Here is a 72,089-nt window from a genome sequence, read left to right as displayed (position 1 = left end):
TAATTTTTTTTAAATGGGCATCCATTTAAAAAAAATTAAAAATGGGTACATGTTTTTCAAAAATTAGGTGCCCATTTTTTAAATATTCAATTTTTTTACCAATTTAACTTTTTTCAAAACGGACACCTAGTTTTTGAATTTCAAATAATGGGTGCCTGTTTCTTACAACATGGGATGGGATTTTTTCTTGTGCCTCAGATTTTGGTTTGGTATAGGCTTGGTGAGACCAAGCCTATGACTTGACCTCTCAAGTTTTGGCTAAGGCATTGAACTGACAAATTCACGCTTTGCCATAACTTTTAGAGGGTCTTCCCAATCAAATTCTTTTTACAAAACAAAAACTCATTAGAGTTCTCACTTTCCTGATTTCATAAATATAAATTTTATAGTGTTATAATTTTATTTACTATTTTTGCATTATTTTTTAATCAAAGATTATACCTAAATGTAAACTAGCGAGGTTCACTAAAACTTTAATAACTTTTTTATTTTATGTCAACCTACATGCAAAATTTTTTTTTTGAAAGTGAAATTTTGATCAAATTATGGTGTCCATACACAAGAGGTTTTAAAATTTACATTTATAGACAATAAAAATTAATAACAAAAAAATTATTCAATTAAAAACTAAGGAAAATTATTATCATCAACCTTTGGTGTGTTAGGTAACTTCCATTGAAAGGATTTACAAAAAAGTTATTTATTTGTGTCAAATTATATTGTATGTACACAAGTGTGGTATGGTCCTGAAATAGGCATTTTGAAAAAGTGGTTTTTAAAGATCCATACCAAAAAAAACTACCGTATGGGTATACAAATAGGCTACATATTCAAAAAGTAGATTCCAAGCAATATAATTTTTATTTTTAATTTTTTTTAATATTCAATGTCTAAATGTCTCAAGTTTTGACATCAATTCACGAGAAATTTTAAAATAAGAAAAACACTTCCACTTTTTGTCCAAAAGCGAGACCCAACTTCTTGCACTTACCCAAGTTTTGGGTTATAATTTTTCTTCTATACTCTTTTTCAAGATATTTGGTCAAGATTCTTTTTCATCTAAATTAGAGTTCCTTTGAGACAACCTTGTCTCACAAATTATAGTCATGTCTTGTTTTGTAAACCTAGAAAATAATCACACCAATAATTTTGGTGAAATCATAAAAACTATTGCAAATTAGCATGAGTTAGAAAGAGATTGAGAAATTTATGCAGAAAGTTGTTTGAAATCTAGATTGGTTGATTCATTGTGAATATGCTTTCAATTAGACCAACTCAAAAAGAATATCTATATTTGATTTTTCTTTGTTATATATATATACATATATATATGTATATATATGTATATATATGTATATATATATATATATATATATATATATACATATATATATATATATATATACATATATATACATATATATACATATACATACATATATATATATATACATACATATATATATATATGTATATATATGTATATATATATATATATATACATATACATATATATACATATATATATATATATATACATATATACATATATATATATATACATACATATATACATATATATATATATACATATATATATATATATATATACATATATATATACATATATATATATATATATATGTATATATATGTATATGTATATATATACATATATATATATATATATATATATATATATATATATACATATATATATATATATATATATGTATATATATATATATATATATATATATATATATATATATATATATATATATATATATATATTTGTTGTTAAGTGTTTTAGTTAGGCATCTATAATTGTTCACAAATTTAATTTAATTTTCAATCATTTTGTTTCTATTCTTATAGATTTTTATGTATTTTTTTAAAGAAAATTTTGAAATGGTCCAAATATATGTGTACCCATAACTGAAATGTCCACATTGGAAAATGCATCCCAAGATTCAAAAAAATTGATATTTTACACAAGTCCTCTAATAATTGAAAGATCATTGGATTAAATTAATTTGTGGAAGTGGCATTGCATTATAGATTGGAATCCCTAGTATTTTTATTTTTCTTTAGTTTTTACTATAAGCATGATAAGTCATGGAAGGCCTCATTTTAACAATAAAAAAACCAAAAAAAAATTCTTTAAAAAAATGTATTTTTAGTGTCGACCAAAGCGTTTCCCATGCCTACTAGTGCAAAGAAAGAAGTCGAGGTGAAAATCCTTTGGGATTTGTATGCATTTTCTAAAGATGGGAATCAAAGGTCATAAGTGGAAAAAGATGTTTGCTATTGATTTGGAGGATTTATTTGTTGTAGGGGAGCTCTTCTATGGCATCTCGATTCTATTGACTTTAACTAATGTTAAAATAAAATTTTATATTTGAAGTAATGTTTTAAGGTTAATTTCTTAGATCACAAGGAGTTACAAGAAAAATTTATATTATATTATTGACAATACGATATAAAATATTTACCACTTATCACTAATTTGAAATAAAACATGATAAACATTCAAATTAAGAATAATTCTTAATTATTATGAGACTTTAAATAAATCAACATTTAAGATCATACTTTCTCACCCATATTATATCATACAAAGAACATCCATCTAACACAATTCTTCTGTCTACGGTCTTCTTTCCCTATAAAGTGTGATTGTTTATTATTAATAATTGATATATACATCTAATATCTATCAATAACCCTCTACAAAAGAACTAGTACTACACCCACCTTTCTCCTAATAAGCTATTGGAGGTTAAAATAATTTGAGGTTCTTCTACAAATTGGTTAGATAGGAAAAAAAAACAATGTTCAAATAAGTGTAGAAATTTTGAGCTTATATATATATATATATATATATATATATATATATATATATATAATTTTAGAACATGACAGTATAATACAATACAAAACTATTTCATATGTATCACAATAAAGGAGGTAGTAAAGATAATTGAAAAAATGATCTAGATATCTAACTAGAAGTATATTAATTTAGTACAAAGACTAGATAAATAATACAGGCTTAAGCTACTAGTAGTGTTTATTATTTAATAAATACATATTATACTTTTAATAAATTTGAATAGAATTCATATAAATTGTCAAAATTTAGGATTTCATCTTTTTATGCCCTTGATTATTTTAGTGCAAGGATTTCATTCATATGTAATTAAATAAGAAAGAGTTATGTTACACATTATTTTGTATTTGTCCCTTAAAAATCTATAGTAGTCTTCAAGTAAAGAATTATAGTTTTGGGGGGTAGGAAAATAAGAAGAGACTTGATTTAAAATTTGAATCATTAACCTAGAGAAATTAATCTACATTTTCAAGAAGGATAGAGGATCAACAAGAGAGGAGTATTTTCTTACTTTTCCATTGAGAAATTTAACAAGAAAAGAAACTCCAATTAAGAGGTTTCATCCACTATGTTTATATTAAACTATCTCATTTCAAATGACAAGAAGTCTTGGAAGGAGGAAAGCAAGAAGGGATGTTGGTTCTCTATGTGTGAACCTTGGGCTCTATTTGAAATACCCAAATTTTCTTTGATTCTACAAACTATAAAAGAATTTTACAAACAAAACTCAACATGAATGACAAGATTAAAATATGTCTTTAGTTTACTCATGGAATGTAAGGCCTAAAGTCTATTTTTCCATCCATACTCTAACTTCCCCTTTCTTGAGGTATTTTTCTCACATCCCATTTAGATCCTAGGCTCCAAACATAGCCTAGAGTATTATTTTACAAATATCATTTTTTTTCTTTTTACTTTCCCTTTTACAAACAAACACTTGAACATTCAACACTCTTTCTTAGTGGGCCCTACATTCCAACATGAACTTCGAACCTTATGTTTTAGTTCCTTGATCCCAATCTCATCACCTATTCAATCTATCTACATATTTGATCATAAGTCCTATAACATGCTTGGAATTAAATACCTTAGACAATAATATCCTATTCCCTTTTAGAGTTTTACCCCTACCAATTATCTAATTCTCATCATTTTTTATAAAGTTTGTTCCAACAGGGACATTGCACATAAAACTTGAGGTTTTAGTTCAAATTTTTGATCTACCCCTCAACCTTATAACTTAAATTTGATCTTAGATTTCCAAGTGGACATTCTCTCTTATGGCTTAGAACCTACTGTTATGGTTTTCAATTATTGAATATTTCAAATATAGTCCTAAGCTTAGCCTATGTATTTCAAAGTTCCTTATTCAACTATGAAAAAATTAAACTATCAAATTTAATTTTAAATATTAAATATTTTAAACCCTCGTTATTGAAAAATTAAATATTTTAAACTATCAAATGCATTTTACCTATTTAAAGCCAAAATCCTCAAGACACACCCAACATCACAATTTTTGGGTTCCTTTTGAAATGTCACCATTGCAAAAAAACTAGTATTAAACTACAAATTTTAAGCATACATTTGATCATAATTTGATATATATCAATGTTATATTTTCTTCCACCTAGCCACACTTACTGTAATTGAGTTCACCTAGGTCCCAATAATGAATGTTTATATTTTCTTCCATCCTTGATGTTTGTTACAACAAAATTAAGACATGGGCTATCTATGCTATTTTTTTGTATAGGTAATTGGTTGAAGCCTAGATTATTATTGTTAAGAGTAATTATTATTGTGTTAATTTCAAGTAGATTTGAACCCAAGACCTCCCTGATGAGAGACTCGCAATTTACCCATGTGTTGTAAGCTCTTTCCTATGGGCTAGATGTTATTATAATAACACTAGTTAGGGATTTATTTTATAGTTAATAAGGGAATATTATCTTATCATTTTTTAAAATTGGCTCAATGCATTTAATATTTTTATTTATATTGATCTGAGTATGAGTATCATAAAAAGGTAGTGAAAGAGAATTGAATTAGATGCAACAAAAAAAAAAGAATACAAAAAGGGAAATTTAGCTCAATTTCTTATAAACAATATGATTGAGTTAAATAAAATCTGTATTTGGTATAATGGGAATAATAAGCACTTTTAGGTAACTCGTAGGTTATAGCATATGAATTTTAGAAGCTTTATTGGGAAAAAGGGAACAACTTTGAAGATAATGGCTTATGAAACTCATATTTATTTTCACCATTTAAAAAATGATATAGAGACTTCCTTAGGTTGTGAATTTGTAACTACAATCCAATTGTCCCAAAAAATATTTTTGAGAACATTTTGAAGAGTTGGGCCAAATGCTACAAAATTCTCTATTAAAGCATGTCTCAATTCTTTTTCAAGATCAAATTATTTCATTTTAGGCTTCAAAATAAGCTTTTAGTGTTTTTTATAAACTTCTTGAATATTGTTTTTGATTTATTTCAAGCTCTTTTATCTAACTATAATAGTAATTTAATAATTATCTTCACCTTATTTTGTTGAAATAATCAACAATTTGTATGGTCGTGTGGGTTAAATGCATGATTGCCCAATATAGAGAAAACAAGGAAGCTATCAAAACTAACAAAAAGAGTAATTCTTAGATTAATAGATAGAAGTATATGATCTTATACTCTTTTATAATTCATCCTAGTTGTATTCCTTCTTATTATTTGTTGAACCTTATCAGAGTCATAAAGATAATCATTATAAGTGATTAATTTATAACAAATGAACTAGTGATCCAAACAAAAGTCTTGTGACCCCTTGAAAAAGAAGAATATTTTTTAATATTTCCAAGACTTCAATATTAGGTAGACAAAGAGAACTAAGGATCAAAGTTATAAAAGTTGCTAAAATTGGATCTATAAAACTAGCATAAGAAATCCTCATAATATTGTTTACAAATTAAGTGAGAGGGTGGTAAAGCAATAAATTTCAATCTTGTTACAAAACTATTCATTCAATCAGATTTGCAACTTTAAAATAGTCTTTTAAAATATTTTGAAATATTAAAATTGAATTAAACATTCCATAAATAATTCATAGTATTGAAACTAATTAGTCTATATTTTTGTATATAGATTTATTCAATTATTTTAATATAACTATAATTAAATGCTATTTTCCTTTGTGCTATCATTGTGCCATGAAATATTATATAGTAATACAAGGACACATCATTCCATCACACCCATATATAAAAACCAAAACACAACTCTCTCTTTTTTAGTTCAATAGTTATGCATTCATGCCAGTGCTAATTTGACATCAACACTGACCAATCAAATCAAAAAATTTAAAAGATTATATGAAATTTCAAATCTTTATATCTTTTTCTAATTTTTCATTATTTTATAAATCACATTTTTCATTCATTCTATTGGTCCATACTATTTTTGGTGGGGGAGAAAATTAATTTTCTTCAACAAAAATACAAATATTTTCTAACAACTTCATCATGCATTAATTACAACTTTATCTTTTCCACATTTGTGACAAGTTGATAAGATTTTTTTTTTTCAATTATTTTATCTTCCACCTCACACAACATGTCTAATCAGTATTAATTATCACAATCTATAATTCTTAGCAAGTTTAAATATAGAGTTAAATATTTTTAATCTCTTATGTTACATATATTTATTATTAGTTTTACATTGATGTTTATTTTTCACTATTTGATATGACTTGTTTCTAAAACTTCATGTAATGCATAAGTTAGATTATATATATATATATATATATATATATATATATATACATATATATATATATATATATATCAATATGTTATATCTTTATATTTGAATTTCTAATTTTTTTAAAGTTTTCTTTTTTAATAAAAGTAGTTAAATTATTACTATTGTTTTACTTTTATAAAAATTAATTAAACAATGTTATTTTTTAATTATATTTTATAATAGTGTTTGTAATATGTATAATTGATAAGTGTTACAATTTATAAACTATATCATTTATTATTATTATTATTATTTATTTAAACAATTTATCATTTAGTTTAAATATATTTAGAACTTAAAAATATATTTTAATATTTAATTAATAATTATATTTTATATTTTTAAAAATACTAAATGAAATAACTATAAAAAAAATAATTCAATTCTAAAATTTATACAAATTTTTATTAAGTTTTTATAAACTATGTATTAAAATTAAATAGTTATATTCTAGTTCTCATTTATAGAAATGTGAATTTTAATATAAAAATTAAATTCTTAGTTTCATTAATTAAAATATAATATATTTTAATTTTTTATTATAACCATGATTTTATTTTAACTATTTGTTTTATTAAGAAAAATAATTATATTCGATTCTCTCTCTCACACACACACAACTTATGTTGATATCACTATATCTTATTATTTTCTCTCTCTTTCTCTTCCTCCTCTATATTATTTATCCTTTTTTCCTTTGCATATAGGTATATGTTGTTATTGTTCTATACTGCTATTTATCTCTATCTATATCTCTATCCTAGTTTTTGTCCAATGCTAATGATTAAAAATAGTGTGCATTTCATTTGATAATCAAGATGAGAATAATACATAGTTGGGGAAGTTTTTCCAACTACTAATGGTTTTCTAGTAGCATGCATGGTATGCTTAAACATATAATGTGATACTCCAAATGCTTCATCACTTCCTCAAGTTCTATAATTCAAATATTGGTATGGATATCTTTCCTCATTGCACACATTCTAAGTTGTCAATGTAGAAGGTGCAAATTTGTCTAAAGCATATGTATTGATCATAGTATGATATTAAGTACTTAGTGCCATGTTGGGGACTTTGGCTTCTTATTCTTGGGCTTAAATGCCCAAAGATATAATAATATAACACAAGAACTTAACAACAAAATATGAGCCATCCTATCAGATCACAAGTGCATTTCTAGGATGAGAATTTAATAACAAAATATGAGCCATCCTATCAGATCACAGGTGCATTTCTAGGAAAAAATTAATCCATTCACAATGTTAATTTAGAACTATTTAACCTTATTCTCACTCATCTACACCTCTACAAGCATTATGCGTTAGGTAGGAACTATGACGCATTGTGTCTCTTTTTGAATAGTGATAACAATAATATTTATCTAAATTAGAAATACCGACCTTATCATCATTAAAAAGACCTCATTGGAAACCCTTATTTTGGATAGATAGTCCAAATTATTATTATTATTATTAAATATAGAAGTTAAACACACAACTTTTCAAAACTCTCCACTCCATTTTATTTAAATCTCTATATTTTTTATAATGACATAGCTATCTCGGCATGCGGATTATGATGTCTAGATCTGCTAAAGGTTACATCAGAAACAGAATATATTTGAGTGGGCCAATTTCTAGGATGATTTCAGTACAGACAAGAAAGTCCTGCCAACGGTGATTTGTATACCACAATGTGTTTCCTTACAAGCAGGCCAAACGTCATATAAAACTAAAACTAATCAGGAGTCTTCACATCCGCAACAAGATTAACTATTCCCTCAAAAAAACTTATTCACCTCCTTGCACTTAACTAGAATATTTCCCACCAGTGTAAGTAATCGATGTTGTTGTTGTTATTATTATTATGAAATACTACTCACCATGTTGAAAGCTACACTATAATGTAGTGTTTCATTTTCAAGACATATACATATCGCCCAGTTAGTTTCACATTTACTAGCTCTGCTAATTTGTTAAAGGTGAATCGCTACAATAAAGCTAGTTTGCTAAAGTGATGCATTTAACTACTAATAACGTCGACGTCATTTATACATGCAACCGCTATTGCGTGGGCATTTCGCTTTAGATGTAAGCATCCCCCTCTTAGTATAAATTCAGGCTTGCTTAATCAAGGATATATTGATAATATAAATTATACAAAATTATTTATCATACATTTAAAAAGTTAGAATATTTTAAATAATCATCAAGAATATTACTATTTTAAATTATAAATAAAAATTCTAATAATTCATTTAATTTAATCATAATGTAAAAAATTTAGTGATGGAAAATTAAAATGGCAAGATTGTTTCATATGTATGATTAAGTTCATTAGTTTGATCTATTGAAAATGAAAAGTAATGATGCTAACCTTAACATGTAAGAAACTTCTATAATTATTATCATAATTGTGAGTTATTATAAATAGAAAACTTATTGCACTTCTATTTATACACATCATTCTAAATTTATCTTATTCAAACAAAATTAAAGGATAGACAATTGGTGAAATTAAAAATGATTGATGTTGATATTGGATAACCTCTAGACTAACAATTAACAAAAATTATAAATTCAAAATCTCACATCTAACTTTCAAACAAAAACTTGATGTATGCCAATTTAAGAACAAACAAATAATAATTAAAACAATAATTCAATGATAAGATAAGAGATAACATATCAATTCTAATATCTAACAAAATTTAGCATCGCTTTCAAATTTTTAGAAATTATTACAAATATAAAATAATAATTAAAACAATAATTCAATGATAAGATAAGAAATAACATATCAATTCTAATATCTAACAAAATTTAGCATTGCTTTCAAATTTTTGAAAATTATCACAAATATAAAATAATAATTCTCATTGATCTTTTAATATGAAAAATGATGATAAATTGACATTTAAAAAATACAAAATAATGACTTGTTGACTAAATATAGGTAGTGATCATTTTAGAAATTGTCCTTAAAGATAGGAGCACTCAAAGTAAGGAGCACTAAAAAATATCACAAATATAAAATAATAATTAAAACAATAATTCAATGATAAGATAAGAGATAACATATCAATTCTAATATCTAACAAAATTTAGCATCGCTTTCAATTTTTTAGAAATTATCACAAATATAAAATAATAATTCTCATTGATCTTTTAATATGAAAAATGATGATAAATTGCATTTAGAAAATACAAAATAATGACTTGTTGGCTAAATATAGGTAGTGATCATTTTAGAAATTGTCCTTAAAGAAAGGAGCACTCAAAGTAAGGAGCACTAAGAAATATCACACATACAGATTTAAGGGATACTGTTTTCCCTCCACAATAAGTAAATTCAACATTGGCATCATCTGATCTCAACAGAACCCGGGGACAATTAAACATGAAAATCGGTGTCAATACTTATCATCCTTCACAAGGATTGAGAACCAGTATAAGTGGTCAGAATATTGTGTGTCATGTCGTCAACATCACGCATGGATGAGCCTTTGTCGATTCCATCTCCACGGTCCATTACTGCTCTTCTAGCAGCATCTCTCATGGCTGCTGCTCTTTCTCTCAGTCGCCCACCTCTCTCTTCCGACATCAACATCTTCACCGTCCTCTCCACCTTCTCCTTCCCCAATTCTCCCTCACTTCCTCTGCACATCTCCACACACACGCCGACCTCCTCTGGAAGCTTCGAATTGAAGTATTGCTCGGCTGCGATGGGCCATCCAATCATGGGAATTCCCTGGCTCAGACTCTCCAATGTCGAATTCTACCCACAGTGACTCAAAAATCCTCCCGTCGAAGGATGGGACAAAATCACATGCTGGGGCGCCCATTTCTTAATAACCAGTCCCTGATTCTTGGCCCCCATTCGCTCTTCGAATCCATCCGGAAGAAACTCTGAGGAAAACTCTGCAGTCAATGGCACCCCAAGCGGGGGCCGTGATGTAGAGGCTAGTGGAATGTTACGATTCCTTCATAGTTTAATAACTTCTTTCCTTCTTTGTTTGATAGAAACTTTCCCCTTCTCCAATCACTGATCACTGTTGGACCCATTCCGCTCTATAGACCTATCAAAGGTCAACTCCGAACACTTTAGACTCCACTAGACTCCACATACTAATGTCTATACTATTGCTTCAACTTCTTCCAAAGACCTATCCACTAGAGTCAATATCAATGGACCCACTATTCCTTATCACAAATTAGGATTCTCTAAAGATCCCCGTACAACATCTAATCCTTCACAAAACTCCCTTAACACATTCATGAGAAAATTCATCACAAACCGCCATGTCACTGCCCCTTAGATAGACCCGACAATAGTCATTCATGACTTTTGAACCAGACTTCATTTGCTCAATCCAACCGTTGATATTTGGTACAATTTGTCTCTCTCCAACATATCCAAAATTTGGCAAGATCCAACTGTTAACTTTGGAGAAATGACCCCCGCACTGAACTGCAATTTACTGAGACAAGTATTCCTTCCTCCTGCGACTATCCAGTCACTTCTTTGCCCTCCAACATGACCAACCTCTCTTATTCTCATACAAATGGGGTTCATTCCTTCATAATCATTGTTAGAAAATTATATTACAAGTGTGGATCCATCCCCAAGAAACAATATGTACAAAAGGGGATGGATCTCATGAATCCATGACTGGCATTAAAACAAAAATTAGAGATTTCTACAGAACAGTCAATCTTAATGATTGAATCTGGTATTAAAAATTACTTGGAACTAGATCTAATGGAATTTTAAAAAATCATTACACATCTATCTCCAAATCAATAGGTCAATACAGCATCAAAAAACTTCAAATTTGTAAGAAAGCAACTATTATTAATTCCAATATGGACACAGTCCGTACAATCTAAAACTCCAACTTCCACCACTGTACCCTCATGCCTTTTGAGGCTTACATATATACTTAAAATAACTCCCTTAACCAATCCAAAGTAGTTGGATCCTCTAACAAAGCAAATAATCCTTATTTGACCATTACTTTTCAAATATTTAAATTTTAAAACTTATTTAAATAACTTTCTATACTTTAGGACTTCAAAGTTTTTCCATGACTTTGTCAGGGTGCCCTGCACCATACTCGCAAGGATCAAATCAATCCAAGTCCCTTGGATTGGGAGTTTCTTCCGTTTCCTCCAATCTCTGTCCACTTCTTTTTGAGGACCTACAACAAAAGAGTATCCCATGTTCATGTGTTCCATGCCCCTGAAATCAAACATTATGTGCTCATGCCAAGCATTAAATTTGTTAGTCTTCATGTTTATATTCCCATAGATGTGTGCAAAAGCAGAACTTGCATGGTGAACACTATCAAACTCTGACAATCCTGTCACAATAGTGTTAGAAACAAAAATAAACAAGGTTTTCTTATGCACCAAAACATATGTTTGGCAAATTGCTCCCTCCTTTAGATTCACTACTTCATCCTCCTCCTCATGCACTCCTTGTGAGATTTTTTTCCTTGTAGAGAAATATGATTCCAAGGTCTCTCCATGACCATCCTCATGCCCCTGTCCTAGGTACTCTTCCACTACACCACCCTTCATTTTCAATTCTTCAACTATGGCATCCAACTCATCCCAAAAATCTGTCTTTTTATCAAGTCCTTGTAGACTTGCTACTCCACCATCTTCAACATAATGTTTTACCTCACAATCATCCTCTAGAACCTTTATCTCAATAGGTTCCCTTAGCAACTTTCTCTTCTCAGTCAGCCTCTTAATGGGCCAAACAATCTTTCTTGTCATCTTCATGTGCCAACTTGTGGCATTCTTCACCATCTCTGTTTCCAAGAGTCTAAACTCTTCATCCCTTAAGGTCCCTGTCATCCTTGAGACCTTCTTCAATTCATCTTCCCTATGCCATCCTTCTTGGTACTCAAACATGTCATCTATGGCTTGTTTAATAGCCCTATCTTCTCTATTTTTAACAGCAGCATATAAGGGACATATGACTATCCCAACTTGGATATCTCCACCCATACATTCACTCATTACCCTGGCATCTTCTACAATCTTCACCTCTATCCCTATCTTTTCATCTTTTTGAGCCTCTCCTGTTTGTGACTCACCTATCACCATTTTCACTGTCCTATCATCTTCATACCCTGATTGCTCTTGGTTCACCTTCATAGGCTTCTCTGCTTGCTTTCTTGGCTCTTCACATGAACCTTGCTCATCCACTACTCTCTCCTCCAGGATCTTTATTGGATCTACAACTCCGTGTGCCTTATCATAGGCCTGATGTACCAAATCAATTGCTATCTTGTTGTCCACCTTGTCTTCTTCTTGTTCCCTTTGTCCTAGGAACCCCACTCTTTCAAACAAAAAATTTGTTGGCATCCTCCATGATGCTGCTTCTTCTTCCAAAGATCTCAGTATAACTTGACTTCCACCATGCTTGAAGGTGTAACTATTCAAATAATGTATGCTTCTCTGCTTGCCATGACCTCCCAAGGATCAAATGGCATCCTACCAATGGAATAACATCACATAAAACAGAATCCTCATAGGTTCCAATGCTGAAAGGAACATATACTTGCCTTCTAACCTCAACTTGGTGTCTATCATTCAATCCTTGTACCATGTAAGGTCTTCTATGCACTAGTTGTTGTAGGTTCAACTTCTCAACCATCTTAATTGAAACAAAATTGAAAAATGAGCCGCTGGAAATGACCATTTTGCAAACCTTACCCATACATCTGCATTGTGTTCTGAATTGTGAGTATCCATGAGTCTCAAAATTTGTAGTCATGATGGCTTCAACTTATTTTACCCTTCAATCCGACTTCCTCTACAAACTAAGATCCATCCAACTTTGAATCACCACCTTGGAATACTCTTAAAGGATAATTCAACTTCAAGGTTCAACAAGGGATTCTAAGTCTTCAAAACCTAAGTTTGCTTTCTGCTCTTCTCCCAAAGAATCTTCTGTGCTCTGATACCAATCTGATGTAGAGGCTAGTGGAATGTTATGATTCCTTTATAGTTTAATAACTTCTTTCCTTCTTTGTTTGATAGAAACCTTCCCCTTCTCCAATTACTGATCACTCTTGGACCCACTTCGCTCTATAGACCTATCAAAGGTCAACTCCGAACACTTTAGACTCCACCAGACTCCACATACTAATGTCTATACTGTTGGAAATCTTCTTCTCATGCAACAATGCATATTTGATCATATGTATTGTGACTGTCCTCGGAATACTATTGCTTCAACTTCTTCCAAAGACCTATCCACTAGGGTCAATATCAATGGACCCACTATTCCTTATCACAAATTAGGATTCTCTAAAGATCCCCGTACAACATCTAATCCTTTCACAAAACTCCCTTAACACATTCATGAGAAAATTCATCACAAACCACCATGTCACTGCCCCTTAGATAGACCCGACAATAGTCATTCATAACTTTTGAACCAGACTTTATTTGCTCAATCCAACCGTTGATATTTGGTACAATTTGTCTCTCTCCAACATATCCAAAATTTGGCAAGATCCAATAGTTAACTTTGGAGAAATGACCCCCACACTAAACTGCAATTTACTGAGACAAGTATTTCTTTCTCCTGTGACTGTCCAGTCACTTCTCTACCCTCCAACATGACCAACCTCTCTTATTCTCCTCCAAATGGGGTTCATTCCTTCATAATCATTGTTAGGAAATTATATTACAAGTGTGGATCCATCCCCAAGAAACAATATGTACAAAAGGGGATGGATCTCATGAATCCATGACTGGCACTAAAACAAAAATTAGAGATTTCTACAGAACAGTCAATCTTAATGATTGAATTAGTATTAAAAATCACTTGGAACTAGATCTAATGGAATTAAAAAAAATCATTACACATCTATCGCCAAATCAATAGGTCAATACAGCATCAAAAGACTTCAAATTTGTAAGAAAGCAACTATTATTAATTCCAATATGGACACAGTTTGTACAATCTAAAATTCCAACTTCACCACTGTACCCTCATGCCTTTTGAGACTTACATATACTTAAAATAACTCCCTTAACCGATCCAAAGTAATTGGATCCTCTAACAAAACAACTAATCCTTATTTGACCGTTACTTTTTAAATATTTAAATTTCAAAACTTATTTTAATAACTTTCTAGAATTTAGAACTTAATGTTTTTCCATGACTTTGTCAGGGTGCCCTGCACCAGGCCGGACTACCCAGATGAAGGGCTGACCACTTGATTCCAAACCAAGTGCCAACTCTTTCATATTCGACGCAGAGATCGTGTTCTGCGAGCCGAAGGAAACGTAGATCACACTACGAACTTTCTGAGAATTGAGCCACCGCAAGCAGGAAACCGCATCGGTGGTTGCATCCTTACCTTGCAATAACTCATCAGACATAACATGGGATTGAGTGGAAGAGAGAAACTCTTGAGGAAGGAGAGGGCCAACCGGCCAGACAGGCCTGCCGGTGGATATTCTGAGATGTTCCAAATATCCGTTCTCGAGCTGTTGGAAGGAGTTGCATATAAATCCCCAGCTGCGCATATTGCGGGGTAACTGGCGAGCCTGGAACAAGCTCCAGGGATCCGTTCCTGTCGCCATTTTTATATTAGTGGGAAGCTGAGATCGGTGCAGCGAAACGTGAGGCAGATCTGGGAGGGCGAACTCTTCTGAGTGGGTCTTTGTGTGGGGCAGATGATTCCACATAGAGTAGTAAAGCAAAGTGCCATAGACGCCGCAGGTGAGGAAGAAGATTCTGGGTATTCCAAACGTGTCGGCGACGTCTTGGGTCCAGCCGAGGAACATATCGCTGATGATGTAGAGAGGGGCGCAGCCATCTTCTTCCGAGATCTTACGGATCAGATCTTCGAAATGGGGCTGCAAATGCTCTGCGGCTTCCATGAAAGTGACGAACTGCGAATAAGGCAGCGAATCTAAGTTCTCAGTACGCGGTGTTAAGCCATGATCGGCACTGGAGAAAGGGAGCTCCGCCAGGCGAATGTCAAGAGAGGGGTCAGATTGAATGGTGGGTGCTAAGGCGTGAATGTTGAGTGGGGTGTTGACGATGGTGATGGTGAATCCGGTTCGAGAGGCGAGGAGTTTGGAGATGTGAAGGAAGGGAATGATGTGGCCCTGCGCCATGAATGGAAACATCACCACATGACGCCTTTGGATGTTCTCGCCCCATGGAATTCTGGAATCAGATGCAGATGGAGGGGCCATTGTAGATTGGATTGCACTGAGCGGCTGAAAGGTGATTACTCTGCTTTGCGAATCCTTTCCGGGCACAGAATCAAACGGCACTGGTAATGTGGTCCTCGTTTCGTCAAGGATGAACTTTTTGTGGCATTGAATGTATACAATTAATCATTTTGGGTCGGCACATGACGCACCCAAGTACGTGAGTAAAAATATTCCTACAGGACAACTGTCAACATTTTATATGTTGGCCAAAAGCCTTTATGGATTAAATTCGTTGCAAATGCGACAAATATGACGTTCTAGATGATGGTTAAAGTTATCCATCTTATTTTTCCCATTTGTCTCTTTTTTTTTTTCTACTAACCTTATTAGTTCCATAAATATATGCTAATTTTTTATTTTTATTTGACTTTAAATATCTCTTCAGCGTATGCATTGCACCTTAAGATGCGATTGTTAGTTTTGTTTTGTTTAAAATAATATCTTTATAACTAGGTAAGAACCTACAATACAATGGTAAATTGTGAGCTTCTTATTAGGGAGGTCAAGGAATTGAATCTACATGAACTTAATAATTAATAACAATTAATCGCAATACATAATGATAATTAATCTTAACTTCAACCACTTACCAATTAAAAAAATGAATCCCTTTATAACTTAGATATTTATATTTTAATAAATTTAATAAATTGATATAAGTATTGTTTTCTTCTACTTTTATCCATCAACATACACTTTACAAATATTTTAAAATTCAAAAAATTAATATTTTATAGTATTATTGGCTGATAGGCTTTTCCTATGAGGTTGCTTGCAACTAGAATTTGATTCATGCTGAAAAATCATTATGGTAAATGGTTTCAGACTATACAATCTTAATTATGTTGAATGATTAAAAGTATATTTCTTTTTTACCACAATCTATCATCATGGAATGATTTGAATAAAGATTTAGTTTACTAAATCTTTCATCATTTATGTTAAAACTTGTTATCATGTTCAATTCGAATTCTAATGCCCCTAGAATGATTTGAACTAAATCTTTCCTATTATTTACGGTCCATTTTTTACGTTTGCCGATAGACTTTCCCTTTAGAGTTAGCTCCAGCCAGAAATCGACTCACATCGAAAAACTCTCGACTGAAATGATTTCAGATTAATATATTTTTGTCTAATCTTGTGGATTTGATCAAATATTAAAAAGTGTATTATATTTTACAACTCCTTTGATAAAGAGTTGGTGATTAATGACAGGGAGGGCTCGAGGTGAAAAGCTGGGAAATTGATTGAGAGGAACATGCCAATAAAGTGACAGAGAGCGACATGAAATACCAACGCATCCGATGATCTGCAGAAGAGATATCTTGCGCGTTGCAGATCGTCATAATCAATTCATTTCGTCGGTAAGATAGTTTTTCACCACAGTTCAAATTGCATATTTAGAGTTTCATAGGCGCTTGGGTTGGATATTAATTGAGACCATGACTTGCGTTTAGATGAGAATTAAAGGCCGCACGCTAGAGTATTTGGCCATGAATCGCTCTATATTGTGGATTCTCCTCTCTCACAAAGCAAAAAGTGCACATTTGCTGGTATATTGTGGATTCTCCTTTCAAATATTTTTATTTTTCTTGACATGCCAACTCTACAATCAAGCACTCTTCAGAGCTTCAATGAAGTTTACTCAATTGGTGTGGATTTTTTGGTATGTTGCATCTATGCCCACTGCCCACCATGAACATCGCACATTTTTACAGATTTTGAATTGGACTCTCCAAACTTATTCATCACAGTGGGTGATTTGTGTCCTGTGTATACACAACACCATTGGAAGACCAGTTCCTCTGTGAAGACTATATGTGCGCTCATTTTATCTCTTGAAATAGTTCCTCTGTGAAAACTATAATGTGCTAGAAATTTTCTCACCCTATGGGCAGGTAAGTTTATGGTAATTTTCTTGTTCTTTGTACATTTCTGAAAATTCTTCAATACTTCCAAGCTCTTTCCATCCCCAATTATATTGATTTGATCTTTGGAGATGAGAAAATTCCCTATCTTGTGAATAGAGGTCTTCAAATGTTCATTACTTGCCTTATTCTGATTTACAATTCCTGATTTTATGTGTGTGGTTGGGGTCAAATTGAGAATTAAACTCTGTATTTTTTGACCATTATGATTCATGTCGTTAAAACTATGTATGCCAAAATGTGATTGTTACTATTAATCCCATGGAATAGCTTACCAGTTGTTTATTATTACTATATCGATAATGGAATTTAGTGCTCTTCCTATAGAAAGAGAATTTTATCCAGACTAAAAATGTTCATTACTTGCCTCATTCTTGATTTATAACTCCCAATTTCATGTTCATTTTCTTATTTGGAATGTGTATGAATTGATGTAGTATTTTAGTGCTTCTTTGAATGAAATCTATCAGGTGGAAAATGAAGATAAATTTTTATTTTCTATCCCTGGCGATAAAATTTAACACACTGACTTTATTTTCAACTTGTTAGCAGATAGGTTTCCCCTTTGGAATTTGTCACATCTCACCCTAGAACCTTTTTTTTTCTTTCTTATGTGGCTATGTCGAGTTGGTCAAAATTAAGACTTAATTAAAAGTTAAATGAAAGTTAATGTTTTAAATTTCTAATTGAAATGAATTATGATGATGGATACGTATGAAATATTACATTCAATGATGATGTTATTTGATGTAATCATGATGTGATGTTCATAGTTCTGATTCAGTTAATGTTATTCTTAAAAGATGATGCAAACAAGTTGTTAATAATGATTGATACTGACTCCTTGTTATGGTTGTGAGTCTTTGAGTGGATGCAAGATTGTTACAACGGAAGTGTGGTCGAGGTAGAGAAGGTTAGCCTCCTAGAAGGGGATGTGTCGGATGACCATGCGACCACACACTTCACTTAGGATTTATATGATGTTAGAATATTGTTACTATGCATTAATATGTTAATTTTTAGATATTAGAATGAATGTGGAAATAACATTTTATTTAAATAAGAGATTTTGAAATAGGTAAATATAAATCTAATGACGAAAAAGTTTGATCTAATGTTAATTGAACATATTGTGGATAGCATTAAGACTCTTTTTAGGAGCATTCTTTACTACCATTTTTTATAACAAAAGTGACTATATATGCTTTCTTGTGAAACCAATTGTTAAAAAAAAAAATGTTGAGATGTTCTCATAAAATGACATTTTGTTAAAAAAAAAAAAAAAGAGGATATATTTTACCTTTTTCGCATGAGTGCTAAAGGGGCAATTAGGTCAGTTACCATCGAATGGTGAATGGAATGTGTTAATATAGGTTTCTTTTGGGAAAAGAGAGGGGGCAACACGAAGCAAAAATGCAAGGGACGAAGAAGGAGGTTGAAAGTGGCAGATTGGAGGCCACGGATTCAGGGCAATAGTCAAGAACCAAACTGTAAAAGCAACGTTTCAGACAAGCATAAAACTGTTTAGGTTCTTCCTTATGTCTTTCCTTGCCTACGACTTACAATTGCAGGTGTATTCATACGAAATGAACTGCTTTATGTTTGAAAATACGTAAATATAAACTCTATTTTCGCATTCTTGATGATCTTCTAAAAAAATGCAATCTTTAGTGTCATATTTTACTGATTAAAAAGAAAGGAGGTATTAGAAATCTCTTAAATTGTACCAGTAAATTAAAAACTAAATTGGGGTTTTAGAGCAACCATTTGAGTCATAACAATGGCAGTGAATCTGAGAAAAGAACCAAAATTCCTTAAAAATTTATACTGCTTCTTGTTCTTTTTTTGTGTGTTTTTCTTTTATACATTAGATTAGACCAATGGTATGATGGCGCCACCCAGACTGAACTAGAAACCTTCAATGTGTTAGATTGACGTGATAACCAACTACACTATGTGATACATTTAGATCAAATCTTTCCTTAATTATGGAAGTTTTTCTTAAGAATGGATTGACCCCTGATGTTTGTTGTACCTTCCAAAAACGTTATACTGGAACTAGAATGTTAGGAGTAGATGCATTTTATATTTTGCTATGAGTACATTGTTATTGATTGGAAAATGTTAGTACCCCTCTAAACGTTACTTAATAGGATAAATCGGAGGTATTAATCCATAAATCAAGAAGTCATGATGTCAGCAACTCTGTAGGGTCTCCTCAATATCCACATAGCTAGGTTATGTTTTATTTTAATATGCTGAACTTCATTTTATTTAGTTGCATTACTGAGGTACAACACAACTTGAAAGCTAGAGGATTAATCTTACAACAATGAATGCGTGTTTGAAACTTGTTTGTTTTTCTCAGATCATTACCACATTTAGGGTAAGTGATAAAGTTGGAATCTTTATAACCTTTGAACATTACTCCCACCATTACAGTTTAGACTATCCTTGGTCTATGAGTAACTGGAATTTTATGTAAAACATCAACCAAGTTACTAATAGCATGAGCCTACTAATTCCTAATTCCTTAAACAATGCACTTGGAAATGTTGTTTTCAACTCTTACATATTGAATAGATGAATAATCAGTATAACCTAGTATTTTGAATGAATCAGTACTTTTAAATTGACTGAACCATGTAACCACAGAAGTTTGAAGTTTATAGAGTTTTCCAATAGTATTGTGAATGGCTAATATTGAGCGATAATTTTGAATTTATATGTAAACTTGATGGTAGCATTAACAAGTATATCCCCTCATGTCAGGTGTAATGTAGCGATTTATGGGACAAATAGGTGGATATCTTCATGTTTAGTTTCCCTATCTGCCAGTATTGTAGAATGGTTGCATTCTATTTTTGTTTCTTCTACAGGTAAATCTGGGTTGAAAGTGCTTGGCCAAGCCATTTTATTCTTCCAAATATTGCATATGTGACAGATGGTTATGCCTATTTGGTATTCTTTTACTACATATGTGTAGATATGTAGTTATTTATTTCCCAGCTACATTCCGTGTTTAGACTACTAGGCACATGGATGCAATGTAGAAATGTTACACGGTCGCACCAGATACATCTGATCCATCTTGTTCCGAGAAGCTAGGCTTCTCGTGCCAGGGTCGAGGAACTCTTCGTGTCAGGAAGAGTCCCGAGGGAGTACTTCACTCCATGGTTGGCCAGGTTAAAGCACCTAGGCCACACTTCCATCTCATGAAGCAAGTGGGAGACGTCCTACAGCTTTTGGAGACTAGGACCACTGGAGAACTCATTGGAAAGTCATCTCAGTTTGATTGCCCAGGTCGTCATTTGAGATGTACTTATTATCAACATTGTAACTCATTTATGTTCAGCTATTAAGTTGATGCTCATTTTAAAGAGAAACTTGTAACTATGTATGTAGATCAGCAAGTTGTAATTACTTGTATCTGTTTAAATGTTGTAAGTTGGATCAGCAGAACTATACTGATATATGACTTGATATGAATAAATGTAACAAAATTTATGATGATCAAATTAATGATTATTATTATCTTTGTAACGAATAGTTTGACCTTTTACCTTTTTCATGTTATTAATTTCTTTTCCGCACTTTTCGGTTGAAGATGATGATGTGGCATAGTTAGTCTAAAATGTTTCTGTACATATGGTATCAGAGAATGGTTTAAATCTACGCCCTTTGGGCTACTATGCTAATTGTGCCTATGTTTTGATAGGTGTTTTGAGATATTACCATGGCCACAAGATCTAAACAGAAAGTTGGGTCAAGCAGTAGTGCACAGGTTGAAGAACCTAACGAGAGGTTGGATCAAATTATGGCACTATTAACCCAACAGGGGGCTTTTTTACAACAACAAAGTCAGCGGATGGACAACCTAGAGCAAGGGGCTCGAGGTAGACAAGCCGAAGAAGAGGCCAGGAAGCGTGAGGAGGATCAACACTCTAAAGCCTTAAGTAATCAGGAAGAGGAACTAAGGAAGAAACGTGAAGATGAGCAGATGGCTGAAACTCTTAGGAGGTCTGAAATAGAGCAAAAAGTGTAAGCTGACCGTCAAAGTTCTCTCCTTAATTCTAATAGGATTCAGATAGTTGCTGATTTCAGCAAAGATCTCAAGAAGGTAACTCCACCCACGTTCCATGGAAGAGCTTCTGGAGAAGATGCAAAGGCTTGGATTACTACCATGGAGAAGTACTTTCTAGTGCGAAACTACAATGGGAAATCTAGAGCAGTATGGGCCACCTATCAGCTAATGGGTGAAGCAGTCAACTGGTGGGAGAATGTTATGGCTAAAAAGAAATTCCAACATGGAGAGGTAACTTGGGAGGAATTCTTGCAGTTGTTTCGCAAATGATGGTTACCTCAGCTTTATTATGACAAGAAAACAACAGACTTCTATAAGTTAGTACAAGGGAACATGAATGTTACTCAATATCATGAGCGATTTTGCCATTTGGTGAAATATGTTCCACAGTATCAGCACAATGAACTCTTTAGAATGCGGAAGTTTGTAATGGACTTGCGACCTAAAATTTATAGTGAGGTTGAGATGCAGGAGCCTGAAACCATGGACTTTTCATTGCGTAAAGCCCTTAAGCAAGAGCAGAGGTTGAAGGATGCTTCATCCTATAAATCCTTCAACCAAAACTATAAGAGGAAGTTTCAGGATAGCAGGACATATCGGGATAACAAAGGGTATCGAGATGATGGAGCAAAAGGAAAGGAAAAGAAACAACAAATCAGGAACATGAAAGACAAAGGACACGAGAATTTTGACAGGAATAAAGAAAATTGGAACAACAATCAAAATTTTAGAAATGGTGGTGGCAGGAATGGAAACAACTGAGGAGGTCAAAATAGAAGAATGCCTAGGGGAGGCTACTACATATGTGGAGGAAACCATTATGTTGCTAAGTGTTCACAACAAATTGATAAGAAAGACTTTCCTTAGCAACACCATATCCATGCAGCAATTGATCACTGATAGGCAGATTATCAGGCCACTCCCATTCAGATGACTAATACACTTTTCGGTTACCCTATTTCTATCTTAATAGATATTGGTGCTACTGAATGTTTTTTAGATCCTAAAATATTAACCAAGATACCTGTTAGGGCTAGTTTTATGGCAGAACCATGGATTGTAGAGTATGGTAATAGGGCTGAACGCAGGGTAGAGCAATGCTTATCTTGCAGCAAGTTGGAACTTTCTAGTTTTTGAACTGAGGTCAACTTGAATGTAGTGCCTCTAGGCTCATATGATGTCATCTTAGGTATTAATTGGTTAAGTAAGGATAAGGCCTTGGTGGACTATTGAGATAAGGTAATTAGATGTCTTGATGACTCAGGTCATTCCTTGACACTAAATGGTGTCAAACGACCTTTGGAACTGAGGCAAATTTTAGCAATGCAGTTGAAGAAGGCCAAAAGGAAGGGGTGTCAGTTATACATTTCCCATATTAAAAATTTGGATGAGACTCCACCTCAAATAGAGGATCATCCTATTTTACAAGAGTTTAGAGATGTATTTCCAAATGATTTGCCTGAATTACCCCCTAAAAGGGAGTTTGATTTCTCAATAGATCTCATACCAGGAGCAGAACCTCAATCGAAGGTTCCTTACTGCATGACATCTACAAAAATGTATGAATTGAACATTCAGTTACAAGAACTTTTAGATAAAGGATTCATACACCCTAGTGTATCACCGTGGGGAGCTCCTGTAATTTTTTTCAAGAAGAAGGATGGTACCTTAAGGTTGTGCATAGATTATCGTATGTTGAACAAAGTGACCATAAAGAATCGGTACCCACTACCCAGGATTGACGAACTCTTTGATTAAATGAAAGGGGCAATCATATTCTCCAAGATTGATTTGCGATCTGGGTATCACCAACTTCCAATCCGAGAGGAAGACATACCTAAGACTACATTCAGAACAAGATATGGCCATTATGAGTTTGTAGTCTTACCTTTTGGACTAACAAATGCACTAGCTTCTTTTATGAACCTGATGAATAGCATTTTAAGAGATTGTCTTGATAAATTCGTGGAGATATTTATTGATGACATATTAATATACTCCAAGAATTTGGAAGAGCATGAAGAACACTTGCGGATAGTGTTGCAGTGATTAAGAGACAAGAAACTTTATGGGAAACTCTCTAAGTGTTCCTTTTATCGAAAGGAGATCCATTATTTGGGACACATTTTGTCAGCCAAAGGCATCACCGTGGACCCTGCAAAGATCAAAGCCATCCTTCAATGGCCAACTCTACAGAATGTCAGTGAAGTTAGGAGTTTTATGGGACTTGCAGGATATTATAGGAAATTTGTTGAAGGTTTTTCCTGCATAGCAGCACCAATTACATTTTCACTCAACCAAATCTAAATGCTCGACAGAGATGATGGCTCAAATTCCTCAGTGAATATGATTTTGGCATCGACTATATAAAGGGTAAAGAAAACAAAGTAGCAGATGCACTTAGCCGCAGAAGACATATTGTTGCTATCTCTACATCTCGAACACAAATGAGGGAGTATATCCTCCAATATCTTCCTGGGGATACTCATTATGAATGGGTAAAGTCAGTCTTGGATATGGATGTTTTTGATCCAAGATTTGACAACTATTCTTTGGATGAGGATGGTCTACTTAAATATCAAAACAAGATTTATGTTCTTGATCGTGAAGGATTGCGGAAAATTATACTTGAGGAAATGCATAACACTCCATTTTCAGGGCATCCAGGGGTAAATAGGATGATGGCTAACTTAAGGCCTTTGTATTTTTGGCTAGGACTCAAGAGGGATGTGACGGAGTATGTAGCCTAGTGTTTAGAATGCCAGCGTGTTAAGGCTGAGCATGCTCATCCAGCAGGTCTTCTGTACCCCCACACGATTCCACAGTATAAATGACAGGTTATTAGCATGGATTTTGTATAGGGTTTACCCATGACTCAACAGAGGCATGATGTTATCTTAGTCGTAGTTGATAAGTTGACGAAGGTTGCTCATTTTATTCTTGGTAGCCTAAACGACGAATCTCCAATATTGGCAAGGAGGTTTGTTCAGGAGATTTTTCGACTGCATGGTATTCCTCAGATTATTATTTCTTATAGAGACACCTGGATGACTTCAAGGTTTTGGACAACCTTGAACTCTGCTTTAGGTACATGTTTGAATTTTAGTACAGCATACCACCCTGAGACTGATGGTCAAATAGAGCGGGTGAATCAGATATTGGAAGATTTACTACACATGTACTGTATGGATCAGCACTACAAATGGGATGAATATCTTCCATTAGTGGAGTTTTCCCATAATAACTCTTATGAATCATCTTTGGGTATGGCCCCATTTGAGGCTCTCTATAGACGAAGATGTCAGACTCCTATCAATTGGGATAAGGTTGAGGACAGGATTATTGTAGGTCCTGAGATGCTAAGAGAAATGGAAGAATAGGTATCTCTAATCCGCAGTCAGTTGAAAGAGGTAGCAGATCAACAGAAGAGTTATGCAGACAAGAAATGCTCTTTCTGCCAGTTTCAAATTGGGGATAAGGTGTTTCTCAGGGTTAGGCCACAAAAAAGTTCAATCTCTTTTGGCAAGAGTTCAAAGCTTGGCCCAAGATTTGTTGGTTCGTTCGAGGTTCTAGAAGTCATCAACCCAGTTGCTTATCGGTTTGCTTTGCTACCTACTTTAGCCCGCATTCATAATGTTTTTCATGTATCTTTGCTTAAATCCTATCATCTTGTTATATCTCACATTCTTGACTGGCGTGCATTACAAGTATAGGATCCAGGGGTGATGGTAGTTCATCCCACCTGAATCATTGAGCAACGTACCCTTAGGGTACGAGATAGGGATGTACTCCAGCATAAGGTCCAATGGGACCAGTTTAGGGTGGATAGTGCCACTTGGGAAGATGTTGATGATTTACACAAATCATTTCCCCATTTTTTTAAAAATATTTAAAATTGGATACATAATAATTTTGGTATGTGTAAAAAAAAAACAATTTTTTTTGTGCAAGACATCAAGACGATGCCTTTTCCTAGTGGGAAAGGATGTCACGTCTCACCCTAGAACCTTTTTTTTTTCTTGCTTATGTGGCTATGTCGAGTTGGTCAAAATTAAGACTTAATTAAAAGTTAAATGAAAATTAATGTTTTAAATTTCTAATTGAAATGAATTATGATGATGGATACGTATGAAATATTACATTCAATGATGATTTTATTTGATGTAATCATGATGTGATGTTCATAGTTCTGATTCAGTTAATGTTATTCTTAAAAGATGATGCAAACAAGTTGTTAATAATGATTGATATTGACTCCTTGTTATGGTTGTGAGTGTTTGAGTGGATGCAGGATTGTAATGTCCCCTTTCTAGCATTCATAGCATGATGTTTTCGTTAGCCTATTTCCCCATAGTCCCGTAGGCTAACTAGGACATTAAAGGGGCTTAGAGGCCATTTGGCCTAGACAGTTTCAGTTGCAAGTCTTTCTGAGGGGTTCTGGGGCAACTTTTGGCATACTTACTATTTATAGTAAGTCATCTTGGACATGGCCGGACATTCAGTCACAGTGGTATGTCGATGGTAATTGTTTAAAATCGACAGGAAAACTTATTTATCATTGATAAGATTTGTTATGTATTGATAAAGCCATTTTATAAAGTTAAATTTAAATATTTAACTTTATTAATGCATAGACTATAGTTTGTGGGAAATATTTAAATTAAAAGAGTTTGCTTTATTTTTATAACACAGACATAAGGTACATAAAGGGAGCTATGTTTTATCCCACATTGAGAAAACGAAGGATTGAGCTCTTGTGAGAACACTATAAAAGAAATGGAAGAGCTTTTTTTTGTATGCTTGGATGAAGATTAATGTTATGTTGCTGGATATCTGATTATCGGGCTTGGAGGACAAAATCCCTCTTTGCTAGCATTCTCTTCGCTGTTGGAAGACACAATCAGGAGGATCAATGGTGTTTTCACTTCAGGAAACACATTGGGTTTCATTTGGGGCATTCGCATAAAGAAATTTACAAGGGTTTGAGGTGCAGATCTGAAGTTAGTTATTGCTATAGTGCTGCATGAACAATATTTTTGCTACAGTTGGCATGAACAGTATTTTGCTACAGTACGGCGTGAACAGTTTTGGTATCAAGTTTACTTGTTTTTTCGGCTGATTAGAAGTTTGGAAGGCTGCCGACTACATCTGCAAAATACTATAGCAACTAATTCCAGGTTTCTTCTGTCAAATTTTGATACTTTGCATAATAATTGTTGAATACAAGTCTAAATAGTTGTTGCAGCCTTTAAGGCAGCTATAAGTGCACATCTACATTTAAAAATCACCCTTTATCAGAAGATTGAAAGAGTTTCCAGATTTTTCATATATTGTTGAATGTGTGCCAAGTGTTTGTGAAAATGTTATGATGGGTATTATGCATTTTAATGTCACTTCATAGTTGTTCATAAATCTACTCATTGGAAAGAAATTTATTGAGGAAATCAGCTTTATGAGTTTGCATACAAAGTGTTTGACAATATTCCTTAAGTTAAATTTTTACAAGTCAAAGTTTCAAATCAGGGGAGGATATTACAATGGTATCAGAGCTATAAGTCCTGCCATCCTGTGGAGGTCTTATAGGAAATTTGGAATTGGCGGATAGAGGGGAAAGTGTTTGATGAAATGTCAAAACAATAAAATCAGAGCATTTATGTTTGAGCATGCGACAGGGGCCTTATAATTTCTGCAATACCAGAGCAAGACAAAGTAGGAGTTCAGACCTGCAAAGCAAATGGTCTAGTTCATCCGTACAGGGGGGTATAGAATCCAGTCATACAGACACAGCGGAGGTATTCTTTGATCAAGACAGCAATATGGGTGATCGAGATGACATGAATACAAGATTAGGTGGAGGCGGGAATGTCGGTCTAGAGCCTGGAGAGGAAAGATTCTTACAGTTATTAGAGACCTTGGTACAGGGTCAGCGAGTAGTAGAACAAAGGGCACAGGAACAGAATCAGAGATTGGATCTTATGATGTAGATGATGGCTTGTCAAATGGGGTTGAATGCTAACATGGGTGGAGGAAATAATCAGAATGGTAACAATCAGAATGGAAATGATCAGGATGGGACACATAATGGAGATGAAAAAGTTGGGAACAATTTCGGTCATGCACCCCAGCGAGCTAGGACAGTGAGTTCAAGGCCCATGATTCCTACATTTCCTCCTAGAGCTCCAAAGCAGCTCGTACCAGAGCCCCATATTACTGATATATAGGACTAGTTGAGGAGAGATTGGGAAGCTGGAGGGCCAGATTTTACTACTGCAATTACCTTTAGGGAGTATATGGATGTGCAGATGAAACATATGCCATGTGGACATGACAGGAACCAGAGCTATGAGCTACGGAAGAAAGTAGGGAGACTTGAGTTACCATATTATGATGGCTCAGGAAAGTCTACAGCAAGAGCTTGGGTTCAAAAGCTTGACACATACTTTCAATTGAACCCTATGCTCAAGGAAGAAGCTATTAAGTACGCAGCAATTCATCTGGATGGGTTAGCACATGAGTGGTGGCATCATGGTATGGTCACTATGGGACATGCACAAATTACCTCATATGTGGAGTTTGCAGAGAGGCTGGTTGAACATTTTGATAGGAAGGATCAAAAACTCCATTTCAAGGAGTTAGCTCAGCTTAAACAGTGGGGATCATTGGAAACATACATTTTAGAGTTTCAGAAACTTGTAATGTTAGTAACAGATGTATCTGAACAGAGGATACTAGTTCTATTTATGGATGGGTTAGATGATCCGTTGAGAGGGTGGATTAAAGCTCTCAACCCTCCCACTTTGCAAGAAGCCATTAAGAAAGCTCATGACATGGATTCCTCTTCATCTTCAAAAAATAAATTCTAGGCAAAGAGTTTCCCTTCAAGGAAAGATAAGGATAGGAAACCTTTTCATAAAGAGGTTCAGCCAGCTAAGGAGGAAAGTAAGAGGTTGGACAATGAGACACTTAATGATCTCAGGAAGAAGAAGCTTTGTTTTCATTTCAGGGAGCCTTGGGATTTGTCACATAAGTGTCCATTGAAAGAAAAAGCTAAGCAGATGGAGTACTTTTCAGCCAAAGAGTCAGTAGATCTTCAAACAAGATATGTTTCAAGTTTCACTTCAGGTAACTGTTCTTCCTCTGATGATTCAAAACTCATAGAGCTCTCCTTGATTTCTTTTATTTCTAAAGGCCTTGATTCAACTTTCTCATGTGTAGAAGGAAATTGAATCACATCTTTCTTTTCTTCTATTTGTTTTGGCTACATTGTAATAGAAGAAGATTTAATTTCTCTAAAAATAACACTTCTTGAATAAAATACCTTTTGTTCAATAGGATTCCAAAGCTTGTATCCTTTCACACAATAGTTGTATCCATTGAAAATACATTTAACAACTTTGTTATCTAGTTTTTTCTACTTCTCCTTTGGCATATGAGCATATGCTTTGCAACCAAACACTCTTAGATGTCTAAGTGAAGGCTTGTGGCCTGACCATGCTTCCATTGGCATCTTATCAACAAGAGCTAATGTAGGAGACATATTTATTAGGTTGCAAGTAGTGGCTACAACTTTGGCCTAGAACTTCTTTTCTAGTCCAGTACCACTTAGCATACTCCTAGCCTTCTCCATTAGGGTCCTATTCATTCTTTCTACAACTCCATTTTTCTGTGGAGAATATGGAGTTGTCTTCTCTCTTTTCACACCAAAATATTTACAAAATGTGTCAAAATCATTGGAGAAAAATTCACCACCATTATTAATTCTCAAACATTTTATTTTCTTTCCAGTCTACAACTTAACCATTGCTTTAAATTCTTTGAAACAACTAAAAACTTCAGCTTTACTCCTAAAGAAATAAACCCATGTTCTTCTATTGAAATCACAAATAAAAGAAACATAATAAACTTGATCTACCAATAGAAGGAACATCAATTGGACCAAATATATTCAAATGGATTAGATCCAAAATACATGAGGACTTATGAGAACTTGAATAAAACTAAATGTGGTTTTGTTTACCATAGATACAATGCTCACAAAAATCAAATTCAAGATTGCAGTCATTCAACCCATTAACAAGGTTCGTAGACTATTCTCACCTATGTGGCCGAGTCTTTGGTGCCATAACATGGTCTTCTCTATAGGAAACTTTGATTTGGTAGATAGAGTACTCTTGGTTACCCAAAAACTATGACCATCTATTGAAAGAGAAACCCAATCCTTTTCCAAAAAAGTAGTCATCGTCACAGTCTTATCAGAAGTACTATTACACTCAATCATGCATGCATCAAGCTAGTACAATGTACCCAATCTACTTCTTCTTTCTATTACCATAGCACCTCTCACCATTTTCACACCTACTCCATAAAACTGTACATGTACTCCCACATCTATTAGTTTGCTAACAAATAACAAATTCTTCACTAGTCCTGGGATATGCAAGACACCATCAAATCTTCTAATTCTACCATCAAAAAATTTCACATGAATACTTCCATGATCAGCAATATCAAGAACTGAGTTATTTCCCAAATACACCTTACCACCATCAAAATTTTCATACTTACTAAACCAATTTCTATTAGGAGTCATGTGGAAAAATGCACTTGACTCTATTAACCATGTATTTTCACCTACATGAGTGGCCAAGACTATGATGAAAGCATCTCCATCTTCCTTTTCAAACTTAGAATTGTAATCTTACTTCTTCTTCATTTTTTCTTTTCCTCTTTGCAGTCCTTTAAGAAGTGTTTGGGTTTGCCATAGTTCCAGCAGATTACCTTGGACTTATTAGGAGATTTTGATCTCCCTTTATTCTTGAACTTAGAATGGCCATGTTACTTTTTTTTTCTTGCCTCTTTCTTTTGGTCTTCCTTGAACACTCAAAGCCTCTTTGGCATTCAAAGAGACCTTCCTTCTCATCTCCTCAAAAAATAGAGAACCAACAATGTCCTCCATCTTCAAGACAACTAAAGTGCTCCCTATGGCCATAACTAGGTTGTCCCATGAGTCTAGCAATGGACATAGAAAGATTTGGCACCTTTTTTCTTCATCCATTGGCACCTCAACAAGGGTCAACTAAGTCGCCAACATATTAAAACTTTCTAGATGCTTAGAAATTTGTCCACTTTCTTCCATTCTCAAGGAATACAACTTCTTCCTCAAGAAAATCTTGTTTACAAGTGATTTCACTTGATAGATCTCATTTAACTTCTTCCAAAGCTTCTTCATGGTAGGTTCTTCATGGACATTAATCAAAATTGAGTTTGCAAGACACAATCTAATGAGACCTTTAGCTTTTCTATCTGTCACATTATACTGTATGGCAAAAGTCAGATCTATGGGCCTCAACTTCTTCACATCCATCACATCTCATAGATCTTGATCAATATATAGATCTTCCATCTTCAGCTTCCACATCTCAAAGTTTGTGTTAGAAAACTTTTCAACATCAAATCTCCTCAACATGCTTGCCATCTTTGCAATCTTGCAGCACAGAAATAAAATACTTTGCACAAGCTCCTACTCAAACCTTGATTAGCTCAAAAAACCATATACCCAACAAATAGAACCAAAACTGGCCAAGCTATGATACCACTTGTAAGGAAGAAAAGGTGTGTGGAAATGTTTCCTACACTAGTCTTGAGAGGATGGTTATGCAAATTTCAACTGAGTATTGTAGAAATCTCAAGAAATGCATAATAAAGTATAATTGAAATAACAATGAACACATAACATAGTGATTACCATGGGGAAACCCTTCTGGGAGAAAAACCCCACCCTCCAAAACCTACACAATGTATTATCAAATCAAGATGATTACAATACACTTGCAATGCAAGTTCTTATAGGAGTGCATAACCACAACTCAAACTTAGAGAGACTCCTTCTAGCACCACTCTTGCAAAAAATCAATTAAAGAAACACCTCCCCAAGCCCTCCTTTTATATTGATTTTACAACCTAGAAACTACTTGTGGTTTTACAAAACCATGGTCAAAACTACCATGCCACATGTTACCCATTTTGACATTTACATTTCCAAGATGGAAAAATAGCCATGTTAAAATAGTAATCCCGTCCATAATTTTTTCTCTTAGTTTAGACCCCCATAAAAGTCATAAAACAAGCTAACTATGCTCTAAATATGGCCCTCCTATATCCTACTATGGACAAGGCACCTTTTGGTATTTTATATACTCTTTTCCAAGATATAAACAAGTGGAAAACTTCCACAAACAAATTTTGGAATTCTCCAAAAAAAGATTGCAAGGTTGAGACACATGTTCTTAAGACTAGGTCCACATTCACTCCCAATTATACCTCACAACCACAATTTCCCAACAACAGACAACAAAGAGTTGAGAAACATGATAAGGGTTTCCATTCATGCACAAGTTTAAAATAGACATTAGGCATGTGATCACAAAGCAGCATAATAGGGTAACTTTTTTCTTCTAAATGGAAATTGGTCTTCCATGTTTTGTTTTGTTCTTTGGCATACCACTATTCTTTTGTATTTTTTTGGTTTCACTTTTTTTCTCTTTAACAAAGGCATACCATTTCAAATCAAACACCATAAAAATGAAAAAATGAACAAATTTCATCAAAAGAATTTCAATCTACCAACCTTTAAACACATTTGTTTTAAAGACTATATATTCACTAATATAATATTGTCAAGAATGATGTAGATAGGTCCTATATAAGCTCTTAAACATTAATTATTAGTTCATTGAATTACATAAATTGAAAGTGAATTACTATATAATTATATTGATCATACCCTACCCAATATAACCAAAATTTTAAACTTAAGATAAAAACGAGAAAGGTATGTTCTTTCTGGACCAATATGAAATGGACTGTGAAAGAATCTACAAAATTGTGTTCCCATAATTGTTTCTTGCATGGTTAGAATTTTTCATCATATGTTTTTAAATTATTTTATTATTTTTTTTTTTCTTGGTATATTTTTGGCTACTCCTATTTTCAAATAGAGAGCTTAGAGTTGTTTTCTATTTGAAATAAAAAATTAACTTTTTTTTTTTAAAGCAGAAAATGTTGAGAAAAGCTTGCTAATATAATATTCTCAAGAATGGTGCAAATAGGTCCTATATAAGCTCTTAAACATTAATTATTAGTTCATTGAATGAATTGAAAAAAAATTAAAATTCTATATAAGTGCATTGCTCATACCTGCCCAATACAACTAAAATTTTTAACTTAAGATAAAAGAGAGAAAGGTATGTTCTTTCTGGACCAATATGAAATGGATTAGGAAAGGAGATTTGTTCTTTAATACTTAATAAAGAATAAGTGTACTAACATAGATATTTAATTACTTAAAGCTTTGTGCTTTATTAAAACTTGTTAAATACCTTTGAATTGATTAGGAAAGGAGATTTGTTCTTTAATACTTCTTGCTACTATTAGAAGTATGCAATAATGTTAATTGACTTTTATGCATTGAGTATTACATTATTTTTGAAAAATTTAGTTATTATTAGGTTACCCAATATTCATGTTTAAATTATTATTCAACATTCCATGGTATGAATGAATATCAAAACTAAATATTGGAGCTACTACTATATTTTTCTAATTAATTATTATCTTGATATCATCATTTATATAGCAAAAAATATTGTGGCTTAAAAGAACTAGTGCTAAAAAACAAGTCACAACTCATAGGTCACTTTAGTCTTAGTTTATTTTTCCTCGCTAGTATTTAGTGATGTGACTTGTGACACTCAAATCTCTAGCCTCTACCTTTTTTTATTTCTTACATTTCAAACTAAAAATTCACTCAAGATATTATGGGGGCTAAGAATCTAGGAGGTCCAAGTAAGAGAACAAGGAAGAGTATGAAGAAAAAAGTGTTGAGGCTCCTAAGGTTCCTAGGTTTGCAACAAAAGACATCATCCAGAGCACTACGAAGGTAGGCAAGGAGTTAGTAAAAGTCATCAAAGAGCTTCTTTAGTTGCTGGTTGGGTTTGCTAGAGTGTTGGTTTCTAGTCTATGGTCGTTTGTTGGTTCTATTTATTTTTTTGTTTCCAGCTTTTTGTATTAATCTCTAGGTTCCAGTTCCTTGTAAAACCTAGGTTTTTTTTTGTTTGTTTACTCTAATGGTTTCAGGTCCCTGTAAAACTTGGTCTTTTGATGTTTTGTGGTGAACTTCAGGTTTCAGGTCCTTTTAAAACCTGATGATGCTTCATGTTTATCTTTAGGTTTTGTAAAGGGTTTCGGGTCCCTTCAAAACCTATTTTTGCATCAATCTAAAACAATGCACTCAAGATGTCATACAATTAAATACAATACTTCAGTAATAGATTTTGATTTCCTCCTTAAAAATTCTTATTCTATACAGGACTTGCTTCCACAATTCCACATATTTTATAATGTCAATTTTAGATGCTCCCTATATATATACATTTATATAGACATATATATAATATTTTTAAATAAAAGACCTATCAGCATACCCTTTACACCTCCTTTGGGTGCAAGTGCTAGTAGTAGTATTCTTGTGTCCTCTATCAATAGTTTATTAAAATAATATCATATTATAAACTAAGTAACCACACCTTGTTTAAATACAATTTCTAATTAAGTCAATAGACTTCTTCTACGGAGCGAACACTCCAAAATATTGTCTCATGCATAATTAGTTGTCTCACGTAAAAATTACAAAGTGTATTTTTATGCCATCACATTGTTGTGCTAATGTCTTGCTGGCATATTCAATTTGAATTCTAGAGAAGTAGTCATAAAAACTAGTGACAGTAGAAGTAGTCATGGACTTGTTATCATTTTTAATTTGAATTCTAAGAGAAGTAGTCATGAAAATTAGTGGTGACAAGTAATAGTAACTAACTATATGTCATCTTAATGAATTGATCCATGATTTGACGCCTTTGTGTTTAGATAACCATTTTCATTGCATAGTGAATCTTTATATACTCATCACTTTCTATTCATATTTCAGCTCTTCTTAGTTGGTTTTAGACTTGAAACTTTTTTTTACTACACACCACACATGTTGTAGGCTTCATTGTGATGATCAAAAGAATAGGACATAGCTTTTCACTATCATTTCATTTCTTTAGCATAAAATCACGTAGCTTTTCAGTGACATCCCATTTTTTGATACACTTAGAGTTTTATGGGCAGTTAACCCAATATTAACATCTAACATATCTAATAAGGCTTGGAAGGTGAGCTTGTATTATGAATTTCCATTGATTTACCAATTTAGTTCTTTCCATTCAACAAGAGTATATGCAAAATTCATATTCAAAAGTATTATAGTAGACATCTCTAGTTTTTTTATAGAATTAATTTTAGCAAGAAATTTAGTTTTGCATGTATCTAGTTTTTTTTATGCAGATGCAAGTTTTATTCTATTAAGATCTAGAGTCATATTTACTTAATATTAATTTGCTAAGTATGTTAACATAATAAAAAACATAATGTATGTAATATGTTATTATTTAAACCCAATGACATGCAAATGCTTATACTTTCTTTGTTCAAGACTCATCTTAATTTCCATCCATAGTTGTTCTTTTGTTTCTTTCGTAGTGTCTCATATATATCAATTGGGACATCATTTTATAATTTGTTGAAATTAATTGAAATAGTATAAATCACTATTCCACAATATCTCTTATCATTTAAATATTGCTTTCACAACTACAACCTATCGGCATACCCCTTGCACCTTTTATGGTGCAACTGCTAGTTACAATACATGCAACTCTTGGAACCTCTTACAATACATGCCTAAGGTTGATGGATGGAAAGGACCCATGACACCTCTTCTTGAAATGCCAAATACCAAGGAATATCAATAGTTGGGAACTCTTCTCAATACTTTCCACTATTTGGAGTCAAAATTCATGGACCATTTGCGAAGCAGCAGTAGCAGACATGTCTAGATTGTGGGTCGTATCTTCCCTAATGCTTCCAATGGAGCCCATGGTTGCTACATTGATTCTCTCATCAAAAAAATTTGTGTCACATGGCTCAACTCATGTCCTTCCTCATAATTCTTTACATTTCCTTTGGCACCATGGTCAGAACCTCCTGCCATCAAATGGAGACTTTGTGTAAGAACCATGTCCTAATCAAAGATGTCACATTACAGAAGAATGAAAAAAATACAAAAGAGAAACCAATCACAACCAAACTTGAAATTCAAGATCTTATTCATTATCCATTAACTAATAAGATAAATATGATTAGTTTATCAACAAATTTAGCATAACACTAAGGTGTTGATATATATTGCATGACCATTATATTGTATAAACTATGGTATTGAATTACAATGTATGCCCATCTTATACATAAGGAAAAGTACATCTCAATCTTTTAGGATTACATTACTCAATAATCATAGATTTATCAATTGAATGTTACCATGGATCATCACTAAGATGAAAAGTACAAGACCATCAAAATGGTTACTAAAACGTGTCATGTGTCCTTCAATGTATTTAGTCTCCAAAGTCATTAGATGTCATCCATCTTCTATCTAAGAAGGAAGTGTGGCCCAGTCACTTTTACCTCACCAACCATAGAGTGTTTACTCCCATGCGATTCTTCCTAACATGAAGAATGCCCAGACCCTAGCTTCTCAGAACAAAATGGATCAAATGGAACTAGTGCAGCCATGAAACATACTACATTTAACCATATGCCTATTATCCTAATCACAAAATATAGTAGAAAAAACAAAAGAGCACTATACATCTACACATATATAATGAAAGAAAAATTGTAACACATCTACCCACATGTACATTTCTTTTAAATAAATTATATCTACACATATGCAAGAAAATTTGAGCATTGTCACACACATACTACATGTCAAAATAACATACTTAAATGCAATACAAAATGGCCTGGCCAAGCACAAAATTTGTTAGCATTACTAAAAAGAAAGAAAAAATGTAATGAATCTTACTTTTGAAAATCTAACAGTTTGAGAGAAGTAAAAACCTAATGCATCCATCTCCACCCTCTATTTTGCCACATTTCACCCTTCCATAAAAAATATAAACATCAAATACTAGGACTAGTCATTAAGAATTTATAGCTAACACTATCATTTAGTACTCATCAACCTCATTTTTTTTTAATAAGTTTTAGTATTTCCTAATTTAGGAGGCAATATCACTTAAATCAGTACATAGACCGATAAACATTACCCATAATACAGAGTATTGGATCCTTTTAACAATAGTAAGGAACCTAAAAGCTGCCTACTATAATGTTTAGTTTTCTTTGTACAAAGTCTCCCCATGTCAATGATATTACTATGGGTGATTATTGTAGATATATGATCAGATCATTATCATGATGATATGTTACATTCGTGACTATGTTTGTCATTGATGTCAACATAGCAATTTTCTATGGTATATGACAAAAGAATAGTGGAAAGATCAAGTTGGTACAGATAGATCATTGAATACATTTAGCAGTGAGGTTAAAGAGAGATACTACTAAATGTCTAGTATATGTAGCTAACCTTGGAAGCATAAGATATTAAGTTTGGAAGAAGTTATGCAAGTTTTGGTAAGGATTGTTATGAGATAGAGTTTATAGAGGCATGTTCTAGTAAACTTTTTATATCTCTTAGAAGATTTTTTATTCTGAGAATTTGAAGTTAAAGATGTGAAGAAGAATGTTGTTGATAACATGGTTAAGTTCACTAATCATAATGATATGTGTATATAAAGATGTTCATGTTGCAAGGGGAAAGATTAATGTTATCACTACGTGTAATGTGTTCTTAATGTGGTCCTATAATAATTGATTGAGATGGTGTAACAACCAACTAATGAAATTGTTTCACGGATTATATACAAAGGAAGGATATTTTCCTTTATCATAAGTGTGGCTATATGGAAGAGAAGTAATTGTAAGTAGCACAAAGAGCGAAGTGCGAACTTGAGTAGAGTAGAGCGAAAGGGAAGGAAACTTCATTACCAAGGTTTTATTGAGTGATCTGAAGTTGGATACTTGCATCCAAGGTTCATGAATTAGTCTACAAGGTCTGGCAGTGATTGGTCCAGTTGACAACATAGAGGAAAGAAGTTTGAAGTATAGTACATACAATTATTCTATAAGGAATAATTGAGAGATCAGTTGGATAGTGAGTTCTATGGTCTTACCCCAAAAGTTGTTTGGAAAATGGGTCCTTCTATCTTCTACAACTCCTAACAAGGTTGGAATCTTCTAACAAAGATTCAAAATCTCCTAACAAGGACTCATATGTACTACATGTTGTAATAGACTCCTAATAGGTTCCATCCTCTAACAAGGAATATTTATATTAGTACATCATCTTATGGGCATCATTCTCACTAGGGTTTCCCCTGTCATCAAGGGTTGCCCTAGTTAACATATGGTGCAATTGTTTGTGTGCATCTTGTTATGGTTGTTGTTTACTTTGATTGAATGGATAAGATTATTTAAGGTTGATAAATGTTTTAATTATTGGATAAATAATTCAACATCCTCCCCCCCACCCCCCTACTCTGTTATCTTGGGGGACTATTATTTCTAACAATTGGTATTAGAGCTTTAGGTCCTTGAAGATAAAGTTTAACAATTTGGGAGATCCATGGAAAGCATGTTCAGGAAAGATAGTCCAAAGTTTGATGGAACAAATAATCACAATTGGAAGGAAATGATGAAGACACATCTATTGTGTATGGGTCCAAGATATTGGATCTTGACAAAATCATCAAAGATAGTCATTGATGAAAAAGATTTGGAAACTTGTACTAAGGAAAAAATAGATCTGTTTATGTGCAACCTGAGAGCTGGAGAAGCACTATTGATTACACTTCCTAAAATTGAATACAATCAGGTCAAGTTACTTTTATCTTCACATTTGATTTGGAAAGCTTTGGAAACTAGGTTTGAAGGTGATGAACATTATAAGAAATTGAGGCTACAAAGTTGGATTTGTGCATTTCAAGATGCTAAAATGATGGAAGGTGAATCAGTAAGAACATATGTAGATAGAATATCAAAAATTATTGCATATATTAAATCTCAAGGAGGAACCAAAGAAGATGATGAGATTATATGGAAGATATTGAAGAGCTTAACACCACCATTTAAGTCAGTAGCTCAAATGATACAGTTGTTGATAATTTGTACCAAAGATTTCACAAAGGAGACATTACTTGGAAGACTTGAAGTAGTTGAGAATGAGCTTAGATAGTCTGAAGAGTTGACCAAAATAGAAACAACTTTCAGTGCCTTGAATATTTGACCTATTTTATCAAGGAGCACAAGTGCTAGAGAAGACTTTTCTAGTAGCAGCGGATCTGATGAGGATAGAAAGATTAAAGAAGGAGTAGCCCTTCTATTAAGAAGAGAAAAATATGCTAAGAAAATATTTAAATGTTGGACTTGTAATGAATTTGATCATTATGCATCTAAGTGTCCTAAAAGAGAGAAATAGTATAGAGGAAATTTCAAACCTAGAAGAGATAGAGAATGTTTTTATGCAAATGAAGAAGATGATTCTGATGAACAAGTAGTAAGTGCTAGTGATAATAAAATTGGAGTTGTAGCTATTAAAGAAGAAAGTCCAAAGAAAGTAGTTTTGGTGTCACAAGTTGAAAAAGAAATCTAATTGGATAATTGATAGTGGTTGTTCACATCATCAGACTAGTGATATGAACAAGTTTGTTGAATTCAAAAGTTAGGATGGAGGCATTATCAGAGTTGGAAATAGTGCAACATGCCAAGTTAAAGGTATTGGATCTATAACTCTTGATGGTAAAACTAACACTGAGGATGTAATTAGACAACTAGTGGATAAAGGTTATCGGTTGTAGTTCACTAGTAAAGACATGCATGATCAGAGAAGAACATGGAAAGGTAATTGGAATAGGAACCAAATCTAGAGGTAATATATTTCAATTGAGTCCTATTGAAATGACATGTTTGGTTGCAAAGGTAGATCACACTTGGTTATGGCATAAGAGATTTTTTCATATAAACTTTGACAGTATTGTAAAGACCAGTAGTATGTTTGTAGTTGAAGATTTTCCTAAGATTGTCAAACCTACTAACATAATTTGCAAGGACTGTGTTTTGGCAAAGCATAACAGAACTTTTCCCTGCAGGAAGTTTATTGCTACAACAAAATTGGAGATTTTATAGACAAATCTCAGTGGTCCTATGAGTACTAAAGGTTCTATGGTGAAAGTTATTTGATAAATTTAGTTGATGAATTTTCTAGAATGATGTGGGTTGCATTTCTTAAAGAAAAATCTGAGGCATTTGATAAGTTCAAGACATTCAAGAATAGAGTTAATAATGAATTAGGCATGAAGAATGTTTAAGATCATATAGAAGATGAGAGTTTACTTCAAATGAGGTTAACATCTTTTATGAAGCTAATCAAATCAAAAGACATTTATGAGCTCTGAGAACCCCTAAACAAAATGGTATAGCTCAAAAAGAAGAAATGGATCAATAACATAAGCAACAAGAGCTATGTTAGCTAAGAATGACGTATCCAAGATGTTTTGGAGAGAAGCTATGAATACAATTGTCTACACTATGAATAGAGTATAGGTCAAGAAAGACACAAACAAGACCCTTTATGAACTATGGTTTGGTCACTCACCTACAGTTAAGTATTTTATAATTTTTGGCGGTAAGTGTTATCAAAAGAGATGATGATATTGGTAGGTTTGATGCTAGAAGTGATGACGGTATGTTTCTTGGTTATTAATTGAAAAGAAAGTCTTATAGATGTTATAATCTGAGAACTAAGACTATTATGGAAAGTGCAAATGTAAGAGTTGATGAGAAATTCAAGATACAAGAAAGAATAGTTGATTACAATTTAGATCATGATTTTGTTATTAAACGAAGGAATGATTAAGTATTCCTTGAGACTAACAATGATTTATAGAATGAAGGAGAGAATATGTAGGAACAAAGCTTAGAAAACTTAAATAGAGCCAAGTGTTGAGATAACAACTCCTACTTTAGGTAAGAATATGACAAAGAATCATCCACCTGAGAAAATCATCAGAAGTAGAGATAAAAGTGTGATGACACGAAGTAGAATCAATGAAGAACTATGTTTTATATCTCAAGTTGAACTTAAGAATGCAAATGAAGCATGCAAAGATGACCATTAGAAGCAATCTATGAAAGAGGAATTGGATTAGATATTAAAGAATAAGACATAGAAATTGTTCCCCAGATCAATAGACAAGAATGTGATAGGAACTAAATGGGTATTCAGAAAAAAGATGACTGAACAAGGTGAAGTTGTAAGGAACATGGAAAGATTGGTATGTAAAGGTTACTTACAGTGAGAAGGAATAGACTATGATGAGACCTATGCTCCTATGGATAGAATAGAAGAAGGTTATTCTTAGCATATGTAGCATATAAGAAATTCAAAGTATATCAAATGGATGTCATGTTAGCATTTCTAAATGGAGAAGTTGAAGAAGAGGTATAGATAGAACAACCTGAAGGTTGTCCTTTGACAAATGACAAGGACATAGTATGTAGACTAAAGAAAGCATTGCATGGCTTCAACAAAGCACCTAGAACCTAGTATGCAAGGTTGGACAAGAATTTGACAAAGCTTGGATATAGCAAAGGTATGGTAGATAGAAATATCTATTAGAAAGAAATTGATGATGGATTGATGATCTTGGTAATATTTGTTGATGATATCATATCTAGAGGAAATGATGATGAAAGTGACAAGTTTTTAGAAGAAATGAAGAAAGAATTTGAAATGAGTATGATAGGAGAAATGAAATATTTTTTAGGATTACAAATTATATAGGATAAAGAAGGAATCTTTCTTTCTCAGACTAAGTATTTGAAAGATTTACTGAAAAGGTTTGGTTTGGAAACATGTAAACCCATTGGAACACCTATGGTAACTGGACACAAGTTATCTACAAGGGCTGAGACAACTACTATTGAGTAGAAAAAGTACAAATCTATGATCGTAGGATTGCAATATCTGACTCACACAAGGCCACATATAGAAAATATAGTTGGAATTGTTACAAGATTCCAAGCTAATCCCAGAGAAGCACATTATGTAGTAGTCAAAAGGATATTTAGATACCTAAAGGGAACACCAAAGTTTGGATTTTGGTATGTTAAGTCTAATGATTTTACTTTATGTGCTTATACTAATGCTAATTGGGTAGGCATTATGGATGATAGAAAGAGGACTAGTGGTGAAGCCTTCTTTCTTAGATGAAGATTGGTTTCTTGGCTAAGCAAGAAGTAGGATTGTACCTCACAAAGTATAGCAAAAACAAAATATGTTGCAACAAAAAAAAATTGTAATCAAGTTGTTTGAATGAAGAAAATGTTGAAGGATATAAGGATAGAAATCAATGATCCTATTGTCATACATTGTGACAACACAAGAACAATAAATATGTCTAAGAATCTAGTGTTGCATTCTAAGACCAAGCACATTTCTATCAAGTATCACATGTTGAGAAAGAAATTTGTAGAAAAGGAAATTATATTGGAGTATGTGAGCACTAAAGATAAGATTGCAAATATTTTCACTAAGCCTCTTCCCAAAGAGACTTTTGAGTATTTGTGAGGTATGTTAGGGGTTATGCCCCTTCCTACATTAGAGTAAAAGATGCAAGAGTGCATCAGTCCAATGTAACAGAGCACTATTATTTTTCTAGACTAAATGTTGATGCTTCCTATATGGGGGAGTATCTATGATGGATTGATTCATCTAGGACTCTTATTGGATGTTTTTTTTTGAATAGTGTCTTTGGACACTTGAGGTGAGTAAGAATCAGTTGTTGCAGAGTTTGATGGTTATTGAAACCTTTGACATTGATGTCAATGGGGGAGAAGTTTAGCATGAAAAAAAATTTGAGTACATTGAAGGGAGAAGTATAGTATGGAAAATAGTTTGATGTAAAGGACATTGAGGTATATCAATGGGGGAGAATGATTGATGAAGAGGATTTGAAAAGCAAGGTTAATAGTCTTTTGCAGTTGGTATTCTTGGAACTAGATGTTTTTTTATCTATGTTGTCATCAATGCCAAAGGGGGAGATTATTGGAAGCATGAATGTCGATGATATTCCTATGGGAGAGTATTGTATAATTATGATACAATCATTATCATGATGATATGTTACATTCATGACTGTATTTGGCATTGATGTCCGCATAGAAATTTTTTGTGGTATCTAATAGAAGAACAACGGAAAGATCAAGTTGGCATAGACAAATCATTGAGTACATTAAATAGTTAGGTTAAAGAGAGATGCTACTAAGTGTCTAGTATATGTAGCTAACCTCAAAAGCATAAAATATTTAGTTTGGAAGAAGTTATGCAAGTTTTAGTAAAGATTGTTCTGAGATAGAGTTTACTGAGGCATGTTCTAGTAAACTTGTTATATTTCTTAGCATAGTTGTTATTTTGAGAAGCCAAAGTTAAAGATGTCAAGAAGACATGTTGTTGATGGTGTGGTTAAGTTTTCTCATCATAATGATACATATAGGGAAAGATATTCAAGATATAAGGTGAAAGATTAATGTTATCACTAAGTCTAACGTGTTATTAATGTGCTCCTATAATAATTAATTAAGAAGGTAACCATCAGCTCAAGGAATTTTTTTATGGATTTGATATAAAGGAAGGACATTTTCCTTTATCATAAGTTTGGCTATATGGAAGAGAAGTAATTATAAGTAGTACAAAGAGTAGAATATGAAGTTGAGAAGAGTAGAGTAGAAGTGAAGGAAACTTTATTGCTGAGGTTTTATTGAGTGATCTGAAGTTGGATACTTGGATCCAAGGTGTGTGACATGGTTCGAAAGGTTTGATAGTGATTGGTCTAATTGATACGATAGAGGAAAAGTGTTTGAAGCATAGTACATACAATTATTCTGCAAGGAATAGTTGAGAGATTAGTTGTATAATAAGTTCAATGGTCTTGCCCCAAAAGCTATTTAGAAAATGGGTCCTTCTATCTTTTACAACTCCTAACAGGGTTGGAATCTTCTAACAAGGATTCAAAATCTCTTAACAAGGATCATATGTACTAAATGTTGTAATAGACTCCTAACATGGTCCATCCTCTAACAGGGAATATTTATATTAGTACATCATCTTATGGGCATCATTCCCACAAGGGTTTCCCTAGTTAGCATATCTAGTGTAATTGTCTATGTGCATCTTGTTATGGTTTTTCTTTACTTTGGTTGAATGGATAGGATTGTTTAAGGTTGATAAATGTTTTAATTATTGGATAACTGATTCAACCCCCCCCCCCCCCCCCCCCCCCCCTGCCCAGTTATCTTGGTGGACTATTATTTCTAACATCACTATGACAAGACTAAATGTTCTCATCAAGAACCTTGTAATACTAAAGTTTAGATATTTGAAACACAATATGTGTGACATAGTAATATAGTGGTAAAATAAAGATTCATTAAGGAATTTGATTGCAACAATAGTATAAGAGTATGGAGATTTAACACAATGAAAAAGTCCATTTTGATCATATCATTGTATGTGGATTTTTGATCTATGGTAGTGTTTTTGGAAGTTATAGACAATACCAACACAAGGTATTTTGAACATGTAGCAACATAAATTGTAAGCCTATAGCTATTACATGAATATAGCAATGTTAAATACATGGTTACTAACCACAAAAGCAAAACAATACAAAGATTTCATGAAATTGGTATAACAACAATCCAATACAGCTCACATAATTTCCTTTGCTCAAATCCCCATAATAGGGGAAGAATAGAATACAATTTAGATATTTTCCTCATAAAATCTGTGGAAGTATGTTTGGTGTTTTAAAATAAACAACTAAGTTAGTCTTGTTAATAAAAAGGTTTACTCACATTCCCATTCAAATGTCTAACGATTATATGGTAAGTAGACTTGAAAAGAGCAACCCATTGGAGTAGATGGTTGTGGATGTTTTAGATATCCTACAACTAGCCAAAAATGAAAGCCTAAGGGTAAAGAAGACTATATTTATTCTCAGTCACTAGTGAAAAAAGGCATAGCTCAAACTCATTGCAACCCATATGCAATCAAGAAAGAAATAGTGTATAAGAAAAATAGAAAATCTTTCCTAATTTGCAGCAGACCCAAACAAGGAAAACTCAATTAGAGAGTGCTACATTTTCCTTAGGTTTTAGCAGTCACCGTTGTTGGTACTTGTTAAATCTTTGAGTCAACTAGAATGGAGACTACGAGGTAGCTTCTCTTAACCATGCCCCTTCCTAGTGAACAACCTACATACAAGAATGATAATGTACAACTATGTTTCAAAATGAATATAATGTATTGAATTTTTAGTATCATACCTATAGATCCGACATTACTGTGTTGTTTGGTATTATTAAACAAATCTTTTACATTTGATATTTGTACAAGGATCCTCACAATGTATCTATTTTTACAATAACTTAAATTTACACTCATGTGATTGAATAAAAAAATTACATTGACCTCTCCAAAGTGAAATAACACAATGCTTAAAATCCTTGCAAAAACAACTAGGTGACAAATATATAGTTACAAAAATCAAAATCTTTAGAGTTTTCCATGCATTGAATAAGTAACATGTGATTAACTAGCACTTAAAGGGGAACCTGAAAAATATGTTGTCCTTCGTGCTCAATCCAAACTCCCTCTGTCTACTTCCAAATTTTTATCCTATTGGCATCACCCCCAAAGTAAAAATAATTATTATTTTTATAATATTAGATTTTTTTTGTACCTAACACAATTGCATTATTCTTTCCTTTTCCTAAATATGTGCATAGTATTGTTAGTTATCCCCTCATATGTGTAAGATGCTTCGAATGTAAAAAGAGAAAATAAAGATATATTTTCCCACCTTTGGTTATAAAAAACCTATCAATTAAATTGTCGTAAGTAAAATAATAATAGATTATCATAGTATAAAGGAATATTTCATTAATAATCTCTCCATTATGTTTTAAACATTCAAGAATCAAATTAACACAAAATAGAATGCAACATTATTTAAGCATCTAATTCTTAAGTGGTGTGTGGGTGCAACTGTGAGATCCTTTTACTCATCCCCTTCTAAGAGGCTAACCCTCTTTACCTCAACCACACTCTCATCCCTTTGATCCTACAACCCCTCAAACACTCATAACAAGCAATAAGTTAGTAATCCAAATAGTATATTTAAATACATCATTAAATATAATCATGAGTGGCATATATCATAGCATCATATAAAATGAAATGTGACACCACATAACATCCATATGTGCATTAATTAATCACTAATCCACCCTCAAAAGAGAAACTAAGTTACAAACTTAGGAAATCAAGTTAAATATTTCTTAATTTTTCTTCAAACAAAAGGGTTGACTAGTCTAACTTTGACTCAATCATCATATAAGCATCCAAATAAGCATTTTCAAGCATGTGGACAAGTGAGATGAAACATCCCTCCCCTCTAGGAAAAGGCATTGTCCTGATGTAAAATCACAACAAAAATAAGCATGCACACACATCCAAAATTGATATCTAGCTAAAATAAAACAAGCCATACAAAAATATGAGGAAAGGATTTCTATAAATCCTCCTCATCCTCCCAAGTGGAACTATATACACCAAATTTCTCCCATTGGACCTTATACTAGAGGACGTCCCTATCTTGTACGTTGATGATATGCTGCTCAATGAATCAGGTGGGCTTAACTGCCATCACCCTGGATCATGTACCTTAAACACATGCTAGTCAAGCACATGAGATATCTTAAGATGATATGGCTTAAGTAGAGACACATTGAAAAAATTATGAATGTGGGTGAAAGAAGGTGGCAAAACAGGCTAATAAGAAACTAGGTTGATAACTTCTAAAACCTCAAAAAAGCCAACAAATCTTAGTGCAAACTTTGATCTGACAGTAGAATGTTTGATCTGACTACTTATAATCTGGTATTGCTGATTTTAGATCTAAATTTAGTCCATTTTGATCCTTTCTAATCTAATATGAAATTTATGTATCCTCGATCCTCTATTCTACAAATTGATTCTGCAATTCTATCCTTCTAAGTCACCTTGAATTTATACTGATCAATTCACCCCTTTCAATTCCTTGAAATCTTTGCTAGCATCAGCTCCTCACATACATTCTCTAATTCTCTCTCTCATACTTTAATTATGGGGCTTCATCTCCCTTTAAAAATACTCTGGTGGTTTAGGGTTAGGTATGAATCTACAATTGAGATTCATTCATTTTTTCCTACTCAATTCCTTCAATTTTTCTGATTGGTTGCATGTTGATCACATAGGGAATCCAAATAGATTTGATCTTATCTTCAAAGCTTCAAGATCTATCCATTAGTTGGTGCAAAAATGATTTACATAGTTGTTTGTGCCATCATAAACAACTAGATCCATTCTGTGTTACTCAACACTTGATAATACTGATGCTCAACACATATTGTAATTCTATCTAACTCGGCACTTGAACTTTCTCTACATCTATTGTTCACTTAGCACTTGAATTGCTTGGCACTTACTATTTACTCAGCACTTGATTTACTCAGCATCTATACATATTATACTTGGCATATGTTACTAGTTGGGCATGAACTTAGTAAAAAGCTTAAGTGTGTTGACACTCAATTATCAAAATCAATTTGAGATCAACAATTTTTCCAACCCTTCATGGTTGTGAAAATATATCCTATTCTAGTACTTAAGTACACCATCATCATCAAAAGAGTAATTAACAAATCTTGAATTAGAGGCATCAGTGTCCAATACTGACTTCACCTATTCGTAATGGGTATCTCCAAGAAGGTATTGAAGAATATACTCTCTCATATGAGTTCAAGATGTAGTGATAGTGGTGATATACCTTCTACAATTAAGTGCATCTGCTACCCTTTTCTCTTTTCCTTTAATATACTCAATTCCAAAATTGTATTCACTGAGGAATTCAAGCCACTGCCTCTACTTGGCATTCAGATTAGGTTGAATGAAAATATACCTCAACCCCATATGATCAGTTTTAAGCTCAAATGGCTTCCCCAACAAGTAATTTCACCATGTTTGCAATGCATGTACTATCGTAGCTAGTTCTAAATCATGAGGAACATAATTTAGTTCATGCAATTTGAGCTTCCTAGATTCGTAGGCAACAACCTTACTATCTTACATTAATACACCCCCAAGCCCATCTCCTAAAGCATCTATTATGACAAAAAAGTGTCCATTAGGATCTAGTATAATCAAGATTGAAGCGGTGGTAAGCCTTTGCTTAAGCAACTAAAGGGCTTTCTCATATGCTTTTTTCCACTCAAACCTTTTGCCCTTTTCCTAGAGAGATGTGATTGGTACTACTATGCTAGAAAATCCCTCAACAAATTTCCTATAATACCTAGCAAGACCCATAAAACTCCTAACTTCACTTATGTTCTATAGAGTTGGCAATTCAAGGATGGCTTTTATCTTTACAGATTCCACTGCTATGCCATCAGCTGATAAAATATGCTCTAGGTAGTGGATCTCTTTCTAATAAAATGAACACTCAGAGATCTTCCCATACAATTTTCTCTCTTTCAAGTGCTCCAAGACTATATGCAAGTGTTCTTCATGCTTTTATAAATTCTTGGAGTATATCAAGATATCATCAATAGATATCTCCATGACTTTGTTGAGACAGTCTCTGAATACATTGTTCATCAGGTTCATGAAAGTAGCAGGCACATTTGTCACTCCAAAAGGTAAGACTAAGGTAAGACTACAAAATCATAATGCCCATACCTAGTTCTAAATGTTGTCTTAGGTATGTCTTCATCCTAAATCTGAATTCAATGATATCCAGATCTCAAATCAATTTTAGAGAATATGGTTGCTCCCTTCATCTAATCAAATAGTTCATCAATTCTTGGGAGAGGATACCAATTTTTTATGATCACCTTATTTAGCATGTGGTAATAAATGCACAACCTTAAGGTACCTTCCTTCTTCTTAATGAAAATTATAGGAGCTCCCAATGGTGATAAACTAGGTCAAATGAAACCTTTATCCAAGAGTTCATGTAGCTAAGTGTTCAACACATACATTTCTATGGAAGTCATATGGTAACGAACCTTTGAATGATGTCATGCCCCTGGCACAAGATTTATGGAGAAATTGAACTCCCTCTTAGAGAATAGTTCAAGAAAATCATCTAGAAACATGTCTCTAAATTCCTACAAAATAGGATGATCCTCTAATCAAAGTGGAATATCTTCCAAATTCTTGACATGGACAACATATAACTGGCATCCCTTCCTCTTTGTTTTCTTCAATTGCATAGCTAAAAATTTTCTTCATTCAAATGATTGTTTGACACCATTTAGCATCACTGAGTGACCTGTGATATTATGGCATTCGATCACCTTATCCTAACAATTAACTAAGGATTTATGTTTACTTAACTAGTTGATTCCTAGGATGACATCATATGAGCCCAAAGATGCTACATACAAGTTTAACTCTATTTCAAAGCTAGGGAGTTCCAACCCATTGCAAAATAAGCATTGTTCTACCCTATGTTCAGCCCTATTACCATATTCTATAGTCCAAGGTCCAGCCATAAAACTAGCCCTAATAGGTATCTTAGCTACTATATTGGGATCTACAAAACATTCAATAGCACCAGTATCTATAAGAATAGAAATAGGGTAACCAAATAGTGTACTAGTCATCTATATAGGAGTGGCTTGAAACTTTGCTTGCCTATGATCAACTACAGCATGGATGTGGTGCTATGGTGGAAAGTCCCTCTTGTTAGATCATTATGGACACTTAGCAACAAAGTGGTTACTGCCACATACATAAAATCCTATCCTAGGGCCCCTCCTATCATCATTCCTATTCTTTTCACCCCTATCATTTACATTCCTTCTATTTCTATTTCTTTTATTTATATTGTTTTGATTCTTGTTATTGTTCCAATTTTTCTTATTCCTATTCTTGTTAGAATTGTCCTATCCCTTATCCTTCATGTTTTTGATTTGTTGTTTCTTTCCATTTCCTTTTTTCTTGTCATCCTAATACCCCCTATTATCCTTATAAGACTTGTTGTCTTGGAACTTCCTTTTATAGTTTTAGTTGGAAGATTTAGATGAGGAAGCATCCTTCAGTCTCTATTCCTTCTTAAGAGCCTTATGCAGTGCAAAATCCATGGTCTCAAACTCCTACATTTTGATCTCATTGTATATCTCAAGTCATAAACCCATCACAAATTTTCAAGTTCTAAATAGCTCATCATGTTGATATTGAGGAACATACTTCACCAAATGACAAAGATGTTCATGGTATGTGTAACATTCATGTTCCCCTAAACTAACTTGTAGAAATTTGATTATTTCTTGTCATAGAATAGCTGAGGTAACCATTATTTGTGGAAAAGATGCAAAAATTCTTCCCACATTACCTCCCCATGCTGAAATTTCTTTTTATCCATTACACCATCCCACCAGGTAGCTACCTCACCCATCAGCTAAAATGTGGCCCAAATTATTCTAAATTTCCCTGTATAATTTCACACCAAGAAATACTTCTCCATGTTGGTAATCCATGCCTCAACATCTTCCCCTAAAGCTCTACCATAAAATGTTAGTGAGGTCACTTTCTTGAGATCTTTTCTCAAGTCAGCTATTGTTTATAACCTATCAGTATTAATGAGAGAAATCTAACGGTCATCATTGACCTTCTGCTCTACCTCAGACCTCCTATGAGCCTCATCCAATAGATCATCCTCAAATTTATTCCTTAGTTACTCCTCCTACTTATGTATGGCTCTAGAGTGCTGATCTTCATCATGCTTTATTGCTTCTTCGTTAGTTTGTCTAACTCGAGCCTCATGCTCTATGTTATCGATTCTTTGGCCTTGTTGCTATAAAAAAGGCTCTTGTTGGGTCAACAATGTCAATATCTGATCTAACATCTCATTAGGTTCCTCAGCTCATGCACCACTACTATACCCACCTCTATGATTAGCTATTCTGGCCATGGTGATAACTCAAACAATTGACACACATGGGTGCAAGTTAGCATGGTAGCCCAAGGCCTAGGATTTAAACATAGCTCTAATACCATATGTAAGAATGATGTCCTAATAAAAAATGCCACATCACATAAGAACAAAAAATGCGAAAGAGAAACCAATCACAACTAGAGTTTAATAGTCAAGATCTCATTCGTTATCCATTAACTAATATGATAAAGACAATTAGTTTATTAACAAATTCAGTATAACACTAAGGTGTTGTTTTATATTGCATGAACATTACATCATATGAACTATGGTGTTGAATTACAATGTATGTTCATCTTATACATAAGGAAAAGTACATCTCAATATTTTAGGATTGCATTACTTAATAATTAGAGATCACATCAATTGAATGTTACTATTCATCATCTCTAAGATGAAAATTACAAGACCATATGAAAGGTTATCAAAAATTTCATGTGTCCTTTAGTGTATCTAGTCTCCAAAGCCATCTAATGTCGTCCATCTACTATCTAAGACAGAAGCATCACCTAGGTGCTTTTACCTTGCCAACCACAGAGTGTATACTCCCTCAAGATTCTTCTTGACATGTATAATTCCCTAACCCTATCACAAGAAGCCTAGCTTCCTAGAACAAGATGCATCAGATAGATATGGTGTAGCCATGAAATATACTAGATACAACCATGTGCCTATTAGCCTAATCATAGAATATGGTATGGAAAAGAGAAAAACACTACACATCTACACATATGCAGTAAAAGAAAAATTGTAACACATCTACCCACATATAAATTTATTTTAAATAAGCATATCTATAAATATTCAACCAAAAGTGAGCATAGTAATGCATAGGCTACATGTCAGAACATGTTACTTAAATGCAATACAAAATGGCCTGGCCAAGCACAAAATTTATCAGTATTACCAAAAAGAGAGATAAAACATAATAAATCCTACTTTTCAGAATCTAATAGGTTGAGAGAAGCAAAAACCTAATGCATCCATCTCCAACCTCCCTTTTGCCACATTTCACCCTTCCATAAAGGATATAAACATCAAATACTAGGACTAGTCATTAAGAATTTACAACTAACATTGTCATTTAGCACACAACAACCTCATTTTTTTTAAATAAGTTTTAGTATTTCCTAATTTAGGAGGCAATATCTCTTAAATCAGTACATAGACCAATGAGCATTATTCATAATTTATATTATTGGATCCTTTTAACAAAAGTAAGGAACCTAATAGTTGTCTAGTGTAACATTTAGTTTTCTTTGTACAAATTATCCTCATCTCTTACTATGGAAACACTAAATGTTCTCATCAAGACCATCGTAATACTGAATTTTAGACATTCAAAATACAATATGTATGCCACAACAATATAGTGGTAAAATAGAGATTCATTATGGCATTTGATTGCAACAATAGTATAATAGAGGCCAAGTCCATTTTGGTCACACCATTATGTGTGGAGTTTTGGTCTACAGTAGTGTTTTTGGAAGTTATAGAAAACACCAACCCAAGATATTTTGAACATGCAGCAACATAAATTGTGAGCCTACAACTAGCACATTAATATAGCAATGTTAAATATGTGGTTACTAAATGAAAAAATAAAACAATATAGAGATTTCATGAAAATGGTATAACAACAGTCCAATACAACTCACATAACTTACTTTCCTCAAAACCCCATAACAGAGGAAGAATAGAATACATCTTAGATATTTTCCTCATGAAATATATAGAAGTATGATTGGTTTTTTAAAATAAGCAATTGGGTTAGTCTTATTAATAGAAAGGTTTACTCACATTTCCATTCAAATATCTAACCATTATATGGTAAGTGGACTTGAAAAGAACAACCCATTGGAGTACATGGTTGTGGATATTTTAGATATCCTATAGCCAGCCAAAAATAGGAGCCTAAGGGTGAAGAAGACTATATTTATTCCCAATCACTAGTGAAAGAAGGCATAGCTCAAACTCATCGCAACCCGTATGCAATCAAGAAAGAAATATCATGTAAGAAAACACAAAATCTTTCCTAATTTGTGGCAGATCCAAACAAGGAAAACTCAATCAAAGGGTGCTACATTTTCCTTAGGTTTTAATGGTCACCACTATTAGTGCTTGTTAAAGCTTTAAGTCAACTATAATGGAGACTACGAGGTAGCTTCTCTTAACCATGCCCCTTCTCGGTGAATAACCTATATACAAGAATAATAACGTACAACTATGTTTCAAATAGAGGAAGCTTTCATCAATAACCTATCAATTAATGATGTAATAATTAATATGACAATATATTATCATAGCATATAGGAAGCTTTCATCAATAACCTTTCCATTGTGTTTTAAACATTCAAGAATTAGATTAACACAAAATAGAATGCAACATTAATTAGGCATCTAATGTTAGAATAAATATATAATTAATTGTTAATTATTTATTCTATTACTTAAGCTTACTTGGGTAAATGCATTTATTTAATATTTTGTATTTAATGCATGTAGTGGTTAGTTTTTGACAACACGGGAGTTTGTTCCCTTCTAGCATGTTCCACCTTTTGTGGATGTGTGCTGAGTTGTCATTCTTATCTTCTACCACCTTCCAGCTTTTTCTACAAGCTTCCTTGAGGTCTTTACAAGTGAGCTCTCCCTCTTTGTATTTTCAACATAACATAACATAAAGGCATTGTGCATATTGTAAATACATTTTCTTCTTGTGTTTGCACATATTGTCTCTCATGTCCATTTAGGGTTTTACCCTTGCTCCATGCTCTTCCTCTCCTTGGCTTCTCTTTGACAAGTTTTCGCATGTAGGTGATCTTGGGCATCTTCAAGGTTGACTTTCATCAACTCCAACATGGTATCAGAGCCTTCCTGCTGCAGCTTGGTTGAAGAATTTTGAAGCCGTGATATGAAGTCACAAACCCTAGTTTGTTTGTGCATTTTTTCTTCAAATAAGGGGATCAACAAATTTTTAGAGCACATTGGGGCAAAACGAACATCACCATTGGATCCAAAAGATCGTTTGTAGTCAGGATTCATATAAAACTTGTCATTTTTGGAGATAGAGCTCCGGGAGGTAAAAAGATTTGTTCAAGGGGCTTTCCATACAGATCATACGGATGCATGGCAATTTAATAAAAATTTAAAAAGGGGCGCAGGGTGCACCATCGTGGCACTGCCTAGCAGCCACCTCGGGGGTGCCCCCACCCAACTCCTTTGGTTGCATCTGCAACTCTTCTACTTCAGTTTCTGCCCCGCTCCGCCGTCACTAGCCCCCTCCTCTGCCTCCGCTATCTGCACCGCTGCCCAGCCTCCACCATCGGCTAGAGCTCCGTGCCACCTTGCCGGCTATTCAATTTTTTACGCCACACTGCCGCTAGTTTCCCTTAGCTCCAATTGTGGCCACCTCCGCCGTCTACATGTCTGCTCCATCAGCCCACCCACTCAGCTTTTCTGCATAGTTAGTGCGCATTCTACGCATGACACATGGTGCAGGTTCCACGTGGCACCTGCTACATCAGCCTCTTGCCACGTGACATCCACATGCCACTACCATGTGGCTTCTTTTTTTGTGGTGACAATCACATGGCCGTCAAATTTTTTGTAGTAAACTGATGACATCAGCATGTCATCAGCATCCTTCTTGCACCTCTCCTTTAGGGTCATTTTGGACCTACTCTTTATTTTGTGGCCATAACTTGAGCATACAGAGGTATTTTTCCGATCCAAAAGAAGCAATGGAAAGCTAGTTCTAAGATGGAGACTTTGGTGCAAGAATTTTTAGGTTTTGATGCCTTTTCATTGCCCATTTTTTTAGTTAAAGTATGAAGTTATGTTTTTGACTCTGGCAAGCATATCTTTTGCATCCCATGCCCATTTTTTGAAAACTTTATATTTTTGGAAAGCTGGTTTTGTCACCTTTTCAGAAATGTGATCCTTTTCTTGAGTTTTTTGCCCATGCTCTTTCTATCATAATTTTGGCATTTTTTCTATATGGTGGATATTTTGAGTGTTTTAGGCCCGAGGATCATTTTCCTGGCATGTTTTCTCTTGTTTTTAGTTGTACTTTGTTTTGTTGCAACTTGTTTTTAGTTTTGATCATTGTAGCTATCATTTTTAAGCACTTTTTTGTATGGCACTAAGATAAAGTGCCACTTTTGCATTTTGGGGATTATGAACGTTGTTTTCAGTCAGTTGTACATGCACTATTTTCATAAAGCACCATGGGGAGGATAGTTGTTTGCTCTTTTAGGCATTCTTCCTTTATCAAGTGAGTGTCCCTTCCATGACATTAGCCCCATGTAGAGTCTGTTTGATCGTGTCTTTATAGGTGTCTATACCTCTTTCCCTCTCTCGTCGTTCTTGGTTCATTTGCAGGAGACTTTGGCCCACCTTCTCAGTTGCCTGTCATCACACCCCGTCTGCAAAGGGGGGTTTATGTTGTTGTTCTAATGCATCTGTGGTTTGATGGTTCGATAGTGTGAACTATGTATTCAGTAGTTGATCCTATATACAAGGCGATTGCAGTGGCTGGCTACCTATGCATTTTAGTGAGATGGATCATCTACCATATAGACATGCTCGATTTGTGCCTTCTTCTTCCATGGAGGTTCTTCAGATTAGAAATTTGGTAGATTTGTGGCTTCTTCATGCTCTAGTGATGCTTCTTCATGATCACTTCTTGTTCTTGTTTTAGGGGACATTTCCCTAGTTGGAGGCTTCTTCAGTTCTTCACTAGGTTACCTCTTTTTGGGGGAGGGTTTTTCCCACGTGGTTTTCTCTCTTTCCCCACTTACAAAGTTTTCATTTTATTGCATTGTACTTGGGTACCTAAAATGGCCTCATTTTTGGGACCCATTATGCATTCATCTTAGTTTTGTGAGCTTAAGGCATTTCCCTAAGTTGCACTTAAGGGGGGGTGTTAGAGTAAATAATTAATTATTTATTTATTATTTATTCTATTAATTAAGCTTACTTAGGTAAATGCATTTATTTAATATTTTGTATTTAATGCATGTAGTGGTTAGTTGTTGACAACACAGGAGTTTGTTCCCTTCTAGCATGTTCCACCTTTTGTGGATGTGTGCTGAGTTGTCATCCTTATCTTGTACCACCTTCTAGCTTGTTCTACAAGCTTCCTTGAGGTCTTTATAAGCAACCTCTCCCTCTTTGTATTTTCTACATAACATAACATAAAGACATTGTGCATATTGTAAATACATTTTCTTCTTGTGTTTGCACATATTGTCTCTCATGTATGTTTAGGGTTTTACCCTTGCTCCATGCTCTTCCTCTCCTTGGCTTCTCTTTGACAGGTTTTCGCATGCAGGTGATCTTGGGTGTCTTTGGAGTTGGCTTTCATCAACTCCAACATCTAATTCTTAAGTGGTGTGTGGGTGTGGTTATGAGATCCCCTAACTCATCCCCTTCGGAGAGGCTAACCCTCTCTACCTCAACCACACTCTCGTACCTTCAAAACTACAACCACTCAAACACTTGCAATATATAATGAATTAGTAACTCAAATAGTATAATTAAATACATCATTAAATATAATCATGAGTGACATAACCTAACATCATATAAAAATGAAATGTGACACCACGTAACATCCATCTATGCATCAATTAATCATTAATCCATCCTTAGAAATGAAATTAAGTTACAAACTTATGAAATTAACTTAAATATTTTTTAATTATCGTCAAACAAAAGAGTTGACCAATCTAACTTTGTCTTGATCACCACATAAGGATCCAAATAAGCATGTCTATGCATGTTGACAAGAGAGACATGACACTTTGGCTTTGATCATTGAAGCTTCTTGACTGACCTTTATTTGGGCCATTCATCCTCCCATTGAAGTAAATAATGCATTGAATGACTTTCTACTAGAAGGATTTGAAGGGAGAATGATTGAGTTGAAACAAGAGCTTCTTCTAATGGGTTGGACGCTATAATTTCTTATCCTTTCTCACTATTCAACCTACAGATTTCTAAGCCATTGCGGATAGAATTCTATGCTTCAGAGCCTGAGCGAAGGTGTGCCTATGATTGGGTGGCCCATTGCATTGGATCAATTTTATAATTCTAAGCTTTTGGAGGAGGAAGTCAGCATGAGCATCAATATTTTTAGGGGCATGGAGGGATAATTTGACAAAGTAAGGTGGAGAAGATTATGAGGTTGTTCATGGATGGCTACTTAGGAAGTGAGATGCAGAAAAGGGTGATGCAACTAAGAGATATTGTGAGGATTGTAGTTTTTGCAGATGAAAATGCATGCAAGGCTTCGTCAATTGCCAATATTGATGACTTCGTAAATGAAGTAAATCTCTTGCTTTTTTTACCTCAATCCTATAGTCCATGAAGTAGTTTTGTTGTTTTTTTTCGTGGGGATTTTTGTGTTTGGGATGTGGTATTAGTGAAGAGGCTTGTGATGAAATGAAACACTTTTATTAGTCCATGTCTTATCTATAAGACATAAAACTAATGTTTTTGGTTGTGGTTCAAAATTTAATTTTTTATAACTAAAGGCATGGAGTTAATATTTTTGGTTGTGGTTCACAAATTAATTTTTATACCTAAAGTCATTGTATTCTTAAATTCCAAAATTAATTTATTTTAAAATAATTTCTACCCATTAACTCATTAATTTCGATTGACTTCCCCCATTTTTCTAGGGGTAAAATTAATATATTAATACAAAAATTTCTAAAAATTAAATTTCGAAAACTACTTCCAAACCTCTAGAATGTTGTTCATGTTGTTTACAGTGTTGGAAACTTGCCTCTATGATAAAACTAATGATTCATGCCTCCATGAACACATCTCCAAGCATGGAGCAATCTCATTATCGAAAAAAACAAATCACCAAATCAAATAACACATTTTCAAATCAACTCTACAAAAATATTTCAAGCAAATCATTTCAAATTGACAATGTGGGAAGCTATGCAACATATTAATTTAAATCTATTCTTTTCCTCGGAAGCTTGAAAGAAATTTGAAAGTTGCACAACAAATTATTTCAAATCATTTTTTTTTAAGGATAGATTATTTTCAAATCCATTCATTTTTTCAGATGCTTATGAGAGAAATTTGCAACCTTAACAAGAAAAAATCACAAAATTGTTGTAACCTCAGCAAGAAAAATACACAATTTACAAAGTTGTAGAAAATATTGTTTCAAATCCAATTTTTTTCTCATAGGCCTAAGAGAAATATGCGACTTTTCAATGTGTTAGTTCATGTATTTTTTGGAGAGTCACCTTTATTTTGATTTCTATTTCCTTTGGAACCTTTGGTTTGATTTCCCCTTTAGCCTAAATTATCCTAAGTACATAACATATAAGTTTTCCTAAAGCTAAATATTTCTCTTAGCTTGTTGTTAGTCAAAACTTGTTCATTAAACCAAAGTTCTAAACTTTTGAACTTTCTAAACTATCGAACCTGTTGGAACTTTTGAACCCGCTGAACCACTTTGAACTTGGTTCAAACTAGTTGAAAATAGTTTGACACTTCAAGAGCATTCTCCTAAAGGATGAGCGAGACTAAGTAAAAACAAGTGTTAAAGCCAAGGGAGACTAAAAATCATGAATGTGAAAGTGGACCCTGCTTTCCTACAGGTGATGTAAGCAAAGAAATGATAGCACATGGTTTAACGATAAAAAGGTCTATTATGATGAAGTTAATTTTATTTGAAATAATTAAATGGAAAGCTCCCTTAAAACAAGACTCAAGAAAATGACAAGGATAACACATGGCAAGGTAATTATGATGAAGTAAAATGTTGTAAGGATGAAAGGATATTCATTTATGACAATTACTACAAAGAATCTTGGTGTAATAAATTGTTAGATAATTAAATCTTACCAAAATTTCATTCTCCATGTTGATCAATTATTCACATCCTAACAAACTCATCTTTAAAGGTGAGTTCACTTTCATTTTGAATATTATCTGTGAAGATATGTAGGATAGAGGATTCACAAGGTTGAAAAGAATCACTTTAGCAAGTTCAAAGGTGATTTTTTGATGATTCCTCAGTTAAAGTTTCCCATTCTCAAAAAATTTCTCTTTGGGTTTAGTTGACTATTGTGATTTTCTTCAAGAATTGGGAAAATTGAAATCTTCCCTACATTTCTTTGGTAACCATGCTAGTATGGGTTGCAAGAGTCCCTTGTTAATTGATACACATTTAAGGGGGGTTAACATAGATGAAGTTTGTGATAAAATTCACTCAAACGTAGAAGTTGAATTCATGGGAAAAATCATGGATAGTGGGGTATTACAAATCATGATTTTCCCTCAAGTTGTTATAATCCTTGAACTAGTTCAAGAATGTGTGAACCATCATGACATTAGGTATCAATGCATTAAGAGAAATGATGGCAAAAAATTTCTTTTTGTAGACTGATACACCACCACATCTGTGTTTGAAATACCACATGAAACTTTTTTTGATTTTACCCCTACCCAACCATAGGCCAAGTTTAATTGAAATTTTGAGAAGAATGTCATAGCTCATGATTAGACTAAAAAAATCTATAACAGAGGTTTATGACTACCAAAGGTTTTAAGTAAAGATCATATGAAGCCTCACATTCATGATTTAGTAGTCATATTGCATAGAATCAAAGGTTAACCTAAAGTATACCTTTTTAAAGATTGGATTTATCACTTTATTGATATTATTCTAGATGAAAAACTATATCTGGATTGGGTTGAAGTTATAGCAGGTTCTATGAGGGATCTATTGAAGCTAACACAAATCATAAAGAAATATTTCTTCATGTATTTGTACCTTATCTATTGTTTGGCCTATACTCAAGATCTCCCCCTTTGTCACATGAACCTTGGAATGAGGAATTCTTCATATATAACTATTTCCCTTACCTATAGAGGAGCCAAGTGTTGACTAATTATAGAAAGGTTCATGATATTTTCCTAGGTAAACTATGTTTTATACTAGTAGAAAAAGGGGAAGAAAGGGTCTCTTTAGAGGCTTCGCAATTCATAGAAGTGTATGGTAGTCTGTTCACCTAGTTCCCTAGGCTTGCATACCTTAGGGTAAGAGGATTTAATGAAGAACTTTTAAGGTTACCTAGATTCTCTCTTTATTGTCTCATTCTATTTGAAGTCTTTCGTTAACTATCAGTGTTAAAAGTAGTTTTTTAACCTAATGATAAGAAGAACAATTTTTTTTACATTAAGAATTGGAAATCTTTCATGTAAAAACCTAGAGGATGCTATAGATATTAGAACTAATTTGAGTGCTTTTGATTTCAAATTTTATCAAGCTAGTAAAGGATTCGGTAATAAAGGATTTTTTGGGAGAGTTCTAGAGATAGGAGATCATTTCTCACCTATACTCCACTTATAAGATTATTGGAAATATTGCATGAATGAAAGAGAACTTCAAAAGAGGAGTCATTCTAGGATGGTGTATGTTACCACAGGTTCTTGGCTTCAAGTTAGAACTAAATCTAAAAGTGGTACAAGAGGATGGTTCACTAATTCTATAGGTAACAAAAAGGGTTCGAAGGTAGTTGTTGTTGAAGTGGTTCAAAACCAACTTGTGGTATAAAAGACTAGGTCCAAGTTGAATTTCAAGAAACAAATTCATATGGTGTTGCATGAAAAAACTAAAATAGATCTTGACGTGGATCAAGATCAAAGTGAAGGTTCAATGGATAATGAACAACAAGTTCATACCACTTCATTTCATAGATTATGGACTCATCGAGTACACCCATAAAAGGCCCAGTAGGGGTTGAGCCTTCTTCAATGATACCAAATTGATTCACTATTTCTATTAACAAGAAAAGACGTTTGGTTCTGGTCTCCATACCTAAAACTGATATGGCCCCAAAACCTTAAAGAATGAAAAAATCTACCTTCTTGATATTATAGACCAAAACAAGGGAGGTAACAATAGAAGTTTCCCTATATAAACCAAAAATTACTTCCACAAAATTGAATGTCATATATTTTGAGATCACAAGGGTAGGTATGGGAGTGTTAAATAGAGAAACCAAAGAGCATTGGTTGAGTGAGTCAACTCAACATATGTTGATTAAATCCTAGAAAGATGCAAAGGAGAAGAAAGAAATGAAGCAAGTAATTAATGATGGTTAAGTATATTGATTCTTTGGATAATTTTGGTGTTCTACACATGGCACAAGTACCCTGGAAAGCTTTAGACCAACCTCATCAGTCAAAAAAATGATTTTGAACTAGGTTCAAGAAGGAAAAGTCATGGTGGCTATTGTAGATGAATAGATAAATGGTGTAATCCAAAAAGGTAAAGAATTTCTCTAGAAATGTGCAACTTTCTTTAATGAGGCTCATGCTTTACTAAATGTGGTACACGCACAAGTACCCACCTAGGAAATAGAGGAAGGTAAATGGTTAGTTGTGGTGATACAAATCTTTGATGTGGAGCAATATGGTCTGGAAAAGATTTTGTACAAGAACTCTTTCAAGATAGTAGAATTTAGTATATTGTATATGATAAAGAGAATCATGACTTGGAGATGCTTAATCTATAGGTTTTCTATCACCAATGCTCGAAGTATTGAAACTAAAATCAAATGCATGCATACCAAATTTACTAAAGATATGTACATAGATAATAAACCCCAATGACATGATCCAATTTGATGCATGGAATTATGATATTGAACCTTTGTTCAAATATTTTGAGACTGATTTAAAAATGAGCAAGGAAATAGTCAATATCACTCATGCAAATTTTACAAAGGTAACACAAATTGAGTCTATGTTGACTCTTTGTATGGACCACTTGCCAATGTATATAAGACAACTCAACATAATGAAATGGGATCATGTCATGTGGAAGGAAAAATTGATGAGCCAAAGGACTACAAATTCAACTGTGCTTCATGAGTTTGTGGGTGTCTATTATAGGTAGAAGATGGTACAAGATTTAGGTGGCAACAAGGAACAAATTGGGAATGAAGCTCCTAGTTCACCGTATTAGTGGGTTTCTTTTCAAATATGAATATAATACTTTTGAACTCAAGGGACATGTATGTTGTATTGAACTTTTCTATTTTAATAATCACCTTTGTTAACTATCAAGGGTTTTGGGTTTTGAGGGACACCCCTTATGACATAAACTATTTAAGCTAGATCTGAAATACTAATAAGGGGTTACAAGAAGAAAAATGAAAACATGATGGGTTTTTGTGCTCTTTGTTAGTATATAGCCAAATCTTATCTTTTTTATGGTGATAATAGAAATGATTTATTATTTAGTATGTGATGGATCTCTTTTGATTGAACTAAGAGTCATTTCAAAATGAATCAATCATAAGATTAATCTAAAACTATGCTTGAGATTTAATTGAAGAAAGTTTCTTTGAATTCTTTGGTTAATTTTAATCTTTGCTAATTAGTAATTACATGATTTGAATATCATTGTTATCTTCTAAGAACTTTGTGAATGGTTGAACATTGGAATAAATTTGTGTTTTCTTAATTAGTTGCCATTTCTTATAACTATTTGTTAATGAATTCTCATCTAAGAATGAGTTATGTTTCCTTTAATTATTTTCTATTAAAAACAAGATTATGTGTTTAGTTTGAGGATTCATTGAATATCCAATGGGGGAGTTGTACCTCATAAGAATTCAGAGGGGAGGTAGCTACTAAACCTTCCCAACTATTGTGAACCTTGTTGTCTTCAATATAGAGAGGGAGATATGGTCGATAAATAATTATTAATTAGAAGAGAAATCTTTTCACTCACACCATGAAAAACCACAATTTAGAAATGAATTTCATGTTGTTTCTGTAGTAATGATTTAGAATAATATCTTCCTCCTAAAAGTGAGTCACCAGAGACAAAGTCTTTAAAAAAATATTTTTTAGTCTTGATTTCATGGCCAATGAACCTAAAATAAATAAAATAAGAGTTCTAATTAAATCATGAGAAAAAGCAGTAGTGACGCCAACCACAAAGATAAGAGAAAAGTGACTTATAAAGTAGGCAAGATGCATTGATCACATCTTTAGAAAAACAAAGGATGAGCACATTTAACATCTAGAAATGGTGTTGAGGAAGCTTCAAGAGGAAAAGTTGACAGTAAACCTAGAGAAGAGTGATTTCATGAAGGAGGAGCTAGTGTATTTTGAGTTTGTAGTATCCCAAGGGAATCTAAAATGGACAAGGACAAGGTGGAGATAATCTCTAGTTGGCCTACTCCTAGATTCGCTACTCAAGTTAGAAGTTTTCATGGCCTAGCACAGTTGTATAGGAATTTTTTGAGGAGATTTAGTGAAATTTTTGCACCAATGAATGACACCATTAAAGGAGGCATGAAGACCAAGTTTACATGGACCAAGGCAGAAATGCAAGTTTTGAGAGATTTAAGAAGGAAGTGACAACAAAACCAATATTGGTTTTTCCTAGTTTTGAGAAGCCATTTGTGGTGGAGTGCGATGTTAGAAACATGGTATTTGAGGTAGTTTTGAGCCAAGAGGGTAGACTAGTAGCATTTTTTAGTGAGAATATTAATGAAGCTAAGACAAGGAATTTAGCATATGACTTGGATCTATAAGAACTTATCCAAGCCCTCAAGAAGTGGAGGCATTACTATTGGAAGATTGGAGAGATTGTTGGAAGATTGGTTTGATGATGATATATTACATTCATGACTGAGTTTGTCATTGATGTCAACATAGCATTTTTGATGTCTTCCATGGTATCTAACAGAAGAACAATAGAAAGATCAAGTTGATACGGATGGCTAGTTGAGCATGATAACCACTTGAGATTATAGGAGATACTTTTGAGTATCTAGCATATGTAGTTAAAGTTGGAAGTAGAAAGGATAAATCTAGAAGAAGTTATTTAAGTTTTGGTGATATCTATTCTAAGATAGAGTTTATAGAGGCATGTTCTGGTAAACTTGTTATATCTCTTAATAGAGTTGATATCTTGAGGATTGAGGTTGAGGACATGGAGAAGACATGTTGAGGATGACATGGCTAAGCTTTCTCATCATAATTGTGCACATACAAAAAGTTATTCAAGTTGCAAGGCAGAAGATTTGTGTTATCACTAAGTGTAACATGTTCTTAATGAGGACCTATAATAATTAATTGAGAAGCACTAATAGCTGACTCAAGGAATTGTTAATGGACTTGGTACAAAGGAAGGATATTTTCCTTTATCATGGTATGGATATATTTGAATTGTGAAAGTTCAAAAAATAATAAAGAGTATGGAATGCGAAGTTGAGCAAAGCAATGCGGAAGTGAAGGAAACTTCATTGCCAAGGTTTTGCTAAGTGATCCAAGGTTTGGTATTTGGATTTGAGGTTTGTGATCCATTCTACAAGGTTGAACAGTGATTGGTCCAGTTGACAGGATAAAGGAAATATCAAGGAAAGAAGAAAATAATAGTAAATTACTTGTTTGAGTAGTGAGCTCTTCTTGTAGTTGAAATTGCATGGTTGGACAATGAGCTCATCTTGCATACTTTATATCACTACTCTTAATAGTGTTGGAATCTCCTAATAGGGATACAAAGCCTCCTAATAGGGACTCATTGTACTAAATGTTGTAATAAACTCCTAAAAGAGTTAATCCTCTAACAAGGAATATTTATATTAGTACAACATCTTGTGGGCATAATTCCCACCAAATTTTTCCCTCTAATCAATGGTTTCCCTAGTCAACATATCAGGTGCAATTGTTTCTGTGCATCTTTATATGGTTTCTATTAACTTTGGTTAAGTGTTTTAATTGTTAGATAACTGATTCACCTCCCCCCCCCCCCCCCCCTCTCTCTCAATTATCTTGGTGGACTATTATTTCTAATAATTACCTATTGCCCAAGGAATTCATGGTCTTTATAGATAACCAAGCACTAAGATTTACCAACTCACATGAGAAGCTAAGTCAGAGGCATATCAAATCAATGGAGTTATTGTAGTCCTACACTTTCTCAATCAAACACAAAAAGGGCACAAACAATAAGGTGGCAGATGCTTTGAGAAGGAGGTTGCTAAGAGTACAAGAGGTCAAGCTCCAGAGCATAGGATTGGGTGGATTTGAGGACCTATATGAGGAGGATGCTAACTTTTTAGAGACTTGCAAGGTATGTACTAACTTTGCTAATCATTTCCATAGTGACTTTTCTAGACACACCTTGCAAAATGGGTTATTGTTTGGTTTTAACAAGATATTAGACCTTGTGGAGAGGTTCTATTACTATCCCAAGATGCAAAGGGATGTAAGGAGGTATGTGGAGTAGTGTGGCATATGTCAGAAGGCAAAGGATAGTTCATCAAATGCAGGACTCTACCAACCTCTACCCATTCCTAATAGGCCTTGGGAATGCATTAGAATGGAATTCATAGTGGATTACCAAGGACTAGGATAGGGTTCGATTGTGTGTTTGTGGTGGTGGATAGGTTCAACAAGATGAGCCATTTCATGCCATGCAAGAGAACACATGATGCAAGCTGTTGGCCTAGTTTTTCACCTTGCATAATTTGGTTACACTTCATAGTGAAAGAACCAATGGTATTATATTTTAAAATGTAAGATGTGTTAAAAACCATAGATGAAATTATTAAAATTTTATGAAACCTTTTTTTGTGCCCTAGTTTTCAAAATTTTTGAAAATAATGTTTTATAAAAAATGTGCGAGAAGCTTTCTACCCTAAGGCTTTATATTTACTTTTTCCCATTTTTATTTTAAAATTCACTTTCCCAAAAAAAATATTTTTCATTAAACCATGGCTTTACCCTTTGTTAACTCCTTAATATTTTATGGAATGTTTTAACCATGACAAGTTTTACATTTGCTAACTGTTGATCTCAGAAATATCAATGATGAGTGCTTGCCCACAATATGAATTTGCTTGACCTTTAGAAAATGCGGGGAAGCTCCTGATTTCAACATAGCCCTTTGTGATGCTATCACCTAAATGTGTCACAAAAGATGGAGGTGTTAGAATGGTTTTAGAACTTCCAAATGGTTGTCATAGCATGTTGGGAATTTCAAGCCATCTCATTTGTCGAGCTCAGCAGTGGAGTTACCTTTTTGCAATATAACAATGCACCATCAATCTTGGGAAGATCTATAGTAGGCACATTACCACAATATAAAGATGGTCTATGTTTATGAAATGTGGCAAAGTGCCCTAGTGAAATGTGTACTTGGTGAGGTGATGCACCACTAGTTTTAAAAGGGTGTTGGAACAGTTGGCAAATGTCAAACATGTTGGAAAAAGAAATGCATTTTATTGGTTACTTATGCTGACTAGATTGGAAAGGGGTAAGATATATGACACCATAAATCTTTGAAAGATCAAAAGAAGGTGCTTTACCACTTCATGAAAGTGAATGAAGTTTAACTAAAGTAGAGAAGCCCTTGGTTGCCATGTGGACAAGTGGGGCCAGTCATGCAAAGGGTCACCTAGTCACACCGAGTTGGAAAGAATGCTGACATGGTACATAATGATTGGTGGAGTAGTCTACATGTTCATTGAGTTGGAAAGTGATTGTATTAGTGGGCCTAAAAATTTGAAGCCGGACTTATAAAGTTATAAGGATTTTCATGATTGTTGATCTTGGGAAGATTGATGATCAACACTTTCCTACAGCATGAAAGTGCCCAAAATTCAACTAAAGTGGGGAAGCAACCTATTGACTTGTGGAAATTTCTAAAAAAAGGTTAATGCAATCATTTTGATTTCAAACTAAGCCATCCAATTCTTGATGATCGACGGTGGAATTTCAAACTTCACGGTGTGACACAAAATGTAACTATTGAAGCATTAACTTTGATCAATGTTGCTTCGTGTAAGCTTAATGTTATAATAAAATGTCTAATTCTCCATTATTGAGAAATTAAGTTGCATAATTCTCATAGCGCAAATATTTCCAGAGTGAAGGGTGAAATTTTCCAAGGGTTTTGACATATTTCTAAGCAATTTCGAGAGAAGAAAAAGAAAAAAAAATGGGTAAGTCATCTAAGCTTCTAGAAAATTGAGAAGTTGTATTTGTATTAGGGTAAATTTTAAACATGGCTCCATAAAGATATTTTTTGGGGAAAGTAAATTATTTGAAAAGAGCAGTTAATGATGACTTCCTAAAACAAATGCCATAGTCTATGAACAAATTAACTAGGGGAAAAGAGCTTATTCTGAAAAGCCCTAGGTTATTGGTTAGTGAGGGTCTCTATGATAAAGCAAACCGGTTAAGGGACACTAGAGTGTCTTTTGGAGGATTAGGGATTTTCTTAAAATGATTTACAGAAAGAAAAGTAGATACTCCCTTGAATAATGTATGTGAATTTGATATAGGAAAACTGATCATTCTAGGATTTTTTGTTGATGATGATTTGCTAGCAGTAATGGCAAAGAAATATGACCCAATTACCAAAATTTTGAAGAACCATGTTGGTGATAATCTCTTTAGGGTTTCACTAGAACTAATCAGAGAAGTTTTTAAGTTAAACCCTAACCATTCAGTTCATGAAAAAATAGACATGGAAGGTTGTTCTCACAAAAGCTTGCACCCTTGTCCAAAGTTATTACCTAAGGACAACCTTGTGAAACATGGAAACTACATCCATGTTGTGGGACTTGAACTATAAGGTTAAATCTCTAGAGAAGGTAGGCTTCCTTTACTAGCAAGATGCACCTAACTACTCTTGGAGAGGAAAAGGAAGAAGGAATGCATGAAAGAAAATCTACCTAATCTAACCTAAAGGGGTAATGCACCAAAATAGAGTGTTTGAACTTATAACTACCCATGAATGCACAATCAACCAGTTGTAACCTCAAAGAATATAGATTAAGACTTTTCTTAATTCAACAATTACATGTAGATCAAACAACAAAAGAATGGTATAGGAAGAAACTCCACTTAATATCATCCAAATGTCAAAAGCAGATGCAATCATGTAAATTGCAAAACAAACACAAAACATTAACTAGAGGTAAAGAACCTTGAACAATGTGTTAATGGCTAAAAGACTTAGCAGAGGATTACAATGGTTCAGAGGCATGAGAAATTACAATAGTACACATGAAGCAATACTAAACAATTAGAAAAAGATCAACCCCTTACAAAGATTACAAAATCTGCCTGTATAGCTCAAACATAACTGAGATATTTTCTATCCTAGACCAAACTCAACTGCTACCATTTAAGACTACAAAGAAAAATCATGTAGATCTAGAGAAAATTTGATCCTAGTATAGGTTCAAATATGATGCAAACCAATATTTTTTTGAAATAGACCCTTAAAAAGATAGAAACAGTGCCATTAAATCACTCTGACCAAATAGATGGATAAAACTAGAGATGGTGGAGTGTTTTATTTCATTCACTATGTGAAACATTCATTGGAAAGTGGTTGGAAATGAGCATGAAGATCAGATCATGCAAGAAAACATTTCTTCTTCATAGCTAGCTCAACAAATCGACAAAATCAAAAATTCAACTAAATTTTGCAACTAAAATGGGACATGTGGGCCAATAATCTTATTTGATTTTTCCACCTCAACAAAGTCTCCACATGGTTGACCATATCACTTTATCCACTTCAACACCTACTTGGCACGCTTTAGAATAACTGACCCCACATGTCTCTCTAGCATAAGATTAAAACCAAGCATATCTCCTTTTACAACCTTACAAAATCTAGCAACTTTGTAAGATCTTACATCTTTACCTTTGACCTTGTGGTCCTACGACATCCTCAATCTTATGATGTCTTGATCTTATGATATTGTCTGACCTTCATAGCATCATAGTGTTCCTTTTCCTTTCTCTTGATGCTACGATTCAAGCTTTGTCATAACATCACAAGATGAACCCTTTAAGGCCTTTGACCACTCAAATAGCATAGAATCTTAAGCCTTTCTCTATCTTCTCCTGATGCTATGGTTCTTTGAGCTTATGACTCCCTGATCTTACGAGTCTAGCATAACATCGTAGACCTTTGAAAATTGCCCCGCAATCTCCTGATCACATACCATCTTAAGACTTAAAACCTTGTCTTACGATATTATGATGACCCCACTATTATTATTTTACAATCTTATGGTGGGCTTACCTATCTTAGCATCTCATCTTTATTTCTTGAGCTCCCCAATCTTACAACCATCGTAACATTGCAAGCCTTCACTTTTCCTTGTGCGATCTTACGAACTTGTAGCATTGTAGGCCCTTGACTTTTGACTCCCAACCTTATGATATCATCTTTTCATGGCATTGAATACAAAATGGGATGTAGCCATTTATCTTTTAAATTCAAATGTGGTGATTCTAGCAGGAGAGAAAATTTGACAAACAATTCTAGTGACTCAAGGGGGATGCAAGCCTACTATGCATATGACCAATGACCTTATGCATCCATTGGGCTACAAAGTCATAAAACATAAAGATATACCCAGAAAAACCCTAAAAATTGTAGAAAACATATCTAGGAAACTTCAAAACAACCTCTCTACAACCAGAACCAAGAATAAAAAAGGCTTTTGCAACCTTCAAAACTTCAAAACTTGCTATCCTCCAGAGGGACAACCTATGCTCATGCACTTATTGGAAAGTAAGAAAACTACTCTAATATGTACAAAAACCTTTAATATTCTCTAAAAGTAAGGTTTAAGGTGAATCTCATTGACTTAGATTGGGAGAACTTCACCATCAGGCCTAGATAGCTAAAAAGTGTTGGCCTCTTTGCAACTGGTAACTACATAGGAACCACTCCATAATGTATCAAAATTTGAGTGTCTCCCTGGTATTTCCCTATCTACATCCCATTTTAATACTAGATCACCTTCTCTAAATATTCTAACCCTAGTCTCCCTATGAAAACTCTTAGTTACCTATTGCTAATGTGTTTCTAGGGTCTGTATGGCCTATTCCCTTTTCTCGTCTTATTCCATTAACTCCAACTAATGAGCTAGTTCTAGGGATAGAAACTCTAATGAAATTGGAAGCCTTGCTTCCCTACCATATACCAACATAAAAGGTGAATTTCCTATGGCCCTCTTATGTGTTATTCTATCAGCCCACAGTGTTGTCCTCAACTTTTGATGCCAACATCTTTTATTGTCCTCTATAGTCCTTTTCATTCTCCTGATTAAGTTTCTGTTGGATGACTCAGCCAATCCATTACCTTGAGGGTAGTAGTTTGAGGATGTGCTCAAGTAGATATTATGATCAATTTCCCATGCACAAATTTGAGCTCCTACAAAAGATTTTGCATTATCTAAAATAATGGTTGAAGGGGCACCAAACCTAGTCACAATTCCATCAAGGAATTCAATAACAAAAGATTATATGGCATCCTTTAATGCTATTACCTCTGTCCATTTGGTAAAGTAATTTGTAGCTGCCAAGATCCATTTATGCCTAAAACTAGAAGAAGGATTGATAGGGCCTATGAAATCCAATCCCCATGGAGCAAAAGGTTGGTCCACCTGAATGGGATGAAGAGGAAGAGCTGCAAGCTTTTTCTTACCATAGAAGAAGGCACATTTTTCACACTTCCTTACATACTTATGACAATCATGGAACAATGATATCCAATAGTAACCAACCCTCATGTTCTTCATTGTAGTTGTCCTTGCCAAGTAGTAGCCACCATCAAGACCATCATGAAGCTCTTTGATCATTCTTTTACCTTGGTATACGCTAATGCATCTTAATAAGACTCCATTAAAATCCTTCCTGGATAATATTCCATCCACCGAGACATAAGGGATAGACTACAATCTAAATTCTCTTCCCTTAGCTCTATTCAGGCCATGTGGATATCTTCCCTCTACCAAGAAGGTAGTCATATCGTGCAACCAATCATTCTAATTTTCATTCCCTGCTAGTTGCTCATTATGTATTAAGAGGGAAACTTCCTTGGGTGTCTCAAAAGAAGAAACCATTTGCTCACACAATCCCTTTCCTCTCACAAGTTTGGTGATCCTAATATCAATGTCATATTCCATGACTTTTGTGATCCATTCAGTTCTTTTTTTATTGATATATTTGTTTAGTAGGAACTCCTCTACACTTGCATGCGGAACCAAGAGCTAAACCTTTTTATGAGACAAAAGATGTCTAAATTTTTTTAAGCCCTTACAAAATAAAGGACTTGCTTCTCTACATAATTGTATCTTCCTTTATAATCCTTAAGCCCTTCACTAAAGAAAGGAATAGGCTACTCCAACTTCTCATCATTTAGCTATGTTAGCATAGCTAATATACTTGACTCTTCTCGAAGGGAGTAAAGGATGAAGTTTCTATCAAACTTGGGATTGACAAGAGTGGGAGTCAATGCAATTGATTTCTTGATTTCTTCAAAACTAAGCTTCCCCTCCTTGGTCCAAGTAAACACCATATTCTTCTTCAACATAGCTGTGAGAGGTTTCATCGTGGAGGCAAGGTCAGGGATGAACCTTCTTACAAAGTTGATCCTACCAAGAAAGCTTTGTAATCCTTTCTTATGAATGGGAAGTGGGAGAGAGAGAATTTATTCTACTCTTTTTGGATCTATTGTTAGCCCATCTTTTGACACAATATGTCCTAGGAGCTTTCCTTAGTCAGTGGAAAATTCACACTTCTTGGGATTTAGGGACACACCATACTCTTTGTATCTTTCAAATACCTATCTCAAATGATCAAAATGATATGTTGCATGTTTTTAGAAAATAGTTATATCATCAAGATAGACTAATAAAAAAAAATCTAGCACACCCTTGAAGGCCATCTCCATTTCTTTTTGAAACGCGGCGCCTATATTGGTTAGTCCAAATGGCATCTTACAATAAGCATAGGTTCCCCATTTGGTAGTGAATGTTATTTTACATTTGTCTGACTCTTGGACTAGCACCTTATTATAGCCTAAAAAACCATCTAAGAAATAAAACCTTTCTAAGCCACTAACTTTGGATAGAATCTATTCTATAGAAGGAAAGGAATGTTGATCTTTAAGAGAAGCCCTATTAAGATCCCTAAAATCTACATATAATT

General features: G+C 33.7%; 1 protein-coding gene and 2 pseudogenes across 1 annotated transcript; 2 read left to right on the top strand and 1 right to left on the bottom strand.

Moving 5' to 3' along the window:
• Positions 1–10,120: 10,120 nt before the first annotated feature.
• Positions 10,121–16,039, bottom strand: LOC149577828 (UDP-glycosyltransferase 92A1-like; annotated as a pseudogene).
• A 7,241-nt stretch (positions 16,040–23,280) lies between these two features.
• LOC149577827 (uncharacterized) lies at positions 23,281–25,337 on the top strand. The gene is made up of 3 exons (XM_089798163.1): positions 23,281–23,595; positions 24,330–24,626; positions 24,819–25,337. Exons 1-3 carry the CDS (start codon positions 23,281–23,283, stop codon positions 25,335–25,337), a joined length of 1,131 nt encoding a protein of 376 aa, XP_089654289.1.
• A 10,345-nt stretch (positions 25,338–35,682) lies between these two features.
• On the top strand, positions 35,683–57,435 carry LOC149577826 (UDP-glycosyltransferase 92A1-like; annotated as a pseudogene).
• Positions 57,436–72,089: the final 14,654 nt, after the last annotated feature.

The sequence above is a fragment of the Cupressus sempervirens genome, chromosome 1, assembly GCF_028749045.1.
Source record: "Cupressus sempervirens isolate cs-2001-9-10 chromosome 1, ASM2874904v1, whole genome shotgun sequence".
NCBI classification, from domain to species: domain Eukaryota; kingdom Viridiplantae; phylum Streptophyta; class Pinopsida; order Cupressales; family Cupressaceae; genus Cupressus; species Cupressus sempervirens.
The sequence above is the reverse complement of the archived record's forward strand: the minus strand, read 5'-3'. Positions and strand labels throughout refer to the sequence as shown.

Bases quoted from the DNA above. Each gene is read 5' to 3' on its own strand.
- LOC149577827 (XM_089798163.1), top strand. From the start codon at position 23,281: ATGCAGTTGAAGAAGGCCAAAAGGAAGGGGTGTCAGTTATACATTTCC. The intron at 23,596-24,329 runs GTAATTTTTTTC...GACTATATAAAG, and splicing joins TATCACCGTGGGGAGCTCCT to GGTAAAGAAAACAAAGTAGC. The intron at 24,627-24,818 runs GTAAATAGGATG...GATTTTGTATAG, and splicing joins CATTTTCAGGGCATCCAGGG to GGTTTACCCATGACTCAACA.